The sequence below is a fragment of the Scardinius erythrophthalmus genome, assembly GCF_964197995.2.
Source record: "Scardinius erythrophthalmus genome assembly, chromosome: 18".
NCBI classification, from domain to species: domain Eukaryota; kingdom Metazoa; phylum Chordata; class Actinopteri; order Cypriniformes; family Leuciscidae; genus Scardinius; species Scardinius erythrophthalmus.
Genome location: NC_138238.1, coordinates 13,489,111 through 13,554,717, shown reverse-complemented (window position 1 = coordinate 13,554,717; position 65,607 = coordinate 13,489,111). Strand labels below are relative to the sequence as shown.

The window sequence follows — 65,607 nt, the reverse complement described above, 5'->3', positions numbered from 1 at the left end:
AATCTGCAACTTTTTCTTATTCATGAGGAGGCAGAAATATGCATGTCATCAAACTAGTCTCAGCAAGAAGTAAACAGCAACATTTTATATAGGGGACACTGGGGCTAGTTGTCACATTTTTTACTCAAAAAAGCATTTAATCCAATCTAGGCTGTAATGTTAAGTATATAACTATTAACATTTCCATTAATCAGGCATTAATTACATTCATCTTTTTTGCATTAATCTTTTTTTGCATTAATCTTTTGTGACAACATGCAGTAGTACCAGGTATGGGGTAAGTTGTCACAATCTAAACCAGCAGCTTTTTTGTGATAAATAATTAATAAATAATGCAATAAATAAATGAACAAAGTGCAAAACATTCACAAAATCTATTTTAAAAAAAATGTCACAGGTAAAATAGGCTACAAATTATAACGACTTTTTAGTGTAATTAGTAAATAATATGCTGTAAAATTACAATATTTAAAACATGTGACAACCTGCTTTGACTTGACATAAAAACAGTGTCCTGAGAAAACTAACCATATAGTTGACCCTTGCCTTTATGTATTTTACAGTGGGGTTTTTTCCCAAAAGCTTTTTTTTGTAAAATATAATATAATTTTTTGTTAATTATAATTAATTAAAGATAAAACTTACACTAGTTTAAGATGATTTTTAACAAGGTTTTGGGCTTTTGATTCAGAACATCACAGTTCTGACATACAATCCTTGTTAACTAGATCCAGTATCTCTTGTATACTTTATAATTATATTACTTCAGATAGAATTTCCAAAAATTTCAAATGGTTGTATCTGACAAGATCATTCAGACAGTTTTAAATCTTTTATATTCTAGTCAGTTTTCCCTATAAGTTTTGAATTATATATTACTGTTTTTATTTAGTCCATATTGAATTCAAAAGAACATGGTTGGAACTTCAAAGTAGTGCCATTCATTTATTAATTATTAATTATCATGCCACATGACTGATGCTATCAGTGGCTGAGTTTTTTTTAAAGAGTGCACATCTAATCGTAACGTAATATTTGACAAACACATCAGTGGAATAAGCATATCTAATGCACTTGACAGTTTTTCAGGTTGGCAAAAGCTTTCTAAATAACTGTGACATAAGGTCTAATGCTATTTGCCCTTTGCCATCTCTTTACTGGCATAAATGTATACACATCTAGATGTGTATTGTAGTAGGAGAGACTGTGTATTCGTATTCAAGAATGAAGAAAATATGTGTTTGAGTATGTGTACGTGTGTGTGATTGAGTAGGAAGGAGGAGGAATGCAGTGTGTGTCCCAAGGCACAGGGAGGATCATGGGACCCTCACTGCAATGATTCAGTCCTCCACCCAAAGAAAGAGCTCGCTGTTCCCCAGGGATGTTTACTCCTCTGACTCTGACCAGGGAGAGAGCGCGTGAGAGGCAGAGAGAAAGACAGACAGAGAGAGGGAGAGAGAGAGAGAGAGAGAGAGAGAGAGAGAGAGAGAGAGAGAGAGAGAGAGAGAGAGAGAGAGAGAGAGAGAGAGAGAGAGAACTGACACCAATTAAAAAGAAATTGAAGGCCAGAGAAAAGTTTGACGTAGAGAAATGTTTAAGAGAATACTGGATGAGTTAAGATGCAATCTAAACAAAGCTTTGTGCCATCCAATGCCAAATATCAATAATGGCCAATGAAAAAGATTATCTGCTTAAGTGCATTTCTTTAGAAATATGAATGCAGCAGCCAAAATAGGAGCTAGCACACTTTGAACACATGGACCGAAGGACCAACACACTACTATCTGAAGGTCTGCCGTTCTCTGTCACAGGTCACAAAAGCGAGTGCTGCAGCAATGGCGGGATAGGGCTATTCTTGTACCTGATGACTATCAGGTTTCTGTCAGACCTCAACTGGGTGTGGTGTACTTAGCATGGGACTGCAGTGTACAGTCCGTATTGATTGAGTGAAGACACTATATAATCTCACAATGATATGCTGTGAATCAAAGTGAAGCACGAGGCTATAAGAAAAATACTCAACAAAATAATCACTGTAAAATTAAATAATAATTCCCATTTATTTACTGTTAAATTCCACTTATAAAATTTGTGTTATTATTTATATACTGACCCTCATGTTGTTCCGAATCCGTATTATTAAATAAAAGGAGAAATTTTAAATCATGTACCTGTCACTCTTTTCCATGCAGTTACAATGTTGAACTACAGCTTTAAAAAGGATGTAAAAGAACCATAAAAGTATCATAAAAGTGGTCAATGTGATTCATTTGCTGTAAGTTTTCTGATGTCTTTGTATTTTATCTCTAATAATCTTCATCAAGAATCACTGCTGAGTCAGTGAGTTGAACAGATCAGTCTGAATCATTCAGATCATTTTTTTAATTCAGTGAATCAGATCAACTGATTCATTTTGATTCAGTTAATTAGATCAATTAAGTGAATCAGATTATTTGAATCATTTTGATTCAGTTAATCAGATCAATTAAGTGAAATGATCCAACTCAAATGAGTAATTAGTTTAATAATTCACTACTCTATCATGTGTAGTAGCGTTGCAAGTGTTTGATGCTGTCTACACTGGACCCGTCAAAGCAAACATTTCAAATTCACTTGTCCTTTGTGTCAGAAGTAGCTCAAGCGAACGGGCAATCCATTTATTGGTGACACTTCACATGGCTTTTGACACATGTAATGAGTAACTGTAATAGAAAATAATGAGTAAATTATTCAGTAACACTTTGTTTTAAGGTGACTTAGTTACATGCTACTACATGTGCTTACTCTAGTAATAACAGTAAATTATGCAGAACTACAAGTAACTAACCCTAAACCAAACCCTAACCCTGACTCTATAGTACATGTAGTACATGTGGAACATAACAAGTCATTTATTCAGAATCTCTCTTCATTTTTTGTTCCTTAGTACAAAACAGTCCAACAGGTTTGAAACAACATGAGGGTTGTATAATGACAGAATTGTCATTTTTAAGTTTGAACTAATCCCTTTAACATCCTGTGATGCTCTCATTTTGCATGTCAACTGCAGTATGATCACACTAGGAAAACTATTTCCATAAACGTACCCAGATAATAAGGTCTGAAAGGAACTATGACCTTCTTAAACATTCCAAAGCCGTCTATGTTTAATCAAATCTGCAAACGCTCTACAGGTGAGCTATGGTCATGAGAACAGGAAGTGGAAAGGGAAATGAAACAATGGTTAGGATACAAATGACAGGGCAATTTCGTTTTAAATGTTTAGAGAGAAGACAAGCTCTGTGTTGAAAGCAATATCCTCTAAGTACATAGCGGAATCTTTGGAGAGAAAAACCCAACATTAGTTTAGAGATACCCCTGGTAGAAGCCACAAATACCCTCCCTGTCATCTGTCTAACCCTCTCCAACCCATGTCCTCTTTCACTTCATCAAACAGACAACAGACAGAGCTGAGTAAGGTGCCTGTCCCTTCATCATTAAGCCAGTTTGCTCTGCCTATGGCTGCTGACAGTGAATTATTCAACAGGACAAAGTGCTCTGTGGCTGTGCAGAGGCTTTACAGAGTAACAGATAATAATAGCATTAATGTCCATAGAATCTCATTAAGAGAGTTACTCGGTTTTCTGCCTTCCTATATATATTTATTCACACACCGCATGTGCATATAATGGAAAAGAGCGACGTGGAAAAGGGTGGACAGGTTTGACGGTCCATAATGAAAGGGTTTGAGCTACAGTATGTTCCCCTACTGACCATAACCATCGCAATAATTGGGAGCTGAGGTAGAGGACAGTTGCTGTAGGAATTTCTTGGAAGAAGTGAGGTAAGCGGCTTCTGGTGGGATTAAATGAACATCATCCTTCTGAACTTTCCTTGGGAATTTCATTGGTACATGATGCTGTGCTAAAAGAAATCTCCAAAATTGTGCTGACTTGGTGAGGATTTGGAATGGCAAAATGGTAAAATGTAATTTCATGGTTTAGCTTGTCATTGACCAGGCACCAGTTAAATTCTCCCCATGTGCCAGCGACCAGAGCAGCTGCCCAGCTGAGTTGGCTCCAGGTGCCACTATGGTCCAGCAGGCGGGCCTGCGGGTGAGCTCAGAGACAGAGTGAAGGTGAAAAACAGACGTTCTAGAGGGAAAAGAAGAAAAGCATTGCAGTGAAGGGCAGGCTTCATCAGAGATCAATGATGAGGCATTTTGAAAACCACACACGCGCTCTCTCTCTCTGCTGGTGCTAACCGACTGGAAAAAGACGGTACATTATTCTGTGGAAAGTCCGGTCTATTCCCATTTTCCTTGGATGCTGCCATTTCGACATGAAGTCATATTTTCTCGCAACGACGGAAAACAAAGAGTAAAAATAATGCTACTGCAAATATTAAAACGGTATAATAGCACTCACTTATGCTATTAAAATAGCAGTCTGAATGCCAGTAGCCTCTATTCCCGGTTACTGGTGACAGGACCACCCAGCTGGACCAAATTAAAACCCAACAATATCTGCCATCCAAGAGCTGCTGGTTTTAATCCACTGGGCATCCACTGGCAGTTTAACGGAAGCAGAGTGGTGACTTCATCAAAGGAGGTTTAAAGTAACTGACCTCATACTTCAAGCAATTTATCCAGTAATATTTCCACTGTACATCAATTTCTTCACCTGTTACCTATTCAAGTCTCATTTACCTTTTCTTTTTACTGGGCTAAACAGAAAGTGAATGAATGGAGCATGAAGACAGGAAAAATTAATGCAAAAGAAGAGACAAGATAGGAGAGACAGCAACATGGGGGGGGGGGGTAGAAAGCTATCCTTACTGCTCTACATTAAGGGATCAGGCCGCGTCTCTGTAAATGAGTATTGATCCTTCTCCTGGCGGGATCATTTAGGAGATTAATGCTGGCAGTGCTGTTGGGGGGGGGGGGGGGGGGGTCCAGTTGGTCCAGGGGGGAGCTGACTCAGAGCTGCCCAGGACAGAGAGCCTGCTGTGGGGCTACATGGAGAACAAGCCCCTGCCTCCCCTCCTAACCATCTGGACTAACAGCTCAGGGCGCCAGCTGTGTGGGGGAAGGGAGAAGATGGTGTGTGTATATGTGTGTTGGGGGGGGTAAAGGATTAAGAGAAAGAAAAAGGAAGGAAGAGAAATGGAAATGCAAAGGACTGCTAAAGAAACAGGAAAACATACATAAAAAGAAAGAGGGAGGTAAAATCTAAAAGTTATTTGTGTAAGGCTCATTGGACACACAGACACGTTGAAGAAATGGATGATTTAAAGTGGCGAAAACAGAGGAGAGGAACAGAAAGCGAGAAAAAAACGAAAGAGAAACACAGGTGGCAAGTACAACTACAGAAAAAGAAATAGAGAGTGAAAAACAAACAGAGGATTATGGCAGAAACTGACAGGTACACGATTAAGGTGGAGAAAGAAAGAAAGAAAGAAAGAAAGAAAGAAAGAAAGAAAGAAAGAAAGAAAGAAAGAAAGAAAGAAAGAAAGAAAGAAAGAAAGAAAGAAAGAAAGAAAGAAAGAAAGAAGAGTGTGGTGATCATGATGGATGGAGATAAAAAAAAAATTGTGAAACTAAAGCAACCCTTGGGACTGCGTTCAGCATGAGGCATTAGCCATCTTCCATTACAGAATGACAGTAAACAAAATGTAATAATCTTAAACTAGGGACAGACCATCAAAGATCAAGGTAACTCTAATGGGCATTTGCCAGACACTGATTTGAAGACCCCATGAAATGGCTTGATGTGCATTGTGTTGTGTTGACATTAAACAGGAAATTTAGGTTGTTTAAAAAAAAAAGTCAATAGGTTTTTAATTATGTCACAGAAGCACAATTAGCTATTTGCAATTGCTAGCCAGTTAAGTGGTATTAAGGCGCAGTCACATTTACGATTATTTAGCAAATTTTTACAGCAAAATCCAGTCCTTTCAACATGGAACCCATGCAAATTAGAATTTTTGCGTGAGGGCGAAATATTTTTCCACTCAGAGGGTTAAGCTGGTCATGTGGCTTTACCATGTTCACCAACAAAAAGTGCTTGGTTTAAAAGTAAATTCTGTGTGAGCTATGCGTCATACTGTACATCACTACACTATCGACAATAGACAATGGACCTTCTACCTTTACACCGTGACCTAACTACGCGCAGCGACGCCGCGATACAATTATTTGGACAGACAAATTATTTGTCGTCTTATCACATCAAGTCTGGTTAGGACACGGTGTTAGACTGAGGGGCATTCTCTTTCTCCAGAGCATTTTATTACATGCAAATGAGTGCAAATTGCACTTATGAGTGCAAGATATGTTATCAATATTTTTGGTCTATTTTCCAGAACAAATAGTTTAGTCAACTTTTAGAAGTACACTTATAACCTCAACACTTATTGACATGGACTAATGTCCACAAAACAATTCAAACAATTTTGATTTCATGTGGTTCTATAAACTTTGGACATAAAGTTCATACAAATGAAAGCTGTCTTCCCCTGTGCTGCGAGCCAAGTATGGCGGAAACATCTGTGCAAAAAATTTTGAAAGTCAAAAGTGATTTCAGAGTCCTAGAGTTCCATGGCCAGAAAATGAGTTGATTGTTTGAGACAAGATCCAGAAAAACCCAAAGCAAAAAAACAAAACAAAAAAAAACAATTCTGTCTACATGTTTCCTAAGTTCTAGTATTATGCTGAAGTTACTGCTGCTCATGGAAAATGCCAACACTAATGCCATGGCGAGATTGGCGACAAAACTATTCAAGAGCCCAGAAAAACTCAAGGGCCCTACAATGGAATGTTTTGAAGGCAAGATTGAGATGTCAATCGCACTACGCACCCCCTTCCCAAGAACAAGGTCATTATGATCTCACTTCCTCTTCTCTGGAGTGTCCCTGGACAGGACTGACGCTCAGGAGAATTTGGCCACTCCCAAAACAAAACATCCAGTGAGCCAGCAGATTCTTCTAGAACTCAATTTTGTAATCAAATCCTTCATGCAGCCTAATGTAGAATAAGTTATCTATAGATAAATACAATTGAAAGTGTATTAATTAAATCTTATGAAATGACCAAACTGTAAGCATATTCTTTAAAGTCTGTATTTCAAAACTGGTATAGGCTACAACTTTCACTGCTTAACTGAAAATGACAAAGATGTATAAACAGATATTGTTTCATGTACTTTAAAATATTTTGTTCATTGTAAAATATGTGTGACTCAAAATTAGTAAGTAAAAGCAAACATCTGTGTGCCCAGTAGTTTTTTTATGGGAAAAAATGAGTGTGTGGGAAGTAGCATAGCTGATGTGCGTGTGTGTGTGAGACGGGATTTTTTCTGGATCATCCAGGTTGTACGGGTGAGCTAAGTCTGTCACGCAGATTAGCTGAGATCCATTCCAAATGTTCCGTCAAAAATTCACCTCACAACCACAGCTAAAATTTATTTTGTATATGTTGGAACACCAAGATCTTTCTTCTGCTCATTTTGCTGGCATGTCTGAGAATCATGTGCTTCCCACACTCATACACACACCTCAGGCTCTGCATATCAAAGAATCCTCCACATTTAGGTGCAGATGTGAACACACCTGAGAGAAAAGGAGAAATAAAAAGAGAAACCAATAGAGATAAATGGTTGTTATCCAGGTGCTTTTATCAAATGAACTTTTTCCACAGAAGGCATTTGGACATCCTCCTCATTACTTTCCTAAGTTTTGTTTTCCACTGATTCAGTCTGTTCCTTTCGCATTAACGGTTAGATATTTCCATGTTTAGTATGCAGGTATTTAGTCATTCAGAATTCCTGCCATTTTGTGGATAGATTTGGCGTATTAGCATGAAGCTAATTTCTTTGCATTCTTTTTTGTGATGCACTCTAACCCTCATTAAAAACTTTTACACATTTTTTTTTTTTGTTCAAAAGTAAAAAAAAGACAAAAGATGTACACTCGCATTAGAGTAAGACTCCAGTCATATTATAGCCTCTAAACCGTTTTACTTAACATGGAGTGGGTCACCTCATGGTGGCCACCATGATGAGATCACATGACCTATTGAATACTACTCACATTATCTCAGTAAACATATTTATGAATCACTGCTGACTGCAAATAGCACTGGCATTGGTTATCATGTTTGCTTTTGTTTTAAGCTTTGCTTTTGCTTGCTTGTCAGAATTAATCTAAGACGGCCGTATCTGTCAGCATTACATAAGCACAAAAAATACTGAGTGCACCTTTAAGAAGAAGAAACCTGTCACATGTCTCACCTGTTCTTTTACGCTGACCCTCCAAAAAAGAACCCTGTCCAATTGTAGGTGAATTATTGCCTATATTCTACAGACAATACATTCTGAGATGTTCAGTAAACTTGAACAGGGCACAGGATAAAAATTGGCTACTTACACAGACTTGACCAAAGGTTAAAGCTGCATTCCGTAACTTTTTTGGGTTAAAAATTATCCAAAATAATTTTTTGAGCAAGTACATAACCAGCCAGTGTTCAAAACTATCTGCTTGCCTTAGCTCAATTCAAAACGGTAAGCTTGTAATACTGTTTTTAATTCCAGTGGTACTGGTGGATTTCCGCGGGAAATTCGAGCATGTCTTTGCGTCATTACGTCACATCTGTACACATAAAGAAGAAGTCTCGGCTAGTAGGCTATATTGCGTGTGAGATTTATAGCCTTTTCTCACAGCACTTGATCCAGAAAGGTCCAAACGACAATCACCAGTGACAACTGGAGATTCACCCGTTGTAAAATGCAAAAGACTTCGGACTTCGGAGTGGCTACAGAAAAAAAGAGACTACAACCGGGCCCATGCGAAAACAAGGATAAACATCGGAAGGGCATTAAATGTAGTCACGCAGTGCTGATGTTGTTAACATTAACAATTTGAGAACAAAGTATAATTTTCACTGTTTGACGTGATATGATAAGCGATCGTTAAATTTAATAAGCGCGATTTACTGCAATGCTTTTTTTCTCTTAGTTGGTCAGAACAAAAGTGAATGTTACTTGTTCAGATGACATTTTCCGTTGAAAATTCGTATCTTGGTCATACTTCCAAAAAGTAGAATCTGTGATTCTGAATGACAGTATCCACACCGGCGCGGTGACTGACAGATGCACATTCTCCTCAAAACATTGGATTCATCCGCGCTGTGCCGTGCCGAGGCACAACCCACGTAAAGTTGATAATTCCTGAATAACTGCAATTGCAGATTTCGAACAGAGATGGTGACAAAGAGGGAAAAACTACGGACTGCAGCTTTAATATTAGTGGACGATAAGAAAAAGAGTAGGAATTAACAGGTGGGATTACTTAAAGGAAATGTCTTTTGAGAAAGATATTTTAGAGCAGCTAGAAGAGGCACAGAGCTTCTGTTCGAGCAATATCATTCATTCACACACACAAACACACACACACACACACACACGATAGGTCCAGCAGTCATGAAAGCTGCAACAAGCTACAGATTTAGCCTCTCAACCCATAATAATTTAGAATGTGTTCAGAGAAAAGGAAAAGAAATGAAGGACAGCATGTTATATCAATAAAATCACTCTCCTTGCCTTTTTCACTATTTGACTATAGCCCGTACCGTGTCATAGACCCAATGTCACCTCTGTGGGTGTGAAGGACAAACGTCAAAATATGTCCAAAAGAGGAAAAAAAACCTGGTTGATGATACAACTGAAAAGCTATGTCAGGTGTACTTCTGATACTGAAGAGGGCAAAGTTGGAGGCTGCAAAAAAACTATTTGAGGAAGCTCTCCACTACCACTTTCAATGTGCCATTTAGAAATTCTCAGAAGAAGCCAAAACACAAGTTTCTTTGAAATCGAGCAGAGTGAAAAAGAATTCCGTAAGCTTTCGGTTTTATGCTAGACGGCTGATGAACAGCCGGGTCATCGCACTTACTGGCCCCAGTGGAACAATTCATTGACTCGCCTTTTCTCTGCTATTCTAATGACCATGACAGATTTAACCGAAAAAAAACATTCAAATGGCTCCTGTTACAGAACAGACAACCATAAACCATTACAAATATGCCTGAGACAAGTGAGGGAAAAGGGAAAGAGACTGTAAACAAACTAACTTAAGGCAACCTTTTCTTTTCATCTGACCTCTTATTGGCACTCTTTCTTTTTGTAAACAGATTGAACAGGTGCTGAAATTTGCTATTTAATAAATATCTTGAAAAGGAGAAAGAGATAAAAGAGAATAAATGAGGGAGGGGAGTCCATTTCATCGTTTAGAACATAATGTGTTGTCATTGATTCTCTCAGGCCCGGTTTCACAGACAGGGCTAAGATTAAGCCAGGATTAGGCCTTAGTTCAAGGGCACTTATGCAGCTTTTACAAACGCGTCTTAGAAAAAAAACATTTCTGGTGTGCATCTTGAGACAAAACAATGGGAGTGACATTTTAAGATATGTCAGTGCAAGTTGCTTTCAGTTAAAACAGCTCAAACATGCATTTTGGGACCTAGTCTGCATGGGACTAGGCTTATGCCTCATCTGTGAAACCAGGGATCAAAGTTCATAGTCCAGCCTAAGCCTTGAACCACAGAACTCAGATTCCCTCACACTGATGTTAAGTATGATGAAGGTAACTGTTGAAAATACAGTTATGTAGTACAGGATTGTATGAAGTTTATTCAATGAGAGTACAGTACACCTCAAAATGCACAAGGCAAGAGTTCCTATTGGTCATGAAGCCTAATTGTTTGGGCTACGTGTCTATTTACTAGGCATAAAAGAGGTTCATTAAAAACACTGGGTTAATGCTAATTTGAAGAAACTGGAGAGGTCTTTCTTTGAATGTGCTTTGCCAGGACACATTTGGTACGCACATAAATGAACTAACCTACTACTGCATATAAAAAAGGGTCCTGTCCTGCAGGGCTTTAGTTTCCACATGCCTCAACACACCTGCATGGATGCTTCTAGTATGCCTAGTAAGACCTTTATTAGCTGGTTCTGGTGTGTTTAATTATTTAAAATTATGCATATTTAAATATTATGCAAATATGCACATTATTACATACTGCAATGATTGAACTGATGAACTAAATGAGGCTGGGGTAGTAGATAAACAAAAATATTCTGAATAATTGGGCCTATTAGCTTGATCATGATTCATGTGCAGAAATCTTTGTGAAAGTAATGTTTGGGAAAGAGAAAAACAAAGAGAGCATACAGTGGGGGCAACAGCACATTGAAAACTTGGATCAAAATGTGATTCAAAATCTGGAAATGTTAAGTATTAGTGTTTTAAAATAAGGATACAATGGTGTAAAATTAATAAAAAATATGAAAGATTTCTAGGTCATTAATCAAATTTGAATCAGAGTTGAAAGTTACTTTTAAAAGCAATGCATTACAATATTGTGCAACTCCCTAAAAAAGTAAGCAATTATGTTACTTAGTAACTATTTATGGAAAATAATGGAGATGCACTGAAATGAAAATTCTGGGCCGAAACCGAAAATTCAGGATGCACTTGGCCTAAATTCGAAACGAAATAATCAATTAATTTATCAAACTTATTTAATAATCAACACTCAAATAGCTAAAACTGGGTTGTACGAACATTTAACTTGCACATAAGGCAGTTTTTTTATCAACGTTTTTTTTTATAACAGAATTGTTTCTGCTCCAGTTTTTTTGGTGAAATATAAACATTTAAACGGTAATAAACTGTACTAACTTGTCTTCACGACAGATTTATTCAAACATTAAATAGCCTAATAGTAATAAGTAAAAATATAATGAATATTTAATACAGTGCATATATTTACCAAAATGCTCTTCTCAGTTTTTTTATTTTATTTAATTTCTTTTAATTAATGAGTTTTGGACATTGAATAGCTTTCTTGAGAAAAGATTTTAGATTTAAGAAACCATATCATATTACTGATAAAAAGTAAACATTATCAATCCAGAGTGTCTACACAGCTGACATGTTTAACTGTGCAGTAGTTGACACTGAACAGTCAAAACGTGCTAATTAAACGTATTTTTCGGTCACTGATAGGCCCTCCAAAACCATTTCGACCTAAAACTTCGGTATAGCCAAAATCTTTGCATCCCGAGAAAATAATGCGTCACGTTATTTTTGCGTTATTTTTTCTCATCTGGGCTGGTTTGTTTGATTTTAATTATAAATAAATCCCAAAAGTTCTATTTTTGGCAAATGTAACGACCCTTTTACACAAAAAGTGAAATGAATAAGCCTCAGGCTGAAGGAAATGCAATCCGGATTGTTTCAAAGCAGCTTTACAGTGATGACAGGAAAATGATTCAATGATGCAAACAGTTCATTTTAGGCTATACAGCAGCTCTAAAAGAAAATAGTGTCATTGTTCAGCTGAAGTCAGTTCATTGTTGATTCAGTTATGTTGTAAAGGTCATCAATTATTAAATTACTTCATTTCATCTATAAAGCAGTTCTGCAGAAAAACAGTGATGTCATCGTCCAGTTCAGTTCTCATCCAATAGTGTCAGTGAGGTCAAATCAATAATATTGTTGTATATTAAATGTCCCCAACTAAGCAAGCCAGAGGTGAAAGTGGCAAGGAACCCAAACTCCATCAGGTGACATCAGAAAAAAAAACCTTAGGAGAAACCAGGCTCAGTCGGGTGACCAGTCCTTCTCTGGCCAATGAACGAACAATGTGTGATTAGGATTCAGGTCACATCACAATTCAGAAATCAGATTGTGGATTGGCAGGATTCCAATTTTTCATTCAGTACCTTTTGCTTGAAGATCTGATTCATTACTGTATGGAGAGGAAGCTGGTCATAAGTCTGTGTAAAATATTTAATTTGATGCATTATGCATATGCCATATGCAAAAATATAGAATTATTTCAGGTTTGTGTAATATTCTGAGTTGGCATTTTACTGTTTTTATTCATTTTGAGGAATACTGAATCTGTTTTGTGGCAGTGAGTAAATGCCTGCTCATATTTAGTCTAGAACTACAACAAAAATCATGTTTACACAGCGCACACAACGCCTGCACCTCACTCCTGATTTCTCTTAACGTGGGGACAGGAGAGGTGTCAGTCAATACTTGGGAGAACAACTTGCGTTACTTATTTGAAAAAGTAACTCAGATATTTTGGTGTAAATTTAAAAGTAATGTGTTATTTTACTAGTTACTTGAAAAGTAATCTGATTACAAGTACTCACGCTACTTGTAATGCGTTACCCCCAACACTGGTTATTAAAGTAAAAGGGAACCAAATAGGCCTACTAAAAAATTTATCTTATATTTAGGATTTATTTTCTTTTTTTATTGCTAAAGAAAATTTTAAATAAAATATAATTGCTTGAAAAAAGGCAAACGATGTCAGACTTTTGGACCCCACTAGTGTATTTAAAAAAAGCAGCTTTGGATATTCTGCTAAACCCCTTTATGTTACAATAAGTGGAATGGCAACAGATGGCATTTTTGAGTCATTATTACAATAATACTGCAGTGTCTGCATACACAGAAAAAAACAGTAATACATACAGTTTACCACACACCACAGTGAAAGGAGAGCCGATGAGTGAGACTGCCATTCGTCGTTTGTTTACCTGTAACGTTAGCCTTTTTCTGTGCATGTCTTCACTTTCACTCTCTCAGGAGTTTCAACCTCCTTTTATCCACTTTCTAGTTTAATTGGAGTGGTTAAATATGTAAGCAACGTTGTCTGTCGCCTTGAAAACATATTGCACTAGTCTAGTGAATTAGTATGGTTTGGGTACCTACTACACTTTTACATGTAGCTGCTATGAAGAATATTACAGCAAGCATAATTCCTGTTCAACTGGCTACGAGTGTCTGCCTCAGTTTCCCGCAGTTCCTTGAATCTGATCAAAAAAACTGTACGCACGTCATAGTTGCTCTGATTGGCGAGGGACATTTTCGTCGTCTCTGATTGGCTGCATTCACAGAAGCAAACCGGTGTTGTATGAGCTGTACCATTTTTTCTTAAAAGGGGTGGATGTGGAACTTTATTATGGATAGTGAGAATATATATATGGTCTTTTGCTTAAAAATGACACTTTACAACAAAACTATTTTTATTGTTGATTAAAAAGTATGATATCGGGAGCACTGTATTGTGTTTAACATAAATATCCCTCACTTCCACTTTGTAACACCCACCGTTCAGGATTCGAGGTCTCGCCCAAAAATGGCTGTGGAGAAACAGTTATGAAGATGTGTCGATCTACTCACCTAATTAATGTGGCGCATGCCCCAAATTAACCAAGAGTCCTCTGATCGAGCCGGAGGACATTCCTGGAAGGTGAGGCACAAGATGTTCCGTTATTTCCGTTATTTCGTGCAGAAAAGAGGAGCCCAATGGGCTCACTGTGCAGTCTTGTTACGACTTTATTTTCAGCCAATAGGAATCACAGTGCGATCACAGGCCAGGGCCTTCAAAGAAGTGTTTATGCTGAATAAAACACAACACTGAACATAATACTGCATAGAAACAAGTCTTTAGCACAGAAACGGCAATAAAACGTTCCTAAAAGCATTGCAAAGTTCATATTCACACGGAGGTATTCATATTTCTGTGCACAGTGAATACAGTTCGCATGTCATACCGGTTTTAAAAGTGACATATCGTATTAATAGAATAGTAATTGCTTCGCTACATCCATATATAAGTTAAATTAATAAGTTGTTTGTTTGTGTACCGTGTGATTGCAGGGACATTGTGTATCTATTTGATTCCATTGCGATATGTTTTCTTTGTTGATTAATTATCTCGTGACATAAAGTTGTATAAATTACTTTTAATCTTTTAAGTGTGTACATTAGACTCAACTTTCCCAGAATATCAATTTCTGCGCAGACTTTGTGATAGTTCGCACATTCATGGCTGTCAACAGGTGCTATCACTGTTGACATGTACCTGTATTGTTATAGTACTGTTTTCCTTGTAAGCATGTTAGTGATAATGGTTTGGAAGAAGTAGAAATGGTAATAGCAGGGATTGGAAAATGTTAGACATTTCTTACAATAGCTTGTTCTCTATAAACTTTGTTGTGGATGAAGTATAATGGCAACATTTGTGTGCTGATGATGTAACTGCATGTTATTGTGATTGTTTGCATTATGTGGTACACCCACTTTTTGCATAGTTTTTAGAAGATACAGGTTTTAATATTTGCTTTGGGTGTGTATATTACTTACCTAATGCATTATGAGACTGGGGAATGTAATATCTTGTCGTGTAAGTGTCTGATCTCAGCTAGCAGTTTGTAAATATCATAGGCCAGTCTGTTATATGAGGTGCTATAATCCTGTTTATCCATATTGTGGTTATTTACATTGCTTACCCTGAAATTAATTTGAAAGTAAGGCCTGTTTCCACTGCATGCTCAAGGTAATGTGAAGCAACACCATCACTGCATCAGCTTTAACACCGACAGTATACTGTATGTAAGAAAGTGCTGTTTGTGCCTGTCACTGTATGTTAACTGCATTGACCCAGATGTTTTTTTGTTGTTGTTTTTTTTTTATAATATGTAAGCATTTTGCTCATTGTGAATATTATGTTGCTTCATAAGCCTATATTGCAGTGCTGCGTTGATATATAGCGTCAGTACATTTTGGAAGCATCTTTTTTTTTAAATTGTTTAGTGTGCTACAAGTCAAATATATAGGCTCAGAGTTGAAACACAACTCGCACACTTCTGATATACAGTATCACTGTGCCAAGTACAAAATTTGTAACCTATTGATATTGTTGCTGAAATTTTTGCTGCTTTCACATGGAGTGTGAAACAGGCCTTATTAATCTAGAAACAATAATGTAGGCTAGTTGGACAATAATAAGTTCATTCTAGACATAAGATTGGAAATTTGCCTCAGGTTTTACACTGGAATGTCCTCTTATTTATAATGGCAAGGTTTGCAAAGCAGTGTCAGGAAAATTGTCTTGAGAAATTTGTTAAATTCATAAACAGTAGCCGTTTTTGGTGTTGAGAATTGGCACTGGTGATGATGAATTGAAACAGCAAAAGCTTTACAGTAAGATTCCATCAGATGTTTTGGAAATCATATGTAACATAGCCTATATAATCAAGTCCATTTTCAAGTGATTATATTACTTGGCTTAAAGCTTACCTCACATGACTAAACCATTTGACACACTGTTCCCCGGTTTCACAGACGAGACTTAAGCTAGTCCCAGACTAAACTGCATTTTTGAGCTGTTTCAACTGAGAGAAACTAGCACTGGCAAATCTTAAAATATGTCAGTGCAATTGTTTTGTCTCAAGATGCACACCACTAATGTTTTATTTCATAGACACTTTTATAAAAGTTACTAAAATGTCCTAATTGAACTAAGGCCTAATCCTGGCTTAGTATAAGTCCTGTCTGTGAAACCGGGCCTGTTTTCGTGCAGTATTTAAACGTATAGAGTACAGTTGTTTACCGGGCCTGAGTTTTAACATTTGCACAAAGAGGCTTAGGCCTATCTGTTTCTATTTCTATTCTATTGTTGCTAAATTAGACATTTGTAACAGACCTTCAAAGAAAGTGTGTTAAGCATGTTTTCGAAAGACACATGATGTGGCCTAATTGACGGCAGGTAAATTTCACTCAATTCATCACAAAAAGTTGATGTATGGCTTAAGACTTGGAATATATGCCCGGTTTCACAGACAAGGCTTAGGCTAAGCCTCAGACTAAAATACATGTTTGAGCTGTCTTAACTGAAAGCAACTTGCACTTAAAATATGTCAGTGCCATTGTTTTGTCTCAAGATGCACACCGGTATGTTTTTAACTAAGACACGTTTATAAAAGCTATTTAAATGTCCTAATTTAACTAATGCCTAGTCCTGGCTTGATCTAAGCCCTGTCTGTGAAACCAGGCCATAGTGTGTTACTTTCATGGTGTTTTGCATCCTTTTTGGTGCCTGACACCCCACTACTCACATCAGCTACAGAGTTAAACGTTTAGAAAGGGTTAACGTAAAAACAGGAGTTGAGAAAAGCCTTTTTCAGCTCAAGTAACATTTTTTTCCTCATCAAAATATTTGACTTTAAACTTAAAACTTCTTGAGAGAAATTTAGAGGATCGCTGAGAATCTTCGGATGGTTATGGTGTAGCTATTGGCAGTCCAAATTCATTTCTGCGGTGTCACTGAACACATTCTTTCAGAGATTTGCAAAAGGTTATTAAATACGGCGCTGCATGGCCGTGTTGCACGGCAGGGAAGCGCACACACGCACTCCCCATTTGGAGGATGCTGAGGTTTATTTTGGCAGTTGTCATGACGTTGTGTGGTTTCACATGTGGTGAGAGAGAGGGGGGGAGGGAGACCCTTTTCATAGCAGAGATGCTTATTTAACATTTCCGGTCAATCAGAACCATGTCAACATCACTACACACACACACACACACACACACACACACACACACACACACACACACACACTCACACTCACACTCACACTCACACACACACTCTTATCCCATGCACACAAACCTATAGCTAGAAAAAGATTGCTATCTTAAACTCTCCTTCAACTTCTTGGTCTGTGACTTTGTAGTGATTACTCGCTGGAGACCATTCACCTATCTGCACGGTGCTCGAGAATAATGTGTGTGGTCAGAAATACATGGCTTTCCACAATTAGGGATCAAAACTGTGGAGGAAACTGCACTGTAATTACTGGGATTGTTCTGAGCAGATGCAGAACAAATGTCTTTGTTGTAACAGCGCAGAGCTTCACAGCAAGGTGTGACGTGGGGCCAAAGTAAACACATGAACATGGAGTTGTGCATATTTTATGAGCAATTCATCTCTTTGTTCAAGGGTACCAGGTTTGCTGTGATCAAGATTCAGAATTTCCACCATTATCTGATGCAGATTTCAAAGAGGTCATAATGGCAATGTGTGGCAAAATCTCATGCTTTCCTGTTTATTTTACAGGCTATGGAGTGCATACAAATCCACTTTTTCAGATACATACACAAACTTCACCCCTTTCTCTACACCTGAACAAGCTAAATGCACTCACTACTTTTATAGATAGATATTCTAAGTAGGGGTGTAAATCGGACAGTTAATCACGATACGATACGATATTGATTCTCTCAGCCAGCGATACGATATTTGCCGATACCTCAAAAAATTCTACGATAAGATTACGATTCGATTCGATTCAGGGCTATATCGATCGATTAATCGATATTTATGTGCCAAGTGTACACAACCAGTTACATTTATTAACTCACACTAATGCATGCAAAAATTTATAACATGAAAGTTTAATTAAACTCTTTGAAAATTGCACACCCTCTCCCAATTGGGACATTTACAAGTTGTTTGTTACAAGTTTAAAAAAAAACATGGTATATGAAAATGAACAAGAACGGAGTTATCTGTTTTTGCAAATGAATTCTATAACAGAAGAGTTCATTTGCAACAGATAACTCCGTTCTTGTTCATTTTCATATATCATGTTTTTTTTTTTATATTGTGCATTTGAATATCAATCAAACTGCAGCTGGGTTGTTTTGATTAAGTAATAATAACAAAAAAATACAGGTAACTTATAAAATTAAAGTTCATTGAAAGTATTATATATATATATATATATATATATATATATATATATATATATATATATATATATATATATATATATATATATATATATATATATATATATATATATATATATATATATATATATATATATATAAAATAAATTTTTTTTTGTGGCAAAACCAGATAACTCCACATTTCATGTTTCAGAGTTAAACAAAGCCAAGTAATTGCTATGATACATAATAAAACAATTGGTTAGTCTTTGTAACGTTAATCTTCTCAGCTGACATAGACGCCTGTCAAACTTTGTTGTTGTGATTAACGTTCACGCAATACAGAGAGCTTTTCCCTCACCACTAACGTGCTGTTTTAGCAAGATTTCGTGAAAAAGTTTCAGCTTTTATTTTCCTTTTACGCCCAAAGAAGATATCACGGGTTCATCAAGTTCGCTGAAATCCATCCTCGATCACTTTGAAAAGAGACAAGCAAGCAGCCTTGTCACCTGACCTGAATACTGCGCACTGATTCGCTAAAACAGACTTTTCGGGGCTTGTCGTTTCTGCTGTAAAACATGAACTCGCGATGCCTTGACAGTGGAAAATACCGGCTTTTGTGACAAAGGGTTCAGTCAATCTTGTCAGGCGTCTATTTCAGCGGAGAAAAGTTACGTGAGGATGTGGAGTGTGTCAAAATAAAGGTAAGTTACCGTATATAGATATTTTATGTGTGGTATCGATGCATCGATCCATATCGATGTATTGTTGCAGCCCTAATTCTAAGCACATGTCGCTATACTGTTCAAAAGTTAAGATAGTTTTATTTAGCAAGGATGCATTCAATTGATCAAAAGTGACAGACTTCTATATTGTTACAAAGGATTTCAAATGCTCTTGAACTTACTATTCTTCAAAGAATCCTGAATTCTTTTTTTTATAACAATTTCCACAAACACATTAAGCAGCACAACTGTTTTCAAGATTGATAATAATAAGAAATGTTTTTTGAGCACCAAATGCTCAAGGCTGAAGTTTACACTAAAATGTCTGTGCAGCAGAAGCTCACCTTAGTACTTCAAAAAATAAAAGTCAACACCTTGTACAAGAAAAATGCATAAAAGTGTGAATTATGAATGTGGTGGTTTTGGACTGAGGGCAGAGTGGTTGGTAATGGACTGGTGAATGTTTCATTTGCTGTTGTATTACATCTTGCAGCAGCATGTACGAAAGAAATTCTTTTGTTGTCAGGATGCTAATCAGGTCATTGATTTTAAGGAGCTTTTCACAGGAGATTTGGGGTCAGATCCGTTTGAATTCCATTTGTTTGGTTTGAACCACACCTGAGTCTGCTTGAACACCAGCTTTGAGTTTTTGTGTCACTGTAGCTTTCTATCTGCTTTGCACATCTGGTCAATTTCCCCAATTCTTCTTTTTAAAACTACTCCGGCTCTGTCGGGTTGCATGGAGATCATGAGCTTTTTCAAGCCCACTCATAAATTCTTAGTTGGCTTGAGATCTGGACTGTGGATTTGGCCACTGCAGGATATTAACATTGTTGTTTTTAAGCCATCCATGTGTAGCATTGGCTTTATGCTTTGGGTCATTGTCTTGCTGGAAAACAAATCTTCTTCCAAGTTGCAGGTGTCTTGCAGATTCCATCAGGTTCTCCTCCAGGATTTCCCCTGTGTTTTTGTTGCATTTATTTTAACCATCAAACTCTCGACTCCGGGGCCTGATGCAGAGAAGCATCCCCACAGCATGATGCTGCCGTCACCATGCTTCACAGTGGGGATGGTGTCTTTCCAATTCACTTTCATTTGCATGCTCCAGATCAGACATATATAGTCTACTATAAATTATAGTTTATTGCATTTCTTAATAGCTGCTGTCTTCGAGGGAATACTTCAGAGAGAAGGTTTCATTTTAGCATCTCTTATGGTGCATCTGTGGCAGAGAAATGTCATTGTGTGTGTGTGTGTGTGTGTGTGTGTGTGTGTGTGTGTGTGTGTGTGTGTGTGTGTGTGTGTGTGTGTGTGTGTGTGTGTGTGTGTGTGTGTGTGTGTGTGTGTGTGTGTGTGTGTGTGTGTGTGTGTGTGTGTGTGTGTGTGTGATTTTATGTATATATTATGGGAAATCCACAAAGGGACAAATACTTAAAGGGATAGTTCACCCATAAATGAAAATTCTGTCATCTTTTACTCAGCCTCAAGTTGTTCCAAACCTGTATGATTTTATTTTTTTCTGTACAAAAAAAAGACATTTTTAAGATTTTTTTCTGTAATCAAACAGTTGATGGGCCCCATTGAATATCTTGCATACTATGAAAGTCAATGGGGCCCATCAACTGTTTGGAAGACCAAAGATCTTCTTTTGTGTTCATCAGAAGAAAGAAATTCATACAGATCTGGAACAACATGAGGGTGAGTAAATGATGACAGAATTTTCATTTTTGGGTGAACTATCCCTTTAAGTGAGAGTCAGTCGCCCCCTAAACCTATTCCCTATGTTAATCCACTAATACAGTTCAAATGAAGCAGTAAATGAAAACGAGTGAGTGAATTCGGACAGCCGTACATGTGAGTGTACAGCGGTTATACTCTCATTATTGCGATGCAATGTGGGATAGAATGAGTGCACTCAATAACGTCCTCTATGGTTTCGGACACCACTACAAATGACTGATCCCCTCAAATAATGCCGGCGATTTCGGATTCAGCCTCAGATTTGGTCCAAGCAGTCAAGTTAGGAACTGTTTTTATTCTGATTTTAGGGATTGGATCAGCAATTAATGTCAGCATGGATATATATGGACATCACAGCTCTGATCCTACAGAGCAAGTGACATGCATGGAGCCAGACTTTTAATGTTAAAAAAGCAGAATTCCCACAAACCAAGAAAGTGCACTTTTCAGTCAGTCACAAGCCATATGTCTCCACTCTTTCAGAAGTGAATGAATTGTTACATATGGAACTTGATCAGATAAATCAATCCCTTTTGTTGATTACACACATCTGGGCCCACCTTCCCAGCTAGTGTACAAGTATCTTGCACAATGATGTTTTCCAGAGATGACTGTAATTTAACATGCAGGTAAACAGCCAAGATTTTGTTGGGAAAAAGTCAAAATGTCTTTTTAAGGCTCATTTGAGAATCCTTGTTGCTCAACCCTTATAGGAAATTGGCTGTGTAGCTCTAATACTAAATAAAAGACACAATTATTTGTTTTATATTACACAATTGTTACAACATTGTGACCTCCTTCCAGTGGAAATCAGCCCTAGCCGTTTAGGATGACAAGCATTTGCCAGAAAGGAAGTGCTGTTTAGTTTATAGGTGCTTTCAGTGTTACTCAAGTGAATGAAAGGAAACAGTGAAACACCATAATGACAGATCCCTCTGGTATTCTTTGTCCATGTCAGGATCTATTCTACATGATTTAAATCTGTAATTAATTTGATGTGGCATGTCCTTGTTTTTCAAACACTCCAGAATTGCGTAGACACGCACAGCTCTATTTCTAACATTTCTCTTGTTTGTACTATTCAACGTGATGTTTTTCTTTTGTAGTCATCGTCTGTCCCCATCTCTCCTTCCCACTCATTCCTTCCCCATGTCCACCTGAGGAGGTGACTGTAGAGTGACTCACTTGTTCCGAGTGTGGTTTTGTGGTGGAGCGAGTACCGTCTCAAACCTTCTCTGACTTCAGAAGACTTGAGCCCAAACCACATAAACTGTTACTGCCACTAACCCACGCGAACCCATACACAGTACACACATGCCGGCCATGGGGTTTTGAAACTTGAGGATGGAAGAAGAGATTAAAGAGAGGAAATGGCTATGTTTTTCGGATCCCTAAGTGGTATTTAATCTGAGAACTTGCCTTTTATAATCCTCTTTCAAATGTGAGAATTGTGGTTAAGAACTACTTTCTTACAGAATAATATCATAATTAAGAAACTCAGTTTTGAAATAAATTGTTAGCCTGCTTCTAGATGTTACTTATAATTTCTTAAGATGCACAAAATATCTTTACTATATCAGTTATTGGGACGAATTTGAGATGTTTTTATTTATTAAAACGGTCGATAACAGTTCTCAAATTATTATTTTTTCATATTGTACTTTTATAATGTTGTGATGCTTAAATTCACTTTTAGTTCTTAAAATAATTGTTAGTTTTTAGGGTTTTATTTTTAAACTATTTACAGAAATATATATATATATATATATATATATATATATATATATATATATATATATATATATATATATATTAATATCACTTGCAGCATTTAAAATGACAATGAATTAAACAATTTAATTTGTTACTTATTTGCAGAAAATAATACTTAATTTTATTATCTGCAATATAACGTTTCTCTGCCATAACATGAAAAATGTTTTAATAAAAATTGTTATAATAAATTATTTTAGAAACATTTTATTATTTTATCATCAAATCAACTTATAAATGACTTTCTTACAGTCTATCCACATTTAAAGGCACACTATGTAAGATTTTTAGATCATCTTTATTAAATTCATAAAAGACAAAAGAATGACAGAAATACTGGATTCTAAACCTCAAAGAAATTCCACAATCAAGACCTCGAAGCAGAAATGAGTGAGAAAAACCCAGAAACACCTCATATACACCTCACAGTATAAGGGTCTTTCCTTGCCATCAATGCTTGGATAACACGCCTACGTTTCCTTCCATTAATAATAATAATAATGTCTAGTGCGGTATGTACGTGGCTGTGTTATATATAAACCTACCAACGTCCATTGCCATGATTTTTGGAATGACTTATCGCGAGAGGAAAAAAATGACGTTTTAGTCGCATAACATCGGTTAATGGAAACGCGTCATTTTGCAATAGTTTTTTATCGATATTTAGAAAAAAATCGCAAAAGTTTTGCGCAAATCTGTAATGGAAACTCGTCTAATGACATCATACGCGCGTTACTCTCGATTTTTTAGCAAACCATGGAAACACCAAAGACGCTGTAATATATTATGTGTTTTATTAGACAGGTTAGCAGCTGTTTGGATGCATTCATCGACAGAAAACTAATCATTGTTATTTAGCTCAACACAGTTAGTCTTTTTGTTTAAATCTTGTTTTTTTATTTACCGTGAGTACCATATTTTCCATGCCAAATATGCGGCATAGTAAAAGCTCCACTGCTTTCGAGTTGTGTGTCGGGCTTGTCTCTCATTAGCAATCACTGCAGCGGCCTCGTTACGTTAAGAAATCTTTAATACATAACTAGTCATCCATGAATATGATTTCTGCCTGAGTCCCGTCGTATTCTCCACCGGCTGTAGAGATGAAGACAACGACTCCCATGATTCCGCGAAATCAAGGCGTCATCAAGCTACGCCTCCGTTGTGAATAAACTACCTCTAGTGGCGAAAAATTACATAGTTTATGCAAAGACAGTTTTTTAACATTGAAAAAAAATTACACTTTTAAGAATCATTTAAACAATGATTGTAGCTCATGCCTGCGTTTTTCTTATTAAATAGTTATAAGCTCACCTTGGCAGTTAATTGTATAGTTCCCCAAACTTTCTACACCTAACTTCTGCTGTTCCTTCATCCACCTCTCAGTCCACTAATGGTTTAATGGGTATGAAATGCTTTCCCTCTCCCCAATTACGGATCTCTTTGACTCGTGCTCCTCCCTTTCCACATTAAATTGAATGAAAGTTATCATTGTGTGTGTGGGGGAGGTTTTTGCAATGGCCTATAGGACAAGGGTGTGGCCTGAAGAGAGACAGTGGATGGTGTTTTTTTGTAATATGAAGATTGTCTTGACATAAATGCATGTTATGGCCTCAGAACCCAGTGGGGGAATGTGTGTGCATGTATGTCAAGGAGAAAGACAATATGGGCTATAGAGTTCCAGAGTGCATGACGAGCATGTGATGAAAGTTTTACGTATTTCCCTAGTGCGTTTGTTTATTAAATATCGTGGCTAATTTTATCATGCTTTTTGCTACCTATAAAAGTGTAGTAATCTTAGCTCAGTTTATCACATTATCATATCGCATTCTGCAGATTTTTCCCCGACACATAAAAGCAAAAAAGGTTGCAGATTCCTTTGCTTGCTTATTTATTCATTTTTTACTTATAAATGTCATTAAAATATGTAATTCATTAGCTTCTATTTTTATTTGTTTTATTTAGATATTTATTATATTCATTTTTAGAATACAATCAGCAGCCATGATCTGAACAATGCTATATAGACAACGTCTATTTCTTAGGCTGGGATTTACTCATCTTGATAGTTTATATAGGCGCATTATTTTACCCAACGTTGCTTGAAACCACACATACTGAAACACTGCTGAACTGTCCTTTTGATTCAGAAATGTTTTATTATCTAAACATTAGAGCCTTTCATACCAAAAAGACAATGTAGGTGTAAGGTTATGTTGTGACAGCCCATGCAGAATAAATGCATGAATGACAGTTGTGCTGTCTGTGCTCTATGGGCTAATTGTCTCTTAAGATGAGGTTTCTGAGCTTGAGGGAGAAGTCTGTTACAGACCAAACAATATGGAGGCCGATTTTGTTTATTTTTGTTCGGTTTGTAGATAGACCTGTCTCTTGCTCTCCAGTGAAATACAGTTTACAGTGCTGAATTCAGCATGTCTGAGGAATTGTTGCAGTATGCGGTACCTGAAGTGCTGACTAGAACTACTTTCTAATCGGAGCGATTTGCCAAGCTGGGGGTCTGTAGCACATTAAGAGCACTTATTTAATTGCATTTCATTTGTACTTTGGCCTTTCTCTTATATATAAATATTTTACTATTAAAGTTATACTGAAAGCATCTAAATTAAGCTAGATAAAGCAATTCTGTCTTCTATAAGCCTTTCTATGACAGTGAACCAGTATACTGTTCATAATGTCCATAATGGCGCATGTAATGTAAAGCAAACTAATGCAGTTAAAACCTATGATATTGACTACAGCCAGATCTTGTTTATAGGGTTTTAGGCAGCATGTGAACGGATCTAAAATTGATCATCCATGAGACCGTAAAGGCATTCTGTGCAAAACTCGGATGAATGAATGTAGAATTCTTCCAGCACCAAACACATCTTTCCTATTTCTTATGAAGTTCAGTCTGCACAGGCTGTTTAGAGGCAACCTGGCTGTTGTAATGAGGACATTTATGTCGCTCTGCATCAGGCGCATGCATGAATAAGCGACAGGCTGCTTTTCTGTCTGAATGCTCTCTGCCAGCTACATTATTAAAATGTGTTTGTGTGGGTCTTTTTTAACTTTTCTGTTGCAGCCTGTTCTTGATTGTTCATCATGTCAGGGTGCTATTGGAAACGCTGTACGGTTGTAAGCTTTTAAGCTGTTTTCAGTGAAGCCTGGCTTGTTCGTCAGTTGTGTGTAAAGTCATTGATTCCAGACCTGGCATAGTCGACTGTGGGACTTGGACCTTATCGCCATCCCGCAAAAACGCGAAACAACAAACTTATGTTCGTTATGTAAGTTATGGTTTTCAAATTGTGGCTAACTTTAATTCAACAAGGGATCATTAAAGGGTTAGTTCACCCAAAAATGAAAATTCTGTTAGTAATTACTCACCCTCATGTTGTTCCAACCCCGTAAGACTAGTTCATCTTCGGAACACAAATTAAGATATTTTTGATGAAATCTGAGAGCTGGATCACTCCTCCACAGGCTTATGGACACTATAACTTGCTGGCCCAGAAAATGTATTAAAGACATTGTTAATATAGTCCAAGTGACTCCAGTGGCTCAATCTTAAGTTTATAAAGCGACGAGAATACTTTTTGTGCGCAAAAACGAACAAAAATAACGACTTTATTCCACTTTTCATTTCCTTCTCTCTGGGCCGCGAGTCTTTTTACGTAGTGTTTAAGCGTAGCGCGTCTGTGTTTCACGTCACCACGTAGGCTCACTATTGGGCGTCTCTGGTCATGTGTGATACGTGGTGACGTGCAACATAGACGCGCTACGCTTAAACACTACGTAAAAAAAACTCGAGGTCCAGAGAGAAGGAAATGAAAAGTGGAATAAAGTCGTTATTTTTGTTTGTTTTTGCGCACAAAAAGTATTCTCGTCGCTTTATAAACTTAAGATTGAGCCACTGGAGTCACTTGGACTATATTAACAATGTCTTTAATACATTTTCTGGGCCAGCAAGTTAAGGTGTCCATAAGCCTGTGGAGGAGTGATCCAGCACTCAGATTTCATCAAAAATATCTTAATTTGTGTTCCGAAGATGAACGAAGGTCTTACGGGGTTGGAACAACATGAGGGTGAGTAATTACTGACAGAATTTTCATTTTTGGGTGAACTAACCCTTTAAATTGATTAAAAGTGATCTTGTTTGTGCACTCCTAAAAAATAGGCCTAGGTGCTAGAATTTTTTTTATAGTGAGTTTTTTTTTAAACAGACAGCCAATTAGAAAATGAATAGTGCTTTATTTTATAAAAATTCTTGAACTTACAGTCACAAGAAACTTTCACACATTATTTATTTTCAGCATGTGATAGAAAACTGATAATGTACAAAGGTGACAACAAATGTATTTGTGACAAAGAATGTTGAAAGAAATGATTTTTTTTTAAAACTACATGGTGACATTTTCAGAGATGGACAAGCTGTTAACAGGTCACATGCCTGACACAAGCTGTGTTTGTCCAATCAATGTTATTGACCTCATGAATATGCAAAGAAGACAGTTAACCCAGGGTTTACAAATGTACATCCCAAAACCTAACTAACCACGAATTGCGTTACAAGGGTTTGTGCACTCCTAAAAAATAGGCCTTGAGTTAACATTTCTCAAAAATGCCAACTTGAATTTTATTGTTGTGACTGGATGGATGGTACTTGGATGTTCTGATCTGATTGAAGATTGTTTGTGGGCTGTAAAGTTTGGGCACCACTCAACTTGTGGATTTTCAGAAGTTTCTCTCCAATCTTACTCTGTTAAACACAAGAAATAATCGCACGTACTTGACCCAGGCAGACACCGGCGTGTGGTGGTCTGTAGGGTTAATGCTGGCCGGCTGTGGTGGAGTATTCTCAGGGTTTTAGGGGAGAGATGCCTTGGTTCGGCGTGTACCTGTCACTACTAAATGATTGCTCATTTCCTGCCGCGGGAGGAGGGGTGGGGGAGTGCAGTAATAGCACACAGCTGCCCGAGCTGGACGCTACCTTTCCTCTCCTCTCCTCCGCTGTCTTGTTCTCTCATATCTTCCTTTCCTCCTGTCATGTTTGTGTTGTTTATAATGTAAGATTCACTCTGGAATGTCAAAGGTGGACACACACCCATGGTGCCTCAGTGGGCATGTTCTCCACCTAGCGTCTCTGGCTTTATTTGCGTGTCTGTGTGGGTTTGTGTTTGTGCGTACACACATGCTTCTGTCAAAGTGTGTGTATGTTAGGGGGAGGAGTGGATTAAGGAGGGGTCAGTAACAAATTCCATCCCGATTCCAAACTAGGTCACATGACCCAGAATGGAAGTTTAGCAATGACCAGCTGTAGTCCACATTACGTAGCAGGAGAAGCCGCAAAGTCAGTTAACTGTAGACAGGAAAGATGCGGCTAGCTAAGCAAATGATGAATTAATCGAAGTCATCTGGGTTGTTCAGTAGTCAGTTGTAGAACTTAATACTGCAATTGATATGGAGGATAGTCAATGATGTAGATTATAATGGCATGATAGGCATTTTAGAGAGGTTCAGGCCAGTTGACAGAACTTTTACTTGCACAGTTGGATCAATGGCACATTTATTCCATCAGTCTTTGTTGGTTTCATATTGTTTTTTTTTTGTTTTTTTTTCAGATAGGTACGATACATTTTTATTATTTTTTACATTTAAGTGATGTGGTGACCAATATTCAGAACAGATTTTTTTTTAAAACTCTTTAAAAAAAAAAAAAATTTTTTTTTTGAGTCAATGATTATGGTCTTCCATGGGCATCAGATGATTGTTCTGTTTTGGATATCGGTTCATGTCATGTGTTTATGAATTTATTCATGTCAGATGTCGTTTTAAAATATGTTTTAATGTTTAATAATACAAAAAATACTTCTGACATATATATTTTTTTTAGTGCCTAAAGAATACCAGATTTTATTTTTTGCCTTAGGTTCAGTGAAAATGTCAAATATTGGCCTGACCTGGCAAGCAGAATATATATCATCCTTATTGTTGAGCCCTGAATGCTCATATGAGCACTAGCTTAAAAAAAAAAAAGATATTGTATCCACAGCTTGACTCATATCACTGGAAAATGATAAAACATAAATCTTCAGAATATCTTGGACGTAGAAAAGAGTGCATGTCAGAATTTCCATGGGCCACTGAAATGCACATATTGAAGGTGCTGTATGTAATTTTTTGTCTGTACTAAAGCATAAAAATACCATAATATGTTGGCAGATATTTAGGAATCATGCTAAGTTCACATACTCGTTTCTCTGAAAAACAATGCTACAGCCAGTTATTCTACTTTGAAATATTTGCGGAAAACATGGAAGCCAGCAAACGAACTGGGTCAGAGAGGAACCACAATCCTCTTGAACAGCAAAGGCGGTGATAGCAAGCCATCACAGTTGTTTTGTTTCAAGCTGCCCATTGCAAAATATTATAGGCTACTCATATTTGATACTTTGAGTGACACAAAACAGCACGAATCATCTCTTATCACAGCCGCTTTATTTCTCAGTCAGTCGGGACATCGTGAAAAGAGTGCCAAAGTCACGCTACATATAATACCCAATGTACTCTCAGTAAGCCCTACTCATGATGTGTTTGTTATACATATTTAAAGTCATCTGAATTTTATTTCAATAAATTATGTCACCCCAAGGATATGCTTGAATCGGTTTCCCATACACAGAACAGCGTAAAGCAGGGCAGACTGTTATTTCATTTCGCTCGAGCTGACTGATAAATAATAAACATTTTTTATATGCTGTCCATCGAGCATGTCTGCTGTTTTATCACCTGGTCAGATTGCCAAAGTAACCTCTTCTCTTTTCTTCTCTCATTCCTTCAGTCACTTAATCTCGCTCTCTGTCCTCCTACACACGTTGTTTCCTCTTTGGATATTTCATGGGGATTTCTCCAGAGAAAATTATTCTCTTCTACATGCCAATTTTGGATTCTCAATGTTATTTTGAGGAAGAATGTTATCTTTGTGATTAAGTCATGAAGCTCTGTAATTCTAGATGGGTTTCAGGATTTGTATGAGTGGGACATGTGGGAGACTGCATTTAAAGGGATTGTTCAGTCAAAAATGAAAATTTTGCCATTGTGTATCACCCTTATGTTGTTGCAAATCTGTTTGCTGTTCTACATGGAAAACAAAAGGTTAATTTTTAAACAATCTTCACACAGCTGTGTAGTGTTAGTGTGTGCTGGATTGTGATCATTGCCTAACTGCTTTATGAAGCCGAGCCGTTTCCTGAGCTGTCATAGGTAATGTTTGTCACGTTCAATATCATGCAGAAATGTCCCCTGGCCGTAGAGTTAAAGAAAAGAAATGCTCTGGGCAGTGCAGACATGAATTGATTTGAAATAATTATAAAAATCGATAAGAACACACTGCAACGCTTAACTTGTCTTCTTATCTCCCCTGTGACCGTTCTCTTTCACTAGTTCTCTGCCTCTAAATAACTCTCTGGAACAGCGCTGCACTCCTTTGACTGTTATATCATTGAAGTGCAAGTTGCTGGTAATATGGTTTGATTACTGATGGACTGGACCACATGGCATCTGTGCCCGCAGAGATCTGCAGAATTTGAGTGCTTGTCAGTCACAAAGTTAAGCTGTTATATGCTGGCTAATTTGATTGTGCATTTAGTACGTTCAGCTTTATTTAACACATTTTTCAATGTTGAAATCCAGATTTTCACCCGAAATCAGCACAAAAAAAAAATCTTCATTTTCTTAGATTGGAATAAATCGCTATGCTTTTAAATTGAGTAAACATTAACTGGTTTAGTGTCATGTACGGTGTGGAAAATGAAATGGTCACAGTGGAGTCTTTTGCCTCAGCCTGTTTCCATGTTTTTCATCAAATCAGCATTTATTCCTTCCCGGCTTCTGCCGTACCTATGCTGACAGGCCTCCAACCCTGCATTAGTGTGGAAATAAGTCAAATCCTTAATGCCTTGTTTTTCTTGCGTTTTTTCCCCCCTTCTCTCTCACCCTCTTAAGACAGGAAAGGGTTACTTTCCATGTTTCCTGTCCAATTCCCCCAGCTCCAGCTCCTTTCGGATCACTTTCTTCATACTAAACATTCCCAGGCTCCCATAACCTCCTGGCTTCCTTACACTGGCCAAGAGAGATCCCAGGTGAGCGTGTGGGCGAACCTCCTGTTTTTAAGGATAGAAATCTCTTGCGTTTTGCCTCCTGACAGCGGTGGTGGTGAAACGTGGTTTCTTTTTTAGCTTTCCTTGATCGCAGGCATGGGAAAACGGTTATTTGAGAAATCTATACCAGTCATTTGGCACAGAGTAAGGCCAAGCTGATTGGTGAAACTGAAGTTTTAGTGCTCAAGTGAGCAATGTTAAGTCTTCTCAAATACCTCACGCAATAACTCAGAGCCAGGCTATCATGAGGCAATTCTCGTGAATTTCATCTTCGAAATGTTCCAGAATTTGAAGGCCTGTCATTGGATTTTTGGAGCTGTCACTCCAGGTACCATGACAATAGATGAAAGGCTCTGATACAGCAGAGGTGGCCTGTGATCAATTTTAGTGATAAAGACGGTTTAGCTCAACATGACACTCTATACATGCTGTTAAGGGTTTCGCTTTGAATGTTCAGATGAGTCTAGGGGAAACCTCTTACAGAAATAAAAAAAACTGCTAGGTAGTTCATAATCCCTCTCTATTTCCCACCAGTAAAATCCTTGTAGGGTCAGAAAATTATCACCCTTGTAGGGTCAGTCTTATCAGTAGGTTTTGACTGCACACTTCCAATAAAATACACTTAGTATGGTCAGGCAACTGGTTTGTGTTTTATAATCCTGTTTTTCATCCCTCCTCTTTGTGCTGTTCGCTATCTTTTCCCACAGATTCTCTTCCAACTCTCTCTCTCAGAGCACCTGACAGATGGATTGAGAGAGAGGGAGAGAGGTTTGGATGTGCGATCACCCCCGCTTTGCCCAAAAAAAACACTAGTCTTTGTAAATAGAATCCCGGGACAGAACGGAACAAACAGAGCGATGTTGTTTGGGCTTGACCCAGTGATAGACCTGCTGAGATGGTCTAAATATAGTCCCGTGGTGTACTGACTAATTGCCCCATGAGCAGTAATCATTCCCAGTCTCTGAAACCTCTTAAACAGCAAAGAGAGTCAAGTCACTGCTGCCCCCCTGCTGTGCCGGAGCCAAATACCAGAACGAGCAGAACTGACTGAGCAGATCCTTACAGAGATGAACCCAGCGCTTCTCTGTTTTTAGGTGCCTGTCTGCACAGGTGGGGTTAATTTGAACAGGATATGAAAGATTGTGTTTTTTTTATGTTTCATTGCATTTTAACTTTAGCTAATAGAGTGATGCAGGGATAACGTCAAATCCCGGAAGACTAATTCGCCGCTGGTTCCCTTTAGATTTTCCTATGGGGTTTTACAATGGGTTTTTTTCTCCCTTTTTTTTCAATTTATGAGTAAAATAAGGTCTGTGGTAAATATAACTTGACAGTACTTGAACGTTTTGCTCTACAACATGAACCATACACCCATATGGAAAACACAAATTTTGAAGCAGTTATGTTTATTTAAAAAAAACGTTCTAATTAACTAGATAAGAACGTTTGGAGTGTGATTGTGTGCAGTTTACATTGTAGAACTTAGGGCCCTATCTTGCACCCAGCGCAACTGACTTTGTACATCGATGCATGTATCATTCCTATTTTGCACCCGACGCACAGCGGACTTTTCCCTCCACAGACGCACGTCGGTAAATTAGGGAATGATTTTGCGCTCCCGGGGGAGCGGTTCAGCGAAAATAGGAGGCGTGTTCCGGCGAAAACGTTCCCTGGTGCTATTATGCAGTTTCAGAAAACAATTCCGCCACAGACCAGGAAAAACCTAGTCTAAAGTCAGTGGTGTGTTATTCAGATGCTATTATCACAACGCGCATACACTTTTCTTATCTCATCTTCACAGACGCAGGCAGCAGTTCCCATTTTTGCAAACCATACATAATTACAAGGAAAAATATTACCCCACTAGGGAAATCATTGTGGTGTCCATGAAGATGTGGAAAGAATAGGCATAAATCTAGGTTACACATTTCCCCAAATTATTATATGCCTGTTTAACCAAAGCTAATTTGGGTGGGTTTATCCCATCCCCATACAATGTCGCTTCTCTGTCTTTTATGGCCCTGGCGAGAGCGTCGGTCTCCTCGGCTGTGAACCGCTCCTGGCGTGTTCCTGGCAAATCCGCCGTTAAAATAGCAATCCGCCATGGAACAAGCACGCCTGCTTTTAAAGGGAATGTGAGATGACACTCTGATTGGTTTATTGCACGTTACGCCCAAACCACACCTATGAGTAATGTAGCTACTTCAGACCGACCCATTTTAGATTTGCGTCGGGCGCAAGAATCATTTATCCCACCGATATAATACCAACAGTGCCTGAGATCCGCCCACAAAGTTAATTGCGTTTCGCGTTTGATACTTGCGTTTCAGATCGTTAAAATAGGGCCCTAAATGTTCAAGTATCAGCATCAAGTTATGTTTACCACAGACCTTATTTTACTCATCAATTTGAAAAATCCCATTATAAAACACAAGGGGCGAATTAGTCTTCCGGGTTTTGAAATCATCCCTGCACCACTCTATAACCTTGCATCACAAATAAGCAACTACATTTTAAATAGTGTTTGGAGAAATCGTAACATTTTGGCCAAGGAAATCTTTGGCCAGTCTCTACCTTAGATTGTTAGGGATGGGTATCTTAAGGAATTTAAGTTAGTCACCATGAAATCAAAATTCACAATTCTATTTTTTTTTACAGAATGTTTATTATAAATTAATTACCCAGGCACAATTTTTTTATTTTTTTTATTGTGCACTCGTAATCTTTAATCAAAAATGTTAACCTCCCCTCCCTCTCAAAACGACATCTGCTTCCTTCTTGACATGTCTTGCGGAGGGTAGGACTAAATATCCTCTCCACAACTGATTGCAAACTGGCATTCAGATCTGCCTCTATTTAGTTAGCAATGGCCAACCTTCTAAGATCCAATCAATTCCCGAGGACAAAATCATTCTAATAACAATTGTTATTTGGTTCCCAGCTCTATATATTTGCTGAGTAAATCAGTAATGCATTGTAAAAAGATTTCTCAAACTGCCAGCATTAAAACGCTGTGGCTGTCTTGCTCTTTTTGCAATCAGTATACAGCACTCTGCCTGCCAAGTAACATGAGACACTGTGTATGCTACCTGCTTCCGAGCAGAGCTACACAAACCTGTGACCAAAGCTTAACCTGCGGTCACACATAGGAAGTGGCCGCCACCCACCGGATATCCTCCTAACTCCCACGGCTAAATAAAGCCGTAGAGCAGAGCAGCTGATAGTGAGTGAGATGTTCGCCCTCTGCTGCTTCAGCATGTGTGATTATGACACTGCAGCTTGATCTGAGAGTCTCTTCCTTTCTCATTCAAGTGCACATTCTGCATTGTAGTTAGGAACTTCATGTCCTTTTACATACTATTGTGAAGGAGAGCAATGCTGTTTTTATATTAAACAAAGAGAGAAAAGGCAGTCACAGAAGAGGACAAGAGATTCCTTCCTAATGCTCATTTATATTTAGACATTACATTCTTACAAGGACAAGAATGAGGTCTGTCTTGACGACAGTGAATTTTACTCCTCCGGACAGCAATCTGAGATACAGGGCCTCCTTTTATTTCATCTGCCAAAGCTTGACTATATTTGGCCTAACTCAGAAGGCTTAAAAAGTGCCAAATTAAGAATAAAATACATAATACACCTCAATTGAAGCATAGACAAATAATAAGTTAATTGAGTTAAATTGGTTTTCATTTTCCCATGAAATAGTTCACACTCACTGAGTCTTTCATATCCACTCTGGCTGCTTTAACACATTCAGGAAGTTGCCGTAAAACAGTGACAAAACAAGGAAGCATGTACGAAAGCGGAAGTCATGAGTCAGCATTAGTCCTTAGACTGCTGTATCCCACCAGCTTTTTTACAGAGGAAGTGATTATCATTACATTGAGCTTTCGGTTTCTCATTAACACAGGGGTGAATGCTGTTTTTTTTAATCTACTCGCTGGTCAGTGAGCAGAGAGCTGGCTAATGTCAATATAAAGAGCAGGGGGTGTCCCAGACATCAAGACGAGGGCCTTCTAACACGGAACTGAGTTTAGATGTTACTGTTCCCGAGCAATTTGTTGCATTAATATAGAATTGAATTTATGTGTGGTCACAGAAGTGTATATAGGCTATTAACAACAGCTCATTCAGTCAGAATTTAAAATCGAACTCTCCTATTTGTAATAGCTTTGCTGTTTTGTACTTAAATGTTACATAATGTGAAGCTGTATTTGTACCGATCCTTGATTTGTCCACTTGCTTTGTATTATTTTATTTTTTGAGTCTATCAGTTTCCAAATAAAATTAATCAAATTAGTGTACATGGATTTACAAATTGTATACATTGGTCCCACATAAATCAATGAAGTTAAACAAGCATAGTTTGTTGCTTATTAATTTCAACATCACGGAATTAAGTCATTTTTTTAAGTGAGCCAATTAAGTAGCATCAAAGTTATCTTACTACCAAACTTTTGAACAGTAGTGTATGTTTATGTTAATATGATATACATTTATTCATACTGTGAAATTTGAGCTTTATCTTTTAATGTATATATGGGTCTTTCTACAGAAGTGGTGCAAAATGTATATTATATATGTTTATTTAAAAAGACAAATTACATATATTTAGTTTACAAAAATTAAGTGCATTTCTATAAGAGGCAATATAAAGAATTTATGTAACAACTAATACACATCTTTAAATATAGTGGTTTATATATTATTCTCTATGAGTGGCATGTGTCCCCTAGTCTAACCCTCAATACTGAAACAAATCATAATTTTCTTCTAGATTGATGAAATACTTGCCCAAACCATGTGACCAAGAAGACAAATTAAGCTGTCTTCCCACCCTGGATCACATGGTGCGTACATAATATTTAACATTTAAAAAAATTGCTGTAAAATCAGAAAATCTGCATGTGTTTTTAAAAACTGTCATTATCAAACTTGATATACTTACAAAAAACGAAATGTAATGTTGACATTCATTTCATAACTTTCATTTCGTGACTTTCAATGTTCAAGTCATTGATGTATGTATTTCACTCTTCTCACATTTTAAGATAAGGGCAAAATAAGGTTGAATTGTCAATACCAAAACAGCCAATACCGAAACAACTTGTTACTACCGAAACAACTGTTTCAGTATTTACATATTCGATTCAGTTGTAATATTCAATTGTTTATTTTATGTATAATAATTCATAACATTCACATTATATATATTTGACAATCAATTTACTAAGCTTAGCGTGCGACATCTCTCTGCTTCACAGTGAGGTCACCTGTAGCTTTTACTAATGGCGAATGCCTTTCACATCGTTTCCCCTGTTGTTTTCCATGCATTTGATTTTAGTATGTGGAATCCTATTCCAATAGTCGTAATTAAATGCTCAGGATACTAAAGCACAATACAGACATCAGCAGAAAAGCTTAGGCAGCCGGATAAGTGGGTGGGTTGTTGGCAGAGTGTGAGGGTGGGTGTAATGATATTAGTAGTGATTGGCTAATTTATGAGGCTGTTTAGTTATTCATGTTGAGTGTCGGCCATCCATCATAGCAGTGCTGAAGGAAGTCAAACTGCAGCGTTTATCTGCCAGACCAGAGAACCACGTCATGCTGTGGAAACCACCGCTGCTCAATAACTAGACACGCGGAACATGACATAGTTTCATAGTTGCAGGCTTTTAAGGGTTTTGCCCAGGAACTGTAGGTGGGCAAACAAACAAATTTAGACCGAAAATCCCCCAGCATCATGAGGATTTTGTGTTGTGAAGCTCCACCAACAGGAACTCCATCAGAGTGTTACGGCTCTCAAGGGACAGCAGCATTTATTTTCCCCCCTCCTGCTCATGTTTTTCACACGGTCTCCAATGTTCCCCATCCTTCAGGTGCATGTGTTTTTACTTACATTTCGTGTTTCAAGCAGAGCATCTCATGTCCAAACTGCAGCCATTTGAATGCTCTGAAAACATCAGACTCTCAGTTCACCGACTGTGTGATGCATATTTCTCACAGTATGGTGAGATTTGGCTGAAATCTCGAGGACCAATCTGATTGGCTGACTTCTACACTTTACTGGAGTGCCATCTGGAAACAAAGATGTTGACAAGTTCTGAGGAACCCTAGTTTTTTTTCCAGATGTATCTGGAACATCAAAAGTCTCCTAAAACTATAATTGGATGGAGAAGATTATGAGTTACTCATAAATACGTGTGGTCTTTTATATCTTGTTCTATGACAGAATCCATCTAGAAATGTAATACTCTGATCTGGTCTGTATTGTCATGACAGTGGCTTCTGGTTCATGTACATATGGCACTTGTTTTAATCAAATGCATTTGAAAAAAGAGACTCTTTAAATATTAATTTTCTGGACTTTGCAGAGGAGTTTCTGCATAACGCTTTAAGCCATTATATTACCCTGAAAACTTTTCAAAGCGTTGGATTATTTTCAACATTGATGAAGTTGTAACCTAGTTTCTATCACTGGGATGGTGTTCCATCAGCAGTGGGGTTTTCCATGTGAGCCAGAGGATATTATCTCTCATTCACATCCCCCATTTTCTCTCTCTCTCTCTCTCTCTCTCTCTCTCTCTCTCTCTCTCTCTCTCTCTCTCTCTCTCTCTCTCTCTCTCTCTCTCTCTCTCTCTCTCTCTCTCTCTCTCTCTCTCTCTCTCTCTCTCTCTCTCTCTCTCTCTCTCTCTCTCTCTCTCTCTCTCTCTCTCTCTCTCTCTCTCTCTCTCTTACCTCACATCCTGTGATTTGTTGGAGGGCTTAATCCAGGTTCTTAAATGAAACCTTGAGGGTCTCTATGGGATCAATTTGCAGGGATTTCTCCTCCCTGTTCTCCTCTGTTATTCCATCTTCCTCTTTCTTCCTTGATTTCTCCTATTCTGTCTTCGTTTTCTCTGTTGGCTGAATGCAGCATGTTTAGAGCCAGATGCATTCGGGCGTCAGTTTGATCTGTTGACGACCCACTCTCTGGTGGTTAGCCGATCAGTCTTGTCTTTAATCGGCCAATCAGTAGGGGGCTTTTGTTCTTAGGTCCAGTCTGCCACTTCCTGGCACCAGTGAAAGAGTAAATGTTCCTGTAAGTGAAAAAATATATAATCAAGATAGCTTCGAAAACTGGATTTGCATTGAGGTTTTTATATCAACTCCCTGAGGGATGTGATGTTTGATTTGCACTCTGTTAGACCTTGTCTTGCTCTGAAAAGGGAAATAATTTTTTTGCCTTTTAATGTGGTGCTTGAGAACAAGTGAGAGGGAGAGAGACAGACAGGAGGGTAATAGATGTCTCCGTAGGCTACTCTCACTTAAACAGGCAGAGCTCGCTGAAGGGAACCCGCGGGCCTGAATCTATTATTCACACACAGCTCTGCAGATCTTCTCTTTCAAACACATGCACACACTCACACAAGAGTGAGGAAATGAAAGCTGTCGGCTGTTAGCGCTCACAGTGCAAATGGACAGAGCAAAGGCCTTTTTGTAAAGACATGAATCTCCAGTGACTCTACAAAGACCTACTAGTAGACCCATTATGTGAGAAACAAGGGCAGATACAGTATCTGTATTGAGGTGAATGAGCTTAATGGGTAGAGTTGACTCTTGAACCGATAATGGTCTTGCTGAGTCCTGGGACTCTTAACAGCGGTTTTTAACTGAGGTTTTTTTTAAACTGCTGGATGTTGGCATCGAGAACCTGGACCTAAATCAGTATTCATTGGGATGTTTTTTCTACTTTTTATGCTCTAACCACTTGTGGTCCCTTTGGATTTCTATTCTTAAAAAACTCAACTTTTTATTAAATTTAAGTTTAAATATATTGAATAAATATTATATTTTATTACATGGCTTGGCTGAATTCCAATGTAGAATGCGGTCTGTTATTTCTTGATAACAAACCGCTGCGAAGTATAACACACCGTTGCCATGAAAAACAGTGCGTTGCTACGGACGCGGAACGGACTATTTTCTTTGGCGGAAGCAATACAATCGTTTTTAAATCAATAAACTCCTTTTTAAATCAATAATTCGTGTCAAATTATTTATTTATTTTGTAGGTAGCCATGTAATAAGCGGGACAATGTATAGAGAGGCGGTCGTTATAGCGAATAACAACCCCTTCAGGCTGATTCAAGACCCCTCCGCTTCGCGTCGGGGTCCTGTTCAGCCTGTCGGGATTGTTATTCGCTATAACGACCGCCTCTCTATACATTATCCCTTAATATATCTCCCCCCCCCCCCCCCCATTGCCACACTATAGTCAGTATTAATATGATGGGGTGAAACAGATTCCGCTACTCTGACAAATGATCTTCAGATTAATTTTCAGAAGTGACACACTCTTGCTTAAAAACACAGGAACAAATTTAGCTCAACAAGTTCAGGCAGAGTTTTACTGGAAATGCTAAATATAAAATGGTTGGTTTGAAATAACATCAAAACATTGTGTCTGTACACATACAGCCTGGTGGCAGTCCTGACTTTCCTTTATTCCTCTGTCATTTTCTGTCATTTAAATTTATTTGTGAAGTAAACTATTTTTTTTTTCATTCTTAATGCATATTTTGTTTGTCTTATTTTAGACTATTCATTTGTGAACATTATTTTGTTTAAAGTGTCTTAATTTAAGACGCGTTACAAATACACTTCTTTTTATTATTATTTTTTTATGAACTTTATTATTTTTATTACTTATTAAAATTATTTTTATATATCATTTTATGTATCATTTCACATTATGAGAGTAAAATTGAATTCACAATAAGGTGTACTGTAGTGTGTAATTTTTACACCATTGTCGACACAAATCAGAATTGTTTACGAACAGGTTTCCATAGCACTCCTGCCGCTGTTTTTTTGACAAATAGTATATATTCATTGGGAAGTCAACCAATGCATATTTTAAAAATGTAAATAATTTTTACAATAATATATAATACTATTTTAGGCAAGTATTTCAAACATTAAAAAAAAAAAAATACACACTTCTTTGGAAATGGCCACAACCGTGGAAGACTAGGACCAATGATAAGCTCATTTAACCCTAAAAAACCCATATTTTAATCCCATGATAATACATTTGTCTAGACTTTTCATTGGACATCATTGGTGTAGTCAGGGCCTCTTCCGTTTTGGTCACATGGCTGGTAATAATGACATCATTGAAGCTCTCCAATTGAAGTTTAATACCAGAGTCCAGGGTTGAAGGCTATAATTTTGCTTCTCTTTTTGACATGCAGTCAGTCCGGTCTAATTTAGGCCTGGGTACAGCTGTGTGCACTTCTAACCATACCCTGTTAAATCTGTTTGTGTCTGTCGCTAAACTAGTGTTTTTAAACGACAACAAAAACACCTGCTGCTGTTTTATTCAGTGATGTGCTGACAGCCATTACAGTGAGGGACTATGAAAAGGCCGCAGCATTTTACTGTGATGTTAAAAGACTATAAATGTGTTTTATGTCATGTTAAATGTTAATTATACTATTTTGCTTTCAATATCAGAATGATTTTTGTCTGCTGTTAAAACTTTACCATGATCAAGCTTTCAGTGTAACAAATGGCAGATTTACATGAAGGACTTAAAAAGACATTTTACCAAAGTCAAGCTGAGCAACCTTTTTTTGCTAGTGAGTGCATAATCAGAATTGGACAAGAGAGTGTTGTTAGTCACACTTAAGGGTTGGAGTTGGACAAAAAGAAAAAAAGCCTGTATGATGCCACACTGAGCAATGATGCTGTATGGAGTTGCACACAGCACACTGTTCAGCTTTTACAGACTCCAGGTCACATCACAGGACTGCTTATAAAGTGTGTGTGTCTGTGTGTGTGAGTGTGTACCTGAGATAAATGTGTTCACTGAAAACCATTTCGGTGGACAAACACAAATACATGCACAGACTTGGCCGTCTGCTGATATTTTATCGGCAGCTCTATTGGGGTAAACACTACGCAATGTTTGAAGAGGAAATCTTTAATCAAAGAGTAATTGTTTACATTTGGAGGTGGCTTGGCCTTCTGCCATTGGGTATGTGTGAATGATTGGTAATTTACTGTATGTGTGAGAGTGGATATAGTTGTTGAAGGAATAGTACAACATGAGGGTGTGTGTCGGCGCCGATGGCCTCGTGGTCAGCACGCCGACATGTAGCGCCGTTGCGCTCAGGCGACCCGAGTTCGAGTCCCGGCTCGTGGACCTTTCCCAATCCCGTCCCCCGTCTCTCTCCCACCTCGCTTCCTGTCAACTCTATACTGTCCTGTCACAATAAAAGGCAAAAATCACCAAAAAAACAATATACAAAAAAATTTAATAAAAACATGAGGTTGTGTAAATGATGAGTTGACAGAGTGATTTTCTTTTCCCCCAAGTTTTAGACCATTTGTGCTCCAAACATGAATAGAGGATGTGCTTTTACTTTTGTATGGGAGCTGAGTGTCAGATATGATTGTGATATTGATGGTGGAGATGAGTGGTGAGAGTGTCATACTGTGGTGAAACACTAAATTACATCATCCAGAAGAGTAAAAAAACAAACAAACAGGCGACCACTAGTTGCTTTAAAGGTCCCATGACATGCTATTTTTTGTAGGCTTTAATATAGGCCTTAGTGGTCCCTAGTACTGTATCTGAAATCTCTTTTCAAAAATTCAGTCTCAGTGCAGAATTATAGCCACTACAAGCCAGTCCCAGAATGAGCTTCCTTCAGACAGGCCGTTTCGGTGTCTGTAGCTTTAAATACTAATAAGGAGGAGAAAGGCGGCGCAAGGTGGAGGGTGGGTGTGGCCTTGACCATTTGCGGCAACGGTAGACCATGCATGTTTACATTGGATATATTGCAATGGCACGGAGACACGCAGTCGTTCAAGCATTTCAGTTTGACCCAGAATCTGATCCAGATGGAGAAGCAACGGATGAAGAAGTTGCAACTCAGCGGCTCCAGCAGGACGTTTCCGAATGGTTAGTTTATGTCTGGATACGGTACTTTATTCGGATGGTTTACAGTTATTATCATGTAGCTAACGCTAACCTACTGTTGCCTTTTCACGGGAGATCTGTAACATCTGTAATTTATCTTATTACAATTACATCATCAAGCTCTGCGATCTTGAAATGCGGATATCGCGCGCGCCGTATAACCAACAGGAAAACGGTTATCCAAATAACAAAGAAGTGTACAACACTCGCGTTGCAGTGTGTGTATTCACACACATAAACTGCATAGCTGCATAGCTAATGTGACAGCCACATTCTACGTGTAACAGTCAAGGCAAACATAAACAGTAAAGCAACACACTTATATATCGTTAGTTGACTTACTGTTCCGAGGTGTGTAGCTGAGCCAAAGAGAGTGATCCAGACTTTAGTTTCAGACGTTCAGCAAGCCCAGCTCTGTATTGACCCTTCGGTGTTCATTTGTACATCCAATTATTGAGCAATTGTTATGCTTCGCTCGCTCAAAAGCCATGATATCTCTCGTGAACAAACTAAAATCGCGCGCGCGCGTGCGTTCCTACTTCCTTCCTAGCTCATTTTCTCATGGGCGGAAAATATTCTCTGGGCGGGCAAAGCAGAGACAAGGGAGGTAACATTCCTCCTTATGACGTCACAAGGAGGAGATTCAAGATCAGCGCGATTGAGCGTCCATTTTCTCAAAGGCAGAGAAAGATAGCAAAAGCTCGATTTACACCGATTGAAATTTCTAGAAACTTGGGGACCATATACAGGCTAGGGGAACTCATATTAATGTTAAAAAACCTCAGAAAGTGAAAATTTCATGTCATGGGACCTTTAAGATAAAGTTGTCATTTGTCATATGTTGCTCACAATGCTGGAGTTTCTATTTAGTGCTTAAATCATGTTACATAATTAATATGTTTTTTTTTAATTGTGACAAGAGTCTTAAATTGACACCATATGTATACTTCAGGCATCTAAAAATATTTTTTTCTAAGTGTAATTATGAATATAAACACTGCAGTTCAAAAGTTAAGGGCAGAATAAAATAAAAAAAAGAATACTTTTATTCAGTAAGGACACATTTAACTTTTTTCTAATTTAAAACATAATCAAAACAGTAATCTATTTTAATGATAAAAGTTATATCAGTAGTGGAATCGGCCAATAGTTGTTTTTTAGTATTAGTATCGGCCCAAAAAATTTCTAGCGATGCATCCCTAGTTTCCACAAAAATATTAAGCAGCACAACTGTTTTCAACTGTGATGATAATAAGAATGTTTCTTTAGCACCAAATAAGCATAGTGGTATCTGAAAGATCATGTGACACTGAAGACTGAAGTAATGACTGCTGATAATTCAAATTTCATTGTAAAATAGAAAACGTTATTTTAAATTGTAATATTTCACAATATTACTGTTTTTTTTCTGTATTTCTGAATAAATGTAGCCTTGGTGAGCATAAATAACTTCTTTCTAAATCATTAAAAAATATCACCAACCACAAACTTTTGAACGGTAGCATATATGATGACTTTATTTTCCTTGTATGGAAAGCAATCATAGACTTTGCTGAAGACAACCACCCTTGCAAACGCAGCGGACTTATTCTGGCAAGAACTGAACGGACTTCGCCTGGTGGACAATAAAACAGGCCAGAAAATCTCATAGACTTGCATTACACCATACATGACAAGCACTGCTGACATTTTCTTCAGAAAATAAAAATCTGGTATGTTTTCACCATAAATTCTTGTTATAGAAGCAGAGTTCATGCACTGTATGTGAAATCCATTTGCAGAGTTCTTGTTGTTTTGTTATTTATGGCGGCTGCCAGCACTGCACAGTAGATATTTGGCCTCATCTCATTTGGCACATGAACTTCAGTTTAAGCTCTTTTTAAATGCTCTTATTATCACTTAGATGAACGATCAATGCAAGCCAATTTAATATGATTAATGAATTCGCACTGACACACCAACATCGTACTCTCACATTGCTCATTATACTAATCATTACAAAAACACAGGATGTCCCACTTTCTAAAACTTCACAAATAAAAGCCCTAAAGTTGATTTGTTTTATTTTAATACCATGTATTTGAGTCTCTTATACATTATTCAGAGACATAGAGAGCCACTTTGTGAAGCATTATGAATAATCAATAAGCAAACCTCAGTAATACATCATATAAAGAGATCATTTCTCCCTTGACTGTACAGCAGATTATAGTCATACAGACGGTAAAGAGCGATTTCATACGGACCTCCCGGTGAGGTCAACGGTGTCTGGGGGCTGAACGTTATTGACTGAGTGCTTCAGCATCTGCTTGTGTCCTTGTGTGGTGCTGACTCTATTTGACCCCTACACACACACACATCCAAGGTGAGGGATGTAAGCTTTGTGTTTTACCCTGATGGGACTCCAGGGCTCTTGTCTATCACACTGTTACACTCAGAACATTCATAATTTACAGCTGAAGATTTAAAGAGGCAGCGTGTTTACAGTGAAGGCTTGTTCCAAGTGTTTGTGGACTTTTCAGACCATGGTGTGCGAGAGCATGTTTGTGTACTTGCGTACATTAGGAAGCCCTGCTTCGAAATCAAAAGAAGGTGTTGGAACTGATTATCTCTGCTGTCTTAGATGCTCACAGAGGCTGAAGACATAGTTGTGCTGAATTAGCGTACAGGTGAATAAACTTTTCTCTTTCCACATCCCTTTTTTCCCCGTTTCATGAGGGAGTGTCTAACAAGGGTAGTCAGTGTGGATCAAGAATGTCAAGTGAATAATTTATTTCTTATTATTTATTTAGTCTCAAACAATCTTTTCTGTGTGCTGGACACATTATGTGGTTGAAAGGTCCTTTGCGGGGGTATTCATTTAATCCTTTTTCATAAATGGATAATTACAGGATCATGAAAAGACCAAATGTAAATGCCTCTGGTTGTTTAGGTCGCACAGTAAAGTTTACTCCTAACAAGTCTGTGACAGCATACGGAAGTCACACAGTCATGGATGAGATGCATAGAAAGAGTGGCCGCAAATCTCAAATACTAATTCCATATGATGTGGAAAATTTCACCGGCTGGCTTTAGCATCATCATAGAAGTGAACTATGTTTGCATATAGCATGGGAGTAGTAGATGAGATTTATATCTGGTTTGTGGAGACACATTTATGTAGTCGAGTGTAAATGGATTGTGCATATCCAATTGGACAGCTATCCGATCGATCTGAAGTGTAAATGGGCTTTAACTGTTTGTTTTGTGGTTGTTTCAGGTGAGCAGAGGGCTGTGGAAGGAGAAGAGGAGGATTGTGGCCCGTCTTGTGACAGAGACGCTGAAGATTCTTTGGGTATTTTTCTGAACATCATACAGAAGTTTATTGTGATATTAGTACGCTCCATGAAAGTCCCCATGAAATCAAAGTCGATCATTTGTATAATATATTGTTTTATAGATTATTGCAGTGTTTATTATAAAAAAATGTATCCATGCACATTATATTTTTTAAAATTGATTTGCCCTCTCACTCTTTAATCAAAAACATTACCTTCCCCTCCCCCTCACAACAACATCTCTTCTCTCAACACCAGTGCGAGGGTGGGGACAGTACTTCCTCCCCTCCTGCAACCTGTCCCTCACATGAGATCGCAGCATTTCTCAAACGACAACAATCCAGTCAAATCATGATGGACAAAATCCAAGTCTAACCTAAATTTTTTTCTTGTTCAAGAAGCTGTATATTAGGGATGCACCCAAATTTCGTTTTTTGGCAGAAAGTCCGAAAATATGAGCCGAGAATATATGCCGCCCCACCCCGCCCCGCCCCTCAGTGTTCAGCAATAGAGAGCCTAAGTCCCGCCCTCCGCTTCCGGCTCATGGGACCTTACTTCGGAAAAAATATGTATGGAAGTCAATGGCGAGAGATAACTTATCTTTTTATTCCGTCTGAACTGTGCCCTGAACTACACATATGATGTTTGTCAATTTAAAAGGTATTTATGAAAGTCAAGAAAGTTGCAGTTTGTCATAAAACAGTTTGTGTAGTTCAGGGTAACGTTTAGTTTTATGTGAAAATCGCTCAATGAACTACATCTCTCGTCTCGCACTATGTACGTCACAAGATCCGTTGCTCGTATGTGTGTATTCTGGCTCAAAACACTCAGGCATGACGGCGTTACGTTACGATTATAATGTAAGACTATAGAAAAAATGACAGACATTAGCTTCAGTAAAGTTAGCTTCATTCATTGAGAGAAAAGGTATGACGTCGCATGTGCGCCTTCTGGGTTTGTAGTCTTTCTAATTACGTATTTTCACAGTCTTATACCTCAGCAGTTTTACATCAAGCTGCGACTTTCTTGCCTTTAAAATGTATCTTTTAAATTGACATACATCATATGTGTAAATCAGGGCACAATTCAAACGAGATCAAAATATTTGTTGTCTCTCGCCATTGACTACCATACAATATTTTTCCGAACTAAGGTCCCATGGTGGTCGACCGGAAGGGGAGGGACTCAGGCTCTCTATTGGGTTTTACTCTTGCTCTACCCATTATCAGTGCGCGGTGTGGCGCTCCACTCAATATTCTGCTCGCATGCGTTTTTTGGATTAATTGCTAAGTTTCACCATTATTTCGGTACTCGTGCGCACAGCACAGCCACACAACTCGAAGGGCACACTCACAGAGAGGTGCATTTTAGATTCCTGTTTTGCAGCTTTTTGTGCTTGAACGGACACACACACAAAATTGTCAAAATACCAGTCTCTGCAAGTATTCTCGTTAACACAGTCGGTTATGTCTTAAGTGAACATAAAGAGTTGAGAAAGAAATCAGATGTGTATCATTATATTGGATCTGTGCATTCGGTCTTAAAGTGACAGCAGCCTATAAATACTTGCTGCTGAGTCATTAATATTAAAGGTCCCGTATTATGCCCCTTTTCACAAGATGTAAAATAAGTCTCTGATGTCCCTAGAGTGTGTATGCGAAGTTTCAGCTCAAAATACCCAACAGATAATTTTTTACAGCATGTTTAAATTGTCATTTTTTGGGGCTCAGAAAAACGTGCTGTTTTAGTGTGTGCCCTTTAAATGCAAATAAGCTGCTGCTGGACAACCCAGGGGGAGGAGCTTCATGAGCTCGCGCTCAGTCTCTCAGGACAATTTCATCTCACGGAATGATGATAATATCAGAAAGTCTCAGTAACAGTTATCATTTCGAGTCGGACAATAATGCCTACAGAGTCAGAGTGCTGTATAGAGATGAAACGGGTATAGTTTAGTAGTTTAATTACGGTTATTATAACGTATTTGTCATCTGCTTGTATGTATCCATTATTTATTAATAGCCTACAAGTCTGCTGTCTGAATGATGATCAAACATACGGATGAGTTTAATAAAGTTTATTGTACATCACACAAAAGATGAAGCGTCAGTTTTACTTCAGAAAATCACCGTAAGAGCTGAGTAAACACACTAAGTTATTAGAAGTGCGCAAGTACATAAACGAATTTCGGTAGAGTTGAGGGAGCATTCCTGTGGGCGGAGGTTAGCCAAAAAACGGTTTTAATGACGGAAAGGAAGTAGAGGGATGTAGTCCAAACGGGCAGTTCGATGTAGGCGACTTCTGTTAAATAAAATATCTCGCTTGGCATTGCACTTTGATTTTTATAATTTTACAGATATTATTTATACTCTAACAACAACATTACACACTAACTAAAGTTTGAAACATGGGATCACGAAGAACGGGACCTTTAATCAAACAACAAAACACAGCTTTAACAAAGTTTAATCTATATTTAATTTATACAGTGAACACTTAAGTGTTATTTTATTTAAATAAATGTTTCATTAAAATTATTGAATTTAATTAAAAAGTATCATATTAATACAATTATACAAAAATAAGCTGATTTGAAATAAGAAAAAAATATTTTTTTCAAAGCATTTTTTAAGAGCATCCAGAATTTTCATTTCGGTGCTTTCCTACTGTATATACGTCACAGTAGAGAAGAAAAGATTATTGCAATTTCTGTTTCTTGCCAACTTTAAAGGGGAAATGAAGCAGTGAATCAAGTTTACATGATTTACAAGATGGATTTCCACTATAATCAACAATTAAACATATAAAAGAAAAAAAGAAAAAACGTTATATCTTTCGCGGCCAGGGCGCCACCATTGTGCAGTATTCTAACATGTGACGTCACGGGGTTGGTTGGCTTTAATAAACCTGGCTGAATGTAGGAATATCCCGACATCAAACTGTCTACACCACGGTGTTTTGACCGCGAACAACTAACGTTAGGTATAGTCATTATTAGCTAACAGCTGTAAGCATGAACTAGCTAACGCTAACTTAGTGTTTAGCTAACTTAGTGAAGTTTATCAGTACCAGACAAAAAGACGACGTCTAACGTTATATGTTAACAAACTGCATATGGAAACATTGTTCACGATGTCTGCCATCATGTTCCTGTCTTTTGTCAACACCATGTAAGTTAGCATGTATTAATATATGCATTTGAGCCGATACGGCGTGGGAACCGAGCAGTGGTACGCCGTTATGTTGAACAGCCGGTGGTGGTTTGGGGCGAAGAGCGGGTTGGCAAGTTGCAACGCTACCTGGTGTCAGTGTGGCTGTTGTACTGCGATGCCCACCGTGTCAGAGTCCATCTGCTGTATATAACATATAACGTTAGACGTCGTTAGTTGTTCGCGGTCAAAACACCGTGGTGTAGACAGTTTGATGTCGGAATATTCCTATATTCAGCCAGGTTTATTAAAGCCAACCAACCCCGTGACGTCACATGTTAGAATACTGCACAATGGTGGCGCCCTGGCCGCGAAAGATATAACGTTTTTTCTTTTTTTCTTTTATATGTTTACATTTGTCATGTTTCTTATATAATTGTTGATTATAGTGGTAATCCATCTTGTAAATCATGTAAACTTGATTGACTGTTTCATTTCCCCTTTATGGTGCAGTCACATTTTAACAGGTGAAATAGTCATTTCAATAGGAATGCATGTGCATCCCCACACAGATTTTGCAATGTGTTTAAGATGGTCATACAGGTTGCTGGCGAAATGTCACCAAAAATTTCACTGTGATCGCACCTTTTAAACTTGGGTGTGATTTACTGACCATACGACTGGTAAAAGCTCACACTAGTGTCTAAACTCGGTCCTGGAGGGCCACTGTCCTACAGAGTTTAGCTCCAACTTGCCTCAACACACCTGCCTGGACGTTTTTAGTATGCCTAGTAAGACCTTTATTAGCTGGTTCAGGTGTTTAATCTAGGTTGGAGCAGGATTGGAACCCCTGGCTCACACAGTTAAAGTGTCATTGCCATTGCAGTTGTTGCTCTTTGGCTGCCAGATCGGTTTTATATTCCATTGTATAAAACAATCACTTGACCTTGTTTCCCAGAGTATTCTTATTCTCTTGTGGCACAGTGACACAGTTGATCTTTATTTAAGATGATATAGTTGAGGTCAGATTTGCAAGGACTGCTGTTACCACAGTCCTGCGCTGCAGCCCACTGCAATAATGCTAAGCTGTTATTGATAGGTCATGGTGCTTCATTACCAGTCATTATAAAGTCTCAATGGGGAGCTGTTGTAGTCATTACTTGGCATACAGTCTCATTCTTTGTGCATCATTGATGCTTGTCGCTCACTTTCGAGGCAACATAGTGGAATGTTTTGTATTTAGGTGGGGGTGGGGGGGGGGTGATATAGTGTATAGTACATAGTCTACAGTATTAAGTTCTGGATCCAGCTGTACATTTCCTGTGTTTACAGTCAATGAGCGACCAAGGCCTCGACAAATCCCTTTTGGAGCGTCTCAGGAGATCCGAGAACTCCCTTTGCTACCACCGACCTCGTTATAAAATAGACAGCTGTTTCAGTCCCATTTTCAAAACAAAAAATGGAAATTTGATATTTAATAACATATTAAAAACTTGTGCACTTTCAAAGCTTTAGGTCTTTTGGACCTAAGCTGCGTATTGGTAATTGTGACAGCTGTCAAATAGGGCGCAATGCATCACTAATTTGAAAGTCGTTTAAACAGAAGTTTTGTTACCGACTAGTCTAAAAGTAAGAAACCCTCTAAAGACTTGTGTGTATATATGATCCATTTGAGCACTTAATCTATGAATCAAACAGACAAATCACGTAATAAATGCCGCTAAATGCCGCACACGCAAATAAAGCTCATTCTAATTCTGATTCTAAAGCTTTTGGAATTTAAGTGAATATGCAATGGGCATTTGCCTGCTTCAGCTATCACACCTACGAAAGTAAACGGCAGGTGCAAGTTCATAGCCGACTGCTGCCCATACAGACAAAACACAACTTAAATGCCTAGGCCTGGCCTTCTCTCCTCTCCCACTGTCGTCACTCCTCCTCTTATCCTTCAGAGCTGGGACTCCAGACTGGTGCAGCACGCAGTGAAGTTCATTAACACTCGCGCCATCGGCCTCTCTCTGTTTTCACGGCTTGTGCCCTGATTCTTCACAGTAACATTAAAATGACAGTAATTTGAACGATTCAATCTTGTGTATTTTTTTCTGTGTAATAGACTATTGTTTTCAGTGTCGACTAGTAGCAGCTGTCCAACAGACTTCACTAGTGAACCTTGTGTCTATTTAGTTTTTCCATTTTCTCAGGCACATTGGACCTTGGGAAGTTTTCTCTGAAGGGATTTTGAATGTTCTTTCTTTTGTTTTGATTAATTGAATCTGGCTTTAGTGTAGTCTTGTATGTAGAGTAGCTCTGACCTGATTAGTTCCGTTGTAACTGCGTAACACTTTATTTACTGAATGTTTAGGTATGATAAATGCCTTCAATCAATAAATAACTCTCCAGACCCCAGTGTGCGGTTTTGTCTCGCCTCATAAATGCCTTCTCTAATGAGTGGAGAGAAATTTCTCATTAACAGACTGAAGGTTGAGCCTGCTTAATTTAACAGCTTTACTGTTGGTTACCGTGGTAATTACAGCCCCGCTTCACTTTGATCTCGCCAGACAATGTTTCCCAGATTCTCCAACTCATCAGAGAAACAGCTGCTATATCAGAGAGACCTTCTCTATGGCAGGGAAATGAGAGACAGCTCCTCCATCACATGACACACGCTCTGAAGTCTAGATTTACAACTGGTGCCTTTGTTGAACACAATGTGCATGATTCCTGCGAGATTTCAGAGGGACAGAGGGTAAAACTGCATGCCGAAGCTTAAAGAGATACTTCACCTGAAATAAAAATTGCCATCATTTACTCACCAGATTGTTCATGCTGCTTTTATACAATGTAGGTTAATGTTGACAAGGGGCTGTCAAGCGGCAGAAATTATATCTCATAGCTCATATTGGTTGTGTACTATATTCTACTTTGTGTGGTTGTGTAAAAGGCTACTTTTATGATGCTTTTGGTACTTTCTTATATTTGGAAAAGAGTAATGTGAAGAAAGTAAGTCATATAAGGAACGTTATGAGTAAATAGTGACTGAATTTTCATTTTTATGTGATCTATCCCTTTAACCCTGAGAGCAGAGAGTGAGAATACACTTGTCTGTGGACATAAAAGAAATGTTGGCCACTGATCGCATGCAAACACAACCGTGTTTATGTGCAAACAGACTTTCTTTTTGGTTCTACCCTATCTAGATAACCGTTGCTCGTCTTATAACTTCTTTAAAGCTACCCGAGTTCACTCTTAACTCCCTGGGGTCTCCAGACCTGAACAAGTACTGAGGCAGGAGTATCTGCATAAGCTTTGATGCTCAGTTTCATATTCTCTAACATTAAAAATGTGCATATTATAACAGGTTTCTTTTCCCTGGCCTCTCTGTTCTGATATTATACACAGAGTTGAAGACAGAGATCTTTAACCACACCCTCCATCACTCAGGAAAACTTGATGCAGGTCTTTGTCTTTCTGTCTATGGTCCTGTGAAGTTGGTAGGAGTGAGTTAGCCTAAGGCCCATTCGCACCTAGAAAGATAACTATAATAATAAAAATAACTATAAAGTTTTAATAATCGTTCTTATTCTGTGAGAATAGTAAAGTCCACACCATAGCTATAATGATAACGACAGAGGAATGATATCGTTTTTTTTTTTTTTCTCAGTTGATAAACAAACATCGATTGACAGCCAATCTGAATCTAGACGACTTTAAAGAGCTTGAGCATTTGCTGTGCTCTTAGAATAAACAATCTTATCGTCAGTTGGTGTGGATGCTAATATAGTTATTATATAGTTATCTTTATAGTTATTGTTCTTTGTGGGCAACTGATAAAATAATAAATGTAGGGCTGGCTTTTTTTTTTTTTTCTGTCCAAAAATAAAAATTGTCATAATTTACTCACCCTGAAGTTGTTCCAAACCTGTATGAATTTCTTTCTTCTGTTGAACACAAAAGAAGATATTTTGAAGAATGTCGGTAACCAAACAGTTGATGGGCCCCGTTGACTTCCATAGTATTTTTTTCCATAATATAGAAGTCAATGGGGCCCATAAACTGTTTGAACATTCTTCAAAATATCTTCTTTTGTGTTCAGCAGAAGAAAGAAATTCATACAGGTTTGGAACAACTTCAAGGTGAGTAAAATGATGACAGAATTTTTATTTTTGGGTGAAGTATCCCATTAGCAAGCATTAGTACCATTTATACTATGCAACCCTATACTGAAAGGCAAAAAGAGAGAAGTGTAGGAAAATTTGGAAATGAGAGCATGATGAAATGATGAATGATGATGAAACAAGGAAAAGATGTTATGGAAGTTGGTTGAAGGTGGAGTGTGAGGGTTTATGCAGTCTTTTCTACTGTGTGACCTACTTAAGGAATACAAATGTCACACCAAACAGCAAAAGGTCGTTTAAAGGTTTTTTAAGGTGACTCACGTAGACTTAGCCTCTGGCCACAGTCTTTCACACTTTTCATTATGGTTTCTTGGCCTTCCTCATACACCCCCTGATCATTTCATCTGGGTGAATGCTATTATCGAAAACAAATCCTGTGCTATCTGTCTTCTCACGTCTTTATTCTAGAATCTAAAATTGAGCTAAAATTACCCATCTAAATTCGAAATTGTAGCACTTGGCTCCCTCCTACTGTGAACATTCATGCAACATCAACCCAATTGCTGAGAATCTTTTTGGCTGTCGCAGTCACTTCATATCCAACACTTCACCGTGGAGGTGACACACACTAAGTTGCCCTTGGCGACTGCATTCCGTGGGTCAAAGTTCAATACCTTGATTTACAGCATCCTGTCTGGTCGGCTCTGCGGAAATGAGGCTCCTCACCACAGCGTCTTCAAGAAAAAAAAACATCACTGCCAAGAGAAATTGACACACGGTTATCTTTTGGCTCCTGCAAACCATACATTCCTGTAGAATCCAGATATGATTACTGCTAATATTATTTATTGAAAAATATGGCTTAAGTATGATTTGGATAGCAAATATAAAATCATGTAACAAATGTTTCATAATTGTTTACAATTTTTTTGCTTATTTAATGTAACATTGTTTTTCTATACAATTTTCAAGCTCCGAAAATAACAACAAAAAGTGACATAAAATGGTTTAATTTGCAGTTGTCTACAGTAGTATTCAGAAGGTTTGACATCAGTCAAGTCAAACATCACTGGTCTTCTTTGATATCAAACCTGGTGTGATGCATCTTGACACTATATTTAGATGCACACAGAAGCGATTGAGTTTGGCAAGCTACTATGATTTTCACTGAATAACAAATTTCATTCTATTCCTCAAAAAAGTTTCAGAAACGTTGGATCACACTGCATTAATCATACTATCCAATACTTTTGTGTTGTTTTTCGAGAGTCCTCATTCCCATTCACTTCCATCATTTAAAAAAGAACAGCCAGGATATTCTATAAAATGTATTTGTTTTCAGCAGCATTTATGGGTGAGACTCCTTTATTTATCCAGTGATTTACATTGAAATGGTTCAGTCATTGAGAATATTTTGGTTCTGTATTCTTTCGTCTTTCTGATTCGGGATGCTTTCCTTATTGATTAGTCCACATCTGCGTGTACAGGCAAGCCTGTAGTTTTGAAATTGGAATAGATTTTTTCCCTTCCCCATTGATTGGCTTAGGTGACAGCTAATTACTCAAGAGTGTGTTTGTGCGTGTGTTATGCACAGTTGATATTATTTCATGTGGTTCTTTTGTTAGGGCGCTCTAGTTGACTGACATGTTTTAACATCTGTTGTATTGTTCCTGCAGAGCACAGTCTTTTTGCAGGCGCATGTACGTAGCATGTTACGGTGTACTGGCATGTTTGTGTTTTCATTTCCTCTGGTTAATATTTTGTTGCTGTGGCTGTCACAAGATAAGATACTGCAGGTGTGTTTGTGTGTGTGTGACGTTCCTGCAAAAACTGTGTGTCCATAAGTCTGCTGTGGAGAAGCAGTCTCTTTCAAACAAGGTATTAAAAAACAGATTGGCAAACAGTGGTGTTTTCTATGAAAATGTCTCGTCTTCTGAGAAAGACAACTGACCTTTCACTCAAACACACGCACACGCACTTGTACTCGTACACATCCAAACAACAATGCTATAAGATAATCTAACCTCTTCACATGCATTTAAGGATAATGCCACAGATACATTAGCCTCAGAAAGCATTTGGACAGTATTTATTCAGTATTTCTAAACTACTTTCTAAATGAATTTTATTGATCTTATTTTGAATAATTCATCCATGCATATATTAAAAATTTTGTGCGCATTTTTTGAGCTTTTATTTTTTTAATCAAACTTTCTCTCTGGACTTCTCCAATCATTTAGTTTGCTTAAACTCCACTTCACTCCAATGTACGTCACAATAAGGAAGGAAATATGTATTGCTGCTGAGTTTAAACGTGTACATTTCATCACAGTAGATGCAAAAATTAACGTAGTGGCATTTGGAATTTAACTTTTAACCAACTGGTGTCAAGCTTATAAGTCTATGACTTAAGTGTCCAAATACATTTTAGGGCCACTTTTTGGGCCAGTCAAAAGTATTGACCCAACTGACAAAAAAAAAAAAAAAAAAAATTATGCCTACATATAAATTTTTTTAAACTACATAATTCTCATACTTCCATTTTGTGTTATTTTATAGTTTTGAAGACTTTACTATTCTAAAGTGTGGAAAATTGTAATAAATAAAGAATGCGCAAGTGTGTCCAAACCTTCAACTGGTCGTGTACTTAAATTAAGGAAAGCTTAAAAAACTAAATTATCAGATAATGCTTTCTCTGTGTAAATTTGTGAAATAATAACACTCTTTTTGTTTTCATATCAAACAGATCAGTGGAGCCTCTCTTTGAGCTGGGATATTATCGTTAAATTCTCTGAAGAAACTTGGCTTACAATGTTTAGCATGTGCAGTTTATTGTCTCTTCATCTTTTTCCTATTTTGTTTATTTTCACACGTGTTAACGACTTCACAGCTTGCCCAGAACAACAGGGGAATTAGCCAACACAGGCTTGATTAAACAAGCGAAAATATGGTACGACAGACCTGGGTTGTGTTTAGAGATCGGGAAGTTTTTAGAGGCGTAGAGATATGACAGATGTGCTGTGCATGTAAGTGTGTGTATCTGTGGCAGTCAGAGCTCATGGCCGCTGGATATGGATGTTCTAGCCAGAACGACCGTGTGTGTCCACCTCTCTTATCTCCTGCAGATCCCTTCCTTTCATCTCTTTTCAGACCTACAGGGTGCTGGACAAACCCCCTCCCTAAAATATAGTCCCCCTCAACACTCACACACGCACATCAAGGCTGCTATCTCACTGCCACAGATGAGGACCTTCATGTACAGGCCAAATGACATCCCCCCTCCCGATCCTCGTCCCACTACCACACGCACATTAGGGTTGGTTCCCATCTCACCTGGCTCATTCCAGGGTCCCCTCCTCCTCGGTTAGCCGTCTTTCCCTCCCTTATCCTTCCCCTCCTGTTGTTTTTCTGCCTTTGCCTCGACTCTAATCAGAGCCTGTGTGACATCTGGAATGTCCTCTGGTTTTGATCGAGATAGTCAGGGAAGGGAGGGGGGGGGACGCAGGCGGACACATCTAAACACTGTAATTTAAAGAATCTATTGTGTTAATTACACAGCAGAGGTTCAGTTCTGTTCTCTGTATTTGTTTTTTTTTTGTTCAGGATCTTCAGTGACAGTGTGGCAGACATGAAAACCCAAGAGCACCGTTCCAGCCCTCTGAAATCACACACACAGAGTGAGTATAGAGATAATAATATGCAGTCTTATGAAGCACATCTTTTAGGGTCAAATGATAATACTGTTGCAGTTGTAGTCACGAAAATGTTGTCTGCTTTTGAAGTATATAGATTAAACAATTAAAAAGTAATCTGCTGATTAATGTACATCATACATTTTCCCATTCAGCTCACTGTATCCATTAAAAGAAAGAATGCTTTCTGTGTGAACGTCCTTTAATCCTGACACTTATTTTCTAATTGTTCTCTGATGAATCTGACCACAAAGAACCATCATTAATAATAACTCTGTAACTGATCACAAAATTGGTTAAAAGCCCCTTTTTATGTTTGTGCATAAATGCTACTGAATTTAGATCAATGTGAAATGTCTTCAGTTGGAAAAATAAATTCACTTCAAAAAGTAATTTACGTGTACTCATGTACCTGTCTATCCCTAGAAGTCATAAAGAATTATACTACAAAATTAGGCAATTTTGTAATGTTAGCCCATCAGGTAAGTCCCCATGACCTATTGGCCAACATCTGGCCTGCATTCCTTTACGCATTGGTGAGGTGTAAACACACACGTATGCACACTGAATTAGTTCTCACAAACACATTCTGGTTTTTACAACAACAAAAAACAGACCTACACTGTTAGAAAAATCTGTAGAAATTACAGTATTACTGGCAGCTACTTGCCAGTAACTTACTGTAGATTTAAATTTATGTTATTTACTGGCAACAATTTGTTCAAAATTAAATGAACATTAAACATTAACAAGTCTTTATCTTTACAGAATAAAACTAAAATAACATCCTCATACAAAGCATTCTGGGAACCAAAATCTGAAGGAAAAAAACAGAAAAAGGTTGATGAAGATTTCTGGTTCCCAGAATGCTTTATTAGATTGTTATTTTATAATTTTATTCTTTAAAGACAAAGACTTGTTAATGTTTAATGTTCATTTAACTTTGAACAAACTGTTGCCTGTAAATAACATAAATTTAAATCTACAGTAAGTTACTGGCAAACAGCTGCAAAACTACAGCAAATTTTTTACAGTGTACACACAGATATATGTGGTGGCCGGAGCGTAACCTTTCTACTAACATAAACACCAGATCTCACCTTTTCAACTCTTCACCTTTCATTCTGCTATTTGGTCCGTGATGCTCTTCGTTTTCTTCATGAACATTACTGTGTCTAAAAATAAGTCCCCTTTTCTTTCACCTAAAATAGAGTACTCTCCACTCCTTCTGCTGTTCTCATCTTCCCCTTTTAGGCCTGGTGAAAGCCAGCTCTGTATGATGTTTCTTTTTTTAACCTAATTAATTCTATAGTTGCCTAAATGGAATTAGGAATGACCCTGCTTTGCACATACAGACTTCTGAAAAGACGTGGAAACATCCTTTCAATTTTTTCCATCTTCTTTAGAAATCTGATGATCTGATGCATTTAAACTGATAAATGCATATTTTAAATGCACTGTAAGCCACTTTGGATAAATGTGTCTGCCAAATGAAGAAATGTAAATGTACTTTTTTTTTTTTCATCTCTGCTGAGCTTTTTCATATATTTCCTATTAGTTATTTTTCATGTCAGCCGTTATATTAGACAGAAGTCCGCAAGGTTCACAGTCATGATGTGTTTTGAATATAGTTTAACGGTTATTCCTGTTCATGTATTAAAGCTTCCTCTGCTGGGCCATTTTAATGCTTTAAAGTAAGATAATTTCTTCTGCGTTGTGTGTGTGTGTGTGTGTGTGTGTGTGTGTGTGTGTGTGTGTGTGTGTGTGTGTGTGTGTGTGTGTGTGTGTGTGTGTGTGTGTATGTGTGTGTGTCAGCGTGAATTAGAAAGCATGAGAAGTTTTAAGACTTAGTGAACTGCAGCATGAACAAGAGCAATACGCTGAGCTTGAATCAAACCCTTTGCCCCAGGGCGAATTGGTGTATGTGTGTAAGAAACAATGTAAAAGAAGAACAGGGTTAGACCCTTTTTTTTATTCGCTTTAGTTCTGTACATCTTATTTCTTAAATGACAAAGTTGAAGGTGTTATCTTATCTTGTTTTGACAGGTGATGCACGACCCCACTCCCAAATTAAGGGTCTCCAGTTTCGCAGCATTGCACCCAAAGCCCCAGCAGTGGTTCCATCATCTGCAGTTCTGTCCTGCCAACCTCCCTCAGCCCTTCCAGAAGCATCCACGGCTGTCAGCCCTAAATCCATCCTGGTCCCTGCCCAGAACTATGCACTCATGCAGGTGGCTGGACAAGAGGGAACCTTCTCATTGGTGGCCTTACCTCAGACACAACAGCAACAGCCAATCCAGAAGAACCTTAAGCTGCCTATTCCTAGATACCAACCGGTGAGAAGCAAGAGCGCTTCAGAAAAAGGAAGTAGCAAGTTGCCGAGTCCAGCCAAGGTTTCTACAACCACACAAGCTCAATCATCTGCTGTGAAATCAGAACAGAGTTCAGACCCAGTATCTGAGCAGCTTATAATAGACACTCCTACTTCGTCTGAAATCAACATTGCACCATTGTTCCCAGGTGCACAGACGGATCGAAAAATGGAACAAAAGAGCGATACCCGTCCACTCAAAAACCAGCACTACCCTTCTGGAACCTCCCTTGTTGCCCCTGTCAAGAAAATCTCACCAGTTAAAACCCAAATAGAGGGTCCAGCCTCGACTGGCAGTGCCATCACAGTTCTCTCTCCCACTATCTTTAGCAAAGCTGTTCAGATCATTCCATCTCCACCCAAGGGCAAGCTGCCCATCCTGCCCTATGCCAAGGTGAAGAACTCCCTCCTGGTACCAACCAGCCTTGCCAGCACCCCATTCTCAGACAAGCAGACTGTGAGTGGAGCCAAAAGCAGCCTGAAAAGCCCTCCAGACAACAACATCAAGTCCGTAGACAGCCAAGTTAAAAGTGAAACCCTGAGCCAAGACCACAACAACACCCAATTCAAGAAAACTCCAGGCAAGAAACGTGGGAGGAAGAGGAAAACCATGGAGGATATTCTGGCCTTTGAGGCCCGAAAGAAGAGATCCTTGTCATTTTTCAGTAGAAGGGTACCCGAGAAACCTCCAGTTGGTGTTCCAAATTCTGCCTCTCAAGAGAAGTTGCTGGACATATCCAAAAAGTATCGTAGTATACGTCCCAAGCCGGTACTGGTAATGGAAACCGCTATTCCACAACTTGTACCACTTCCTCCTTTGTCAACACCAGACAACCCTGATCAGGAGCTATTATTAGGACAGCAGATATCAGGAAAAATATTGAGTGCTCCCCAGTCTTCACAAGCTACTGATCAGCAGCCTATGGCAGATTGTAAAGGTGGTGGAGGTGTGTTTTACACAAGTCGTCCACTGTACCGATGTCCTACCTGCAGCAGGTGTTTCCAGTTCAAGCATCACTTGCAGAGCCACATGAACAGCCACAGTAACCTGCGGCCCTATGTCTGCCCGGTATGCAGGAAGGCCTATGCTCACTCGGGCAGTCTTAGCACTCATATGAAACTGCACCATGCGGAAAGCAGGCCCCGGAAGAGCCTTTGCTGTGAATTCTGCGATAAGTCATTTGGCTATGTGGGTGTCTACTTCAGCCATTTGAGAGAGGTGCACCGGGTAATACTCACCGTTGAGCCATCCATCAGTCAACATGAAGAAAACATGTCTGTAGAAGAGTAAGTAACAAACATTGACTCTTGAGCGTTGACTCTTGCTAAAGCCTTCTTGTTCTTGACATAGATATTCCTTATATATCTTGCAGGTCTTCAGATGCTGATGAACAGGCCTCAGAACAGCGTGTTGACCCAGTCGAGCTACAAATTAAGTGTGGGCGCTGCCAGGCCATCACACCTACCTTTGCTGACATGAAGCTGCATTTGTTGTACGTGCACGGAGAGGAGGTCCAGGTCCGACCGAGGGATGGGGCCATGCGCGGGGGCCGTGAAGCAGAGGATGAGCTGGTCAAACATGCAGCACATTACTGGAGGCAACTCAATGAGAAACGCAACCTAGTGCACTGCGGCACCTGCAATGAGGAGTTCTTCTCTTTTTCCAAGTTCAAATGCCACCTCCATTCTCACCATCAAGGAGCAAGAGAGAGTCGAGAAGAAGAGGAGGAGGAGGAAGAAGAGGAAATGTTAGGTAAGGAGGGCCATGTATTAAGGGGCCTCAATAAAGGTATATCCCTGAGGGTGGGATCTCAATTTAACTGCATCCTTTGCAGTAAGGTGTTTAATAAGAGACCAGAAGTTATTGAGCATTGGAGGGCACAGCACAACTGTGAAAATCCCACCCTTCTTTGGGATGTCCTGGACTTCAAAGGGGAGAACAAGCCTACTGATGGGCCAAATTAACTACAAATGGGTAATTTATTATTTGCTTCATGTGTCGATTGTGTGGTTTATTCAGAAAAAAATCCACTAATAGACTTTAATGTTGTTGTTGATGTTTTGTTTTGCACTGTTTTTAAAATCACAAATGTTGTTTTGTAATGCTTGAATTTTGTAATGTTTATTTGTTTTATTTTTGGTCTTTTTTCTTTAACGTTTTAATGTTTCATGCATAGACGCATTATAAAATAATCCATAACATTCAAATCACAAACCTCAAATTCTATCAAAAACATTACCATGGCCTAGCTGTAGATGTAATTAAACTGCTAGCAAATGAAAGACCCAAGGATGATAATCATAATTTTTAAGGTTTGTGGAGACATTGTGTGCTAATAACTCCTTCAGCTAAAGTGAATCAGGTGAAACAGACTAACAAAGGCTCATCAAAAACACATTGGCACTCAGACAAATTGAAAATTTGCAGTAGACTGAATACAAATGGGTCATGATTAGCATGCTTGAAAAAACATGTCAAAGAACATTCAAAGTAATACGAATTATCAGTGACATTCCACAAACACATAACCATAATCACACAGTTTCAGTCCTCATTCCACCACTAAAATAAATACTGCCGGAAAACCTCTGCTGACAGTTTCTTTTCAGTCTACGACAAACAAGTCCACTAATAAATATTTAAAATATCCCTGAGAATGTAAAACTCAATTTGGCCAATCTTCAACTGCTAGGTTTAGTATGAATGTGTGTGTGTCAGAAATATTCTGTGTTGTATTTTTGGATGGAAATGTTATATATTTAAAAGAATTCTCCATGGTGAAATGTGTGGTGCTTAATTTATATTATCAGTCTAACATATTTGTTTTTCCGTTCAAAAAAAATATTTCAGGGTAAAGGAATGTTAAAAACCCTCTCAATTGTTATATATGTATACTTGTATAGATAGATTACAAAAATATATATAAAAATACTATATACAAGCTGTATATTGAAAATATATATTTACATAAAGACTTCCCCTCCTGTTTTCTCCTAAAAAAAATAATTAATAATTAAATATTTATTTGTTAAAATGTCTTAAAGGGTTATTTCACCCAAAAATGAAATTTCTGTCATTAATTACAAACCCATATATCGCTCCAAACCTGTAAAACCTTTGCTCATCTTCTGAACACAAATAAAATCCGAGAGCTTTCTGACGCCCAGATAGACTGCAACGTTATCACCAATTTCAAGGCCCAGAAAGGTCGTAAAGACATCGTTAAAATAGTCCATGTGACTACAGTGGTTTAACCTTAATGTTATGAAGCGACGAGAATACTTTTTGTGCGAAAAACCACGAAAATAACGACTTTATTCAACAATTTCTTCTCTTATGTGTCAGTCTCCGACGCTGTTCACATGACCTCCCCGATGCAGGAGCCGGCCAATACTGAGCCAGCGTTCTGACGTAGAACCCGGAAGCACTGCGCTGTGTTTACAACGTGAAAAGCATCAGAGACTGACTGGGCAGAGAAGAAATTGTTAAATAAAGTCACTATTTTAGATTTTTTGTGCACAAAAAGTATTCTCGTCACTTCATAACATTAAGGTTGAACCACTGTAGTCACATGGACTATTTTAACAATGTCTTGACAACCTTTCTGGGCCTTGAAATTGGTGATAACATTACAGTCTACGTGGGGGTCAGAAAGCTCTCGGATTTCATCAAAAAGATCTTAATTTGTGTTCTGAAGATGAACGAAGGTCTTGCAGGTTTGGAACGACATGAGGATGAGTAATTAATGACAGAAATGTAATTTTGTGGTGAACTAACCCTTTAAACATTTTTTAAAAAAACCTGCAGCTTCACCTAGGCTACACTACCAGTCAAATGTTTGAGCAGACTTGACAAGAGTTCTCAATGTTTTAAAATACACTTTATAAACGGTATGTAAAGGTCACTTAGGTGTGAAATTTTTTTTTTTTTTTTTTTTTTTTTTTTTTTTACAAAACTAAACTCTTAATTAAAATGCAAAGAAATGGATGATGCGGCCTATTAGTAAAGAATAAGCAGCTAACAAGTGTCCAGCAGACATGGCATCTCCTTCAGAACTGTTTAAAAAGCATCCCAGGTGGATACTTCATGAAGTTTGTGGAGAGAATGAGTGCAGAGCTGGAATCTAGGCAAAGATTGGCTACTTAAAAGCTAAAATACACTGCACGATTTTTACCCTGATTTGCAGTCTGGAGTCGTCGACTCAAGTTGCTGAATGCGATGGGCAAGATGGAGATTTTGGGCAGTCAGAGTTGACAAATTTAACAGAAAACCACATATTGTATAATGCGCACAGACTCAAATTCTATTACATATTTTGAGTCGATTTTAAAAAAGTTTGTTGTGTTCGTAACAACTTGAAAATCTGGTAGTGTGTATAGTATATGATGCCCAATTATTGTCTGTAACCATTTACAAGTGTATAGTCAGCAAATATATGATGCCTAGTTTTTTTAAATCTGTAGTGTATTCCAGCCTTAACATAATTCTATTTGTTATTTCATAGTTGAATTCTATTATTAGAATATGGACTTCAGAAATGATAAAGAATGAGTGAGTGTGTTCAAACCTTAGACTGGTGTACGTTCTGTAAACGGTTATCTTGAACGGGTGCTATGTAAAGTGAACGGATAAAGTTCACTAACATTACTTTCTTGGCAACAAAGCAAGCCGTAAATCCCAAAGCACCAGTTGAATTCATATTTTAGATAACCTAAAGTCAACAATTTTATCAGTCATCAAACAGACAACAGCTGCTTGTCTTGTTGAAATTACCTCTGAAATGTTTTCATTGTGGAACTTACTCTTAAGAGAAGGAAAAGAAATGTTTTGTTTAAAATGTGGTCTTACGTTTAAAGTGATTGATTGTTTTATGATGGGTAAAATACTTTTCAGGCTCTACGCCTGAATCAACACTTTCTTTGTGGTTCAAAGCCATTAATGACAAGTGTATGGTAGCTTTTCCAGTTCTGAAGATTTCCCTGCCACTGTGATAGTTAAACTTCTCTGTTTGTGGCTTAAACCAAGCTCTGAATAGCAAGAGAGAGCGTCGTCCCTGCATTATTGATTATTGGTGCCTAAATAAAAGTATCTAACTACAATAATATTCTGTGTGTTTTTTGTATGCCGCAACCTCCTTCAGAATCTCTCTAATGAACACATAAGCTGCTGCATCTTAAGGCTTACCTTATCCCATACAAAGACATTTACCGCAAGACTTCATTTGTAGGTTGCACAGAACAATGAGCAGTGTAAGGCAAGAATTAAATCAATTTCAGCTGGACACATGATGGATTCATATTAGTCTGTGTATTTTATGCAACAACCTATATTCACTGAGGAAGTGCTAATGCTTCTATAATGTCTGCTTGAATGTCTTACATCATTAGATTATCACTATATGTCATCATTAGATTGTAATATTAATAGACACATTTTGAACATATTTGAATCACAAATGCAACATCTGGTATTTTACAAGTATATCGCTTATGATTATGAATTAAGGTTTTTCCTATCACATTTTTATATTGTATTCCTCAGTGCTTCCTGAGCAGCTCAGCCTCTGATTTATAGCCTACATTAAATGATCATAACTTCTCCGTCCCAATAGTGCAGTCACTTCAGATGCAAGTAGTGAAGGAACGTCAACACCGATGCATATTCCTCTTTAATCTGTGTGGCACTCTTTCTCACTTCTACTTTCTCTCCCTTCGCTCCAGAAACATGATCACTCGCAGGAGATCAAAGCCCATCCTTCTAACAGGATTAGAGGATGGAGCTTTAGAAGGAGAGTGTCTGTTTTAAAGTAAATGAAGGATGTAGGGTTGTAGAAAAGAAAGGCAGAAAGGAGGTTGCAGGGAGAGAGAAAGGAAGTAGGAGGAGATGCAGAGACGAGATAGCGCTGGGGGGGGGAAACAGAAGAAACGGCAGAAGAAAATGGGAGAAATCATTTGCTGAGATGACCATGATGAGGAGGATGAGGATTAATTCTTCATGAACTATGATGAATGGATACTGATAAAAGAATGATAGCCAGTGACAGAGAAAGTTCTCACACCCCAAAAAAAGAAGCAGCCATTTTAATACAGCATTAACCTGCATGGAGATTAATGGGAGCAAGAAGCTGTATCGATCTTGTTTGGAGGAGGAGGAATAGAGAGATTATGTTGAGCTGAAGATGAATGAATAAAGTAATGGGTGTGTCTAAAGTAGATAACAATCACCTGCATTTACAGACCCGGAGTAAACACATGCACTGGAATGAGAAGTTAGATGACCAGCACTTTATGTGCATCTCACATGTTGTTCTTAAAGGGTTAGTTCACCCAAAAATGAAAATTCTGTCAGTAATTACTCACCCTCATGTTGTTCCAACCCCGGAAGACTTTCGTTCATCTTCGGAACACAAATTAAGATATTTTTGATGAAATCTGATCACTGGATCACTCCTCCATAGGCTTATGGACACTATAACTTGCTGGCCCAGAAAATCACACATAGTATCACACATAGTGAGCCTACGTGGTGACGTGAAACACAGACGCGCTACGCTTAAACACTACGTGAAAAGACTCGAGGCCCAGAGAGAAGAAAATGAAAAGTGGAATAAAGTCATTATTTTTGTTTGTTTTTGCGCACAAAAAGTATTCTCGTCGCTTTATAAACTTAAGATTGAGCCACTGGAGTCACTTGGACTATATTAACAATGCCTTTAACACATTTTCTGGGCCAGCAAGTTATAGTGTCCATAAGCCTATGGAGGAGTGATCCAGTGATCAGATTTCATCAAAAATATCTTAATTTGTGTTCCGAAGATGAACGAAAGTCTTACGGGGTTGGAACAACATGAGGGTGAGTAATTACTGACAGAATTTTCATTTTTGGGTGAACTAACCCTTTAATATGATCCATTCGATGTTATAGAGGATATTCAATAATAAAAATGTAGGATAAGACTTTAATTGATCCACAAGGAATTGACTGGAATGTAAAAAGCAAATTGGTAAAACATTATCTAAACATCTT

At 38.1% G+C, this 65,607-nt stretch overlaps 1 protein-coding gene across 2 annotated transcripts; it reads left to right on the top strand.

Annotated features, from left to right (window-relative positions):
- Positions 1–14,186: 14,186 nt before the first annotated feature.
- Positions 14,187–61,576, top strand: znf438 (zinc finger protein 438). Of its 2 annotated transcripts, XM_081393140.1 has the most exons (5): positions 14,187–14,308; positions 45,199–45,273; positions 56,121–56,194; positions 58,256–59,867; positions 59,954–61,576. In XM_081393140.1, exons 3-5 carry the CDS (start codon positions 56,146–56,148, stop codon positions 60,543–60,545), a joined length of 2,253 nt encoding a protein of 750 aa, XP_081249266.1. In that variant the 5' UTR covers positions 14,187–14,308; positions 45,199–45,273; positions 56,121–56,145; the 3' UTR covers positions 60,546–61,576. The 2 variants fall into 2 exon arrangements, with proteins under 2 accessions (XP_081249266.1, XP_081249267.1); XM_081393141.1 differs by lacking the exon at positions 45,199–45,273 and having other exon boundaries at positions 14,191–14,308.
- Positions 61,577–65,607: the final 4,031 nt, after the last annotated feature.

Excerpts from the sequence above, each read along its gene's own strand:
- znf438 (XM_081393140.1), top strand. The coding sequence starts at position 56,146 with ATGAAAACCCAAGAGCACCGTTCCAGCCCTCTGAAATCACACACACAG. Across the intron at positions 56,195-58,255 it reads TCTGAAATCACACACACAGA|GTGATGCACGACCCCACTCC; the intron begins GTGAGTATAGAG and ends TTGTTTTGACAG. Across the intron at positions 59,868-59,953 it reads GAAAACATGTCTGTAGAAGA|GTCTTCAGATGCTGATGAAC; the intron begins GTAAGTAACAAA and ends TATATCTTGCAG.